Source organism: Somniosus microcephalus, unplaced genomic scaffold (genome assembly GCF_052327205.1).
Source record: "Somniosus microcephalus isolate GS21.2 unplaced genomic scaffold, FLI_Smic_1.0 unresolved_chr4, whole genome shotgun sequence".
Taxonomy (NCBI): domain Eukaryota; kingdom Metazoa; phylum Chordata; class Chondrichthyes; order Squaliformes; family Somniosidae; genus Somniosus; species Somniosus microcephalus.
The window spans coordinates 1,668,200-1,740,288 of NW_028225182.1; the positions used below are offsets into that span (position 1 = coordinate 1,668,200).

Genomic DNA, 72,089 nt, shown 5'->3' on the forward strand with positions numbered 1-72,089 from the left:
TCGGAGAGACTCGGGGCAAACTTGGCTAAGTAGTTAACCATGCCTAGTACTGTCTCTAGCTCTGCGTGGTTCTTTTGGCGTGTAGACTTTCTTTTACCATCTTAAGGTTTATAATCAATATTAAAATGGCTGATCATCGAAATTCAGTACCCTGTCCCTGCGTTCTCCCCATACCCCTTGATCCATTTAGCCTTAACAAATATATCTAACTCAGTGAAGTGAAAGAAAGAGCAATTAAAGAACAAGGTAGAAGCCGCTGTGGCTCTTTTGACAGGAGAATAAATTTGCCTCTGTTTGCTAGTCACAGCAAGTTTAATAAATATATGTTTCCAGCCGGGCTCGAGCCTGATAACCACGACAATGTGAAAATCGCCGGCTCTGTAGCAGCAGCAGAGGGCTACTGAGTCAGTTAACTCCCTCTGTGCTGATCGGCAATTTGTTGCCTCAATTTAAACAGCTTCTGTCCCACACTGAATGCTCTCTTTCCTTCTCCCCCGCTGCCATTTATAAAAAATGTCACTGATTCCCCCACACACCCCTAACGTGAATCCTTCCACATCCTGACAGTGGAGCCAGCTGAAGCTCCCACTGTCTCACCGCGATCAGCGATCTCACCCACTTTGTAAAAATAAACGCGGAACAAATGTCACGCAAAGTGCGTCTGTAACCGAAATCTGTAACAGAAAGTAATGGATTTATTAACCAAGATTAAAGCAATTATTACTCGTCTCACAGACTTGAATTATCTTTCTGCAATTTACTGTTCCCAAATCCTTTGTCAACATAAATTCCTTGATTGAGAATCGAAAGCGGGTGAGTGTCATTCGACCACCAGGAACCAGGTATGGTACTTCTGTGTATATGAACTTGAATACACAATCGAAGTTATCGAGAGCTCGGGGCGCAACGGTAGCACGCCTGACTTCAGATCAGCAGGCTGCGTGTTCAAATCACGTCGGGATCACTGTCCTTTTACAGCTCATATCAGTCTGGACAATTAATATCTTATTTGTTAACTCACAACAATGAGTACTTGTATTAGATATATTTTTTATATTGTTCCTGGGATGTAGGTCTCGCTGGCAAGGCCAGCATTTATTGCCCATCACTGGGGTGGTGGTGAAACACTGTAGTCGCCTTTCACCACTTACAGATCTACACCATAGAATCAGAGAATGGATACAGCACAGAAGGAGGCCATTCGGCCCGTCCAGCCCGTGCCGGCTCTCTGCAACAGCCCTTCAGCTAGTCCCACTCCCCCGCCCTTTCCCCGTAGCCCTGCAAATTTTATTCCCTTCAGGCACTTATCCAAGATTTACATTCATCTGCGTTATTGATTTATTTATTTGGGTGAATCTGTCTCATTCTAAAAGCATGTTCTGGCTCTTTATGTCTGTATTCCTTTTAAATGCCACGCAAATACTTTTATATAGAACACAGATACACACAAATACATTGAGAAATAACACACAGATACAATCACATTTATTCATCACCAGCCCACTGATACACACACAATCCACTTAGAAGAATCTCTCGTTCAAACACAGATATTTGTATATTGATAACCTGATGCATATGATAAAAGTCAAGAAATTAAATGTACAACTGACACAAAAAGGGAGACTGGATAAGCACTTGAGGGAAATAAATTTGCAGAGCTACGGGGATAGAGCAGGGGGAATGAGACTGACTGGATTGCTCTACAGAGAGCCGGCATGGACTGGAAGGGCCGAATGGCCTCCTTCTGTGCCGTTATGATTCTATCACTCAATGACATGCAAAGGATCGCACTCAGAACACAAACACTCGCTTGATATAGAGAGGTGCCACCCATGTACACCCACTCACAGCTCATATTGTCACACGAAGCTGGTTCCATTTCTGTGAAAAGTCTACACGCCAAAAGTTTAATTGTTTTTCACAAGTTGCCCGCCCTGTTGTGTATTTCGAGCAGTTCCCTACTTTCACAGTGGCGATTCTGGGGCTGGGTGCGTGTCATAAACACTCAACATTTTAAACCAAGGCTCCTAAATTACAATGAGCTAGGGATAAAGGCTCATCACATGCTCAGAGCTAAATAAATGATTGAACTTCTACAAAATATCTTTTCACAGAAATGGAACCAGCTTCGGGTGACAATATGAGCTGTGACTGTGTGTACATGGGTGGCATGTTTCTATATCAAGCGAGTGTTTGTGTTCTGAGTGCGATCCTTTGCATGTCATTGAGTCATAGAGTCATAACAGCACAGAAGGAGGCCATTCGGTCCTTCCAGTCCGTGCCGGCTCTCTGTGGGGCAATCCAGTCAGTCCCATTCCCCCCGCTCTATCCCCGTAGCTCTGCAAGTTTATTTCCCTCAAGTGCCTATCCAGTCTCCCTTTGTGTGCCAGTTGTACATTTCTATTCTTGACTTTTATCATATCCATCAGGTTATCAATATATAAATATCTGTGTTTGAAAGTGAGATTCTTCTAAATGGATTTTGTGAATATCAGTGGGCTGGTGATGAAGAAATGTGATTGTATCTGTGTGTTATTTCTCAATGGATGTGTGTGTATTGGTGTTCTGTATAAATGTATTTGCGTGGCATTTAAAGGTAAGACAGACATCAGTAGCCAGAACATGCTTTTTGAATGACACAGATTCACCCAAATAAATGAATAAATAACGCAGATGCATGTAAATCTTGGATAAGTGCCTGAAGGAAATAAAATGTGCAGGGCTACGGGGAGAGGGCGGCGGAGTGGGACTAGCTGAAGGGCTCTTGCAGAGAGCCGGCACAGTATGGACGGGCCGAATGGCCTCCTTCTGTGCTGTATCCATTCTCTGCTTCTATGGTGTAGATCTGTAAGTGGTGAAAGGCGACTACAGTGACACACCGTCACCTCAGGCATTGGCAATAAATGCTGGCCTTGCCAGCGAGACCTACATCTAACCAATAGAAAACAGACATCTGATACAATTTCTCATTGTTGTTAGTTAACAATTAAGATATTAATTGTCCAGACTGATATGAGCTGTAAATGAACAGTGACCCCGACGTGATTTGAACATGCAGCCTTCTGATACCAGGTATACCAATTTGGATACTGTTGAGGGGGATGACTCACCAGGGGAAGGCAGCAGCAGCCAACTTCCTGGCACTGGGTGTGCTCCTGCTGCCCAGGAAGGGAGGAAAAAGAGTGGGAGAGCAATAGTGGTAGGGAATTCTATAGTAAGGGGAACAGATAGGCGTTTCTGTGGCCGTAGACGTGAATCCAGGATGGTTTGTTGCCTCCCTGGTGCCAGGGTCAAGGATGTCACTGAGCGGCTGCAGGGCATTCTGGAGGGGGAGGGTGAACAGCTAGAGGTCGTGGTCCACATTGGTACCAAGGACATCGGTAAAAAGAGGGATGAGGTCCTGCAGCAAGAATTTAGGGAGCTAGGTGGAAGATTAAGGAGCAGGACCTCAAAGGTTGTAATCTCTGGATTACTCCTGGTGCCACGTGCTAGTGAGTATAGGAATAGGAAGATAGAACAGATGAATGCGTGGCTAAAGGGATGGTGCAGGAGGGAGGGCTTTAGTTTCCTGGATCACTGGGTCTGCTTCTGGGAAAGGTGGGACTTGTACAAGTCGGACGGTTTACACCTGAACCAGAGGGGAACCAATATCCTTGTGGGGAGGTTTGCTAGCACTGCTGGGGGGGGTTTAAACTAACTTGGCAGGGGGATGGGATACAGAGTGGAGCTATAGTAGCGGGTGATTTACAGCCAAATACGGAGGAAAAAAACAAGTCAGCTTGGAAGGCAGAGCAAATATGTGAAGGCAAAAGGGAATATGGCATGGCTAGAAGGCATTTATTTTAATGCAAGGAGTCTTGCAAATAAGGTGGATGAACTGAAGTTGTTCTTGAACACATGGGAGTACGATATTGTTGCTATCACGGAGACATGGTTGAGGGAGGGTCAGGCCGATTTTAATATGATAAGGCAGGGTCTGGCCAAAGTGGACTGGGAGCAGCTGCTTATAGGAAAATCCACATCAAAACAGTGGGAGACTTTCAGAAGGGAAATAGAGAGAGTACAACGCCAACATGTTCCTGTAAAGGTCAAGGGTGGGACCAACAAGCAAAGGGAACCTTGGATGACTAGGGATATACAAAAATGCATTAGAAATAAAAGGGGGGCTTTTGCCAGTTACAAAAGACTAAAGACAGAAGAAGCCCTAGAGGAGTATAAAAAGTGCAGGGGCATACTTAAAAAAGAAATTAGGAGGGCGAGGAGGGGCCATGAAATAACACTGGCGAGCAAAATAAAGGAAAATCCTAAGATGTTTTATAAGTATATTAAGGGCAAGAGGATAACCAGGGAAAGGGTAGGGCCCATTAGGGACCAAAGTGGCAATCTGTGTGTAGAGCCAGAGGATGTAGGCGGGGTTTTAAATGAATTTTTTGCATCTGTGTTCACTATGGAGAAAGACGATGCAGACATAGAAATCGGGCAAGGGGACTGTGACATACTTGAACATATTAGCATCGAGAGGGAGGGGGTACTAGCTGTTTTAGCAGGCCAAAAAGTGGATAAATCCCCAGGCCCGGACGAGATGTATCCCAGGCTGCTGTGCGAGGCAAGGGAGGAGATTGCAGGGGCTCTGACACTAATTTTCAGAACCTCTCTGGCCACAGGGGATGTACCAGAGGACTGGAGAACAGCTAACGTAGTACCATTATTCAAGAAGGGTAGCAGGGATAAACCAGGGAATTACAGGCCAGTGAGTCTAACATCTGTGGTGGGGAAATTATTGGAAAAAATTCTGAGGGACAAAATTAATCTCCACTTGGAGAGGCAAGGATTAATCGGGGATAGTCAGCATGGCTTTGTCAAGGGTAAATCATGTCCAACAAATCTGATCGAATTTTTCGAGGGGTTGACTAGTGGGGTGGATGAGGGAAATGCTGTGGATGTGGTTTACATGGACTTCAGTAAAGCTTTTGACAAAGTCCCGCATAGGAGACTGGTCAAGAAGGTAAGAGCCCATGGGATCCAGTGTGCCTTGGCGCGTTGGATCCTAAACTGGCTGAGTGGCAGGAGGCAGAGGGTGATGGTCGAAGGTTGCTTTTCTGACTGGAAGCCTGTGTCCAGTGGGGTACCTCAGGGATCGGTGCTGGGTCCCTTATTGTTTGTGATCTACATAAATGATTTGGATGAGAATGTAAAAGGTATGATCAGTAAGTTCGCAGATGACACGAACATTGGTGGGGTGGTAAATTGCGAGGAGGAAAGCCTCCGGCTACAGGACGATATAAACGGGTTGGTCAGATGGGCGGAAAAGTGGCAAATGGAATTTAACCCTGAAAAGTGCGAGGTGATGCATTTTGGACGGACAAATAAGGCAAGGGAATACACAATGTGTGGTAGGACCCTAGGAAGTACAGAGGGTCAGAGGGACCTTGGTGTACATGTACATAGATCCCTGAAGGCAGCGGAGCAGGTAGATAAGGTGGTTAAAAAGGCATATGGGATACTTGCCTTCATTAGCCGAGGCATAGAATATAAGAGCAGGGAGGTTATGATGGAGCTGTACAAAACGCTGGTGAGGCCACAGCTGGAGCACTTTGTGCAGTTCTGGTCGCCTCACTATAGGAAGGATGTGATTGCTTTGGAGAGGGTGCAGAGAAGATTCACCAGGATGTTACCTGGGATGGAGCGCCTCAGCTATGAAGAGAGGCTGGACAGGCTGGAGTTGTTTTCCTTGGAGCAGAGAAGGCTGAGGGGGGACCTGATTGAGGTGTACAAAATAATGAGGGGCATAGATAGGGTAGATGAAGAGGAACTTTTCCCCTTAGTGGGGGGGTCAATAACAAGGGGGCATAGATTCAGGGTAAGGGGCAGGAGATTTAGAGGGGATTTGAGGAGGAACTTTTTCACCCAGAGGGTGGTTGGAATGTGGAACTCAATGCCTGAAAGGGTGGTGGAGGCAGGACCCCTCACAACATTCAAGAAGCAGTTGGATGAGCACTTGAAATGCCATTGCATACAAGGCTATGGACCAAATGCTGGAAAATGGGATTAGACTGGACAGGGATGGATGGGCGGCGCAGGCACGATGGGCCGAAGGGCATCTTTCTGTGCTGTAAAACTCTATGACTCTATGACTGGCAGCTCAATATTTCGGGGTATAGAATCTTCAGGCGAGACAGAGGGGGGTGGAAAATGGGAGGGGGTGTTCCAATATTAATTAAGGAGTCAATTACTGCTGTAAGGAGGGACGGTTTATTAGCGGGTTCCTCTAATGAGGCCATATGGGTAGAACTTAAAAACAAAAAGGGGGCAAGCACTTTGCTTGGAGTGTACGATAGGCCCCCAAACAGTCAGGGGAGTTAGAGGAACAGATATGTAGGCAACTCTCAGAGAAGTGCGAAAATAATAGGGTAATAATAGTGGGGGATTTCAACTTCCCCAATATTAATTGGGATAGTCAGAGTGTGAAAGGCTTAGAGGGTGCAGAATTCTTAAAGTGCATCCAGGAGAGCTTATTGAGCCAACATGTAGAAAGTCCTACAAGAGAGGGGGCGGTACTGGACCTAATTCTAGGGAATGTAACCGGGCAAGTGGTGGAACTGTCAGTCGGAGAGCATTTTGGCGACAGTGACCATAATTCGGTGAGATTTAAGGTGGTCATGGAAAAAGACAAAGGCCGCCCGGAAATAAGGGTTCTAAATTGGGGGAAGGCCGATTTTAATATGATAAGGCAGGATCTGGCCAAAGTGGACTGGGAGCAGCTACTTATGGGAAAATCCACATCAAAACAGTGGGAGACTTTCAGAAGGGAAATAGAGAGAGTACAACGCCAACATGTTCCTGTAAAGGTTAAGGGTGGGACCAACAAGCAAAGGGAACCTTGGATGACACGGGATATACAAAAATGCATTAGGAAATAAAGGGGGGCTTTTGGCAATTACAAAAGACTAAAGACGGAGTAAGCCCTAGAGGAGTATAAAATGTGCAGGGGCATAACTAAAAGAGAAATTAGGAGGGCGAGGAGGGGCCATGAAATAACACTGGCGAGCAAAATAATGGAAAATCCTAAGATGTTTTATAAGTATATTAAGGGCAAGAGGATAACCAGGGAAAAGGTAAGGCCGATTAGGGACCAAAGTGGCAATCTGTGTGTCGAGCCAGATGATGTAGGCGGGGTTTTAAATGAATTTTTTGCTTCTGTGTTCACTATGGAGAAAGACAATGTAGACATAGAAATCGGGCAATGGGACTGTGACATAATTGAACATATTAGCATCGAGAGGGAGGAGGTACTGGCGGTTTTAGCAGGCCAAAAAGTGGATAAATCCCCAGGCCCGGACGAGATGTAGCCCAGGCTGTTGTGTGAGGCAAAGGAGGAGATTGCAGGGGCTCTGACACAAATTTTCAGAACCTCTCTGGCCACAGGGGATGTACCAGAGGACTGGAGAACAGCTAACGTAGTACCATTATTCAAGAAGGGTAGCAGGGATAAACCAGGGAATTACAGGCCAGTGAGCCTAACATTTGTGGTAGGGAAATTATTGGAAAAAATTCTGAGGGACAAAATTAGTCACCACTTGGAGAGGCAAGGATTAATCGGGGATAGTCAGCATGGCTTTGTCAAGGGTAAATCATGTCTGACCAATCTGATTGAATTTTTCGAGGGGGTGACTAGGTGTGTGGACGAGGGAAATGCTGTGGATGTGGTTTACATGGACTTCAGTAAAGCTTTTGACAAAGTCCCGCATAGGAGACTGGTCAAGAAGGTAAGAGCCCATGGGATCCAGGGTGCCTTGGCGTGTTGGATCCTAAACTGGCTGAGTGGCAGGAGGCAGAGGGTGATGGTCGAAGGTTGCTTTTGTGACTGGAAGCCTGTGTCCAGTGGGGTACCTCAGGGATCGGTGCTGGGTCCCTTGCTGTTTGTGATCTACATAAATGATTCGGATGAGAATGTAAAAGGTATGATCAGTAAGTTCGCAGATGACACGAAAATTGATGGGGTGGTAAATTGCGAGGAGGAAAGCCTCAGTCTACAGGACGATATAAGCGGGTTGGTCAGATGGGCGGAAAAGTGGCAAATGGAATTTAACCCTGAAAAGTGCGAGGTGACGCATTTTGGACGGACAAATAAGGGAAGGAAATACACAATGAGTGGGAGGACCCTAGGAAGTACAGAGGGTCAGAGGGACCTTGGTGTACATGTACATAGATCCCTGAAGGCAGCGGAACAGGTAGATAAGGTGGTTAAAAAGGCATATGGGATACTTGCCTTCATTAGCCAAGGCAAAGAATATAAGAGCAGGGAGGTTATTATGGAGATGTACAAAACGCTGGTGAGGCCACAGCTGGAGTACTGTGTGCAGTTCTGGTAGCCTCACTATAGAAAGGATGTGATTGCTTTGGAGAGGGTGCAGAGAAGATTCACCAGGATGTTAACTCGGATGGAGCGCCTCAGCTATGAAGAAAGGCTAAACAGGCTGGGGTTGTTTTCCTTGGAGCAAAGAAGGCTATGGACCAAATGCTGGAAAATGGGATTAGACTGGACAGGGATGGATGGGCAGCGCAGGCACGATGGGCCGAAGGGCCTCTTTCTGTGCTGTAAAACTCTGTGACTCTATGACTCTATAATCTGGAGTCAGAAGCGCTACCGTTGCGCCACGAGGTCTCGACAACTTTCTTTGTGTATTCAGGTTAATATATACAAAAGTATCATACCTGGTCCGTGGTGGTCGAATGACACTCACCTGCTTTCGATTCACAATCAAGGAATTCATCTTGACATAAGATTTGGGAACAGTGCATTGCAAAAAGGTAATTCAAGTCTGTGAGACGAGTAATAATTGCTTTAATCTTGGCTAATAAATCCATCACTTTCTGTTACAGATTTCGGTTACAGGCGCTCTTTGCGTGATATTTGTTCCGCGTGTAATTTTACAAACTGGGTGAGATCGCTGATCGCGGTGAGACAGTGGGAGCTTCAGCGGCCCCACTGTCAGGATGTGGAAGGATTCATGTTAGGGGTGTGTGGGGGAATTAGTGACATTTTTTGTAAAGGGCAGCGGGGGAGAAGGATTGAGAGCATTCAGTGTGGGACAGAAGGTGTTTAAAGTGAGGCAACACATTGCCGATCCGCACAGAGCGCGTTAACTGACTCAGTACCACTCTGCTGCTGCTACAGAGCCGGTGGTTCCCACATTGTAGCGGTTATCAGGTTCGAGCCCGGGTGGAAACATATATGTCTTAAACATGCTGTGGCGAACTACTAGAGGCGAATTTATTCTCCTGTCAAATGGGCCACAGCGACTTCTACCTTGTTCTTTAATTGCTCTTTATTTCACTTCACTGAGTTAGATATATTTCTTAAGGCTAAAGGGATCAAGGGACATGGGGAGAAGGCAGGGACAGGGTACTGAATTTGGATGATCAGCCATGATCTCATTGAATGGCGGAGCAGGCTCCCAGTACCGACCCCTGGGGAACACCACTGTGTACGTTCCTCCAGTCAGAGAAACAACAGTTCAGCACTACTCTCTGTTTCCTGTCACTTAGCCAATTTGACATCCATGCTGCCACTGTCCCTTTTATTACATGGGCTTAAGCTTTGCCGGCAAGCCTGTTACGTGGCACTTTATCAAATGCCTTTTGGAAGTCCATGTCCACCACATCAAATGAATTTCCCTCATCAACCCTCTCTTTCACCTCATCAAAAAATTCAATCAAGTTGGGAAAAGGCGAGTTGCGTTTAACAAATCCGAGCAGACTTTCCTTAATTAATCCAGACTTGTCCAAGTGACTGGTCATTTTGTGCAGGGTTATCCTTTCTAAAAGCTTCCTCACTACCGACGATAAGCTGACTGGCGTGTAGTTGCTGGGTTGAACCTTATACACTTTTTTCAACAAGGGTGCAACATTTGCAATTCTCCGGCACCATCTGGCACCACCCCATATCCAATGAGTATTGGAAGATTATCGTCAGTACCTCCGTAATTCCCACCTTTACTCCCCTCAGCATCCTAGGATCCAATTCAACTGGTCCTGGTACAGCCAGCTTTCTAGTACCGCCTCTTTATCAATTTTTATCCCATCCAATATTCAACTACAGCTCATTAACTGTAGCAGTGGGCCCGGGCGGCGCTTCAGTAGACAGTTCGAAAAGGCAAAGTCACTGTCTCGGTCTTAAGTGCTCTGCTCATCAGGAACAACCACACAAACAAAATGGTTTTAAAATGCTTACCTCTTATCTCCAGTCAAATTTATCAGTTGGCTCATTGGTATGATTCTCGCTTCGGCGTTATTGGTTGAAACTTGCGGGAGATCCCGGACGAGCCCTTATTTTGCCCGCGAATTATGAACTTGCTGTTCGAACTTCTGGGAAAAAAAACACTGGCTTTGATACAGAGCTTTTCACGAACTCAGGACGTCCCAAAGGGCTTTAAGCCCATTGAAGTCCCTTTGAAGTTTTGTAATGTGGGGAAAAATGTGCCCAATTCACCCCCACATTAATCTCACCTCTTTGGGAAGGAGTTCGGTGCAAAGACTCAGGCGCCTCAACGATGTGGACTTTCTTTGAATGAGTTCTGCTTGTAACTGCACTCGAGCTTGAAACAGCTCCTGGGCCTCCATCTCACGGGAGCAGAGTGTGGTCGCTGTACAGCGGTTCGCAAATCGGTGACGAGCTTGGGGTTGAGACGCGTCGCTTTCAATCTATGAAATTTCACCAAGGCCCAGAGAAAAGAAATGCTGAATGGAACAGTCCCTGTGAGCGATGGATTGAAGGGGACGACGCTCCGAGCTCAGCTGGAGAACGCGCAGTGCAGTAAAAGGGTTCGCAACCGTAAATGTCAGATGTATTAATCATGCAATAATTAGAAGTATAATTAACAACAGCTCCTAAACAAATCTTTGCGAATTTTAGCCGAGGAACTCCAACACGTCATAGTTCCGAGTTCGATATACAAGTTAATCAAACCTTTAACGATTTCTAAAGTATCTGTTCCAACCTTTTGATATCTTTTCCTTACCTCTACTACGTGACAATGTGCACGTTTAATAGGATAACCTTACACAACTGCCCACCTTCTGATGGAAGGTTTTCGACCGGAAACGTTAAATCTGCTTCTCTCTCCACAGCTGCTGCCTGACCTGTTGAGTGTTTCCAGCACTTTCTATTTTTATTACCCGACCTTGTTACCAGAGTATCACTTCTCTCATCCCCTTACCACACTCCTTCCTTACATGTAGCCTTGTCCGACAAACAGGCTCCATTCGCACAACGGGATGTTCTGCTTCAGGCATTCATTGGAACTATAACGGGAACCAGTGGAGGCAGCATATTTGGATTTCCAAAAGGCATTCGATAAGCAAACACGTAAAAGCTTGTTACACAAGATAAGGGCTCATGGGACTGGAGGCAATGTATTAGCAAGAATCTTGGTTTGGTTAATGGACAGAAAATAGAGAGCAGGAATTATCGGGTCATTTTCAGATTGGCAGGCTGTAACTAGTGGGGTGCCGCAAGGATCAAGTGTGCATGCTTCAGCTATTTACAGTCGATATTACTGACTTAGATGAAGGGACAGAGTGTAATGTATCCAAGTTTTCTGATGATACAAAGCTAGGTGGGAAAGTAAGCTGTGAGAAGGACACAAAGGGCCTACAATGGGATATAGACAGATTAAGTGAGTGGGCGGGCAAGAAGGTGGCAGATGGAATATAATGTAGGGAAATGTGAGGTTATTCACTTTGGTAGGAAGAATAGACACACAGAATAATTTTAAGTGGTGCAAAGCTATTAATTCTTTCGTTCTGCAAATGAAAGTTATGGGGTAAGTAATGGTAATTTATACAATTCTAATTTTTTCAAATCAGCTGAATGTAGTCAATTTCATCAGGTTGTGATTTAAAAACATTGTTATAAAAGTCACTTTCCTGACCAGGAATCGAAATCGTGTTGCGGAGGTGAATGGACTGGTTTTCTGAATCATTTAAAGGTGATCGCTATGAATCACGCAGCATAGGTTTAAAATCACGGCTACAATTTGTTTCTGTGTAGAAGAAGGGGATTGAATATGACTATACAAATCACCATACAACGCCCGTGGTGAGAGAGGGTTCGAGCTTACAATTAAGTTAAGGCTGCGAAGTTACCGCTGAGCTGATGCTGAGGCCGATCAAAAGATGAGAAACCCCTCAATATAAAGAATGAGCTCACAAACATCAGGCACAGTGCAGTCTGGTCAACGTCAAACCCCTCCTTTCTTATTCAGAGACATGAGCGGGAGTCAGACGCCACAAACTTTAATTAAAGGCACAGATACGAGTAACACTTCCAAATCCTTTCACTGTAAAACTATTTCACTTTATTTAATGGCTGACTGCATCGAATCTGAAAATGATCACCATGAGATTTTATGTTCGCTGCTGATTCGCTCTTCCGTGGACACTAAAGCTCCGGTTTCCGTAGTGCAGTGACTATCATGTTCGCCTCCTACATGAACAGTTCCCAAATCGAGCCCGGGTGGATATGTTCGAGTGGAACATTTTTATTCTGCGCAATAACCGGTCCGTTTATATTGAACAAAATTTGCCCCAGATTCCTGATGTCGTAAGTAATGAACATTTTAAACCAGCCTCCTAAAATACGATGGGCCTTGAAATTGCGATCGGAGGTTTGGCTCCGGCTTATGCCTCCGAACCGAGAAACAAATCCCAAATAACTGGTGTCTCCGGAGTTTGCACACTTGCGGTCTTGGGCCTGCTGGCGTACGCCTGCATAAAGGCCCACGGATACCATTGGCGCTCACGGTTCGGCAGCATCCCTGGATTATCGTTGGCCAGGCCAACCAATCTAACACGGGAATTCCTATGATGTTTTATGGACGGAATCCCATAAGCATAATAGAAATCTCCAAATAAATAACATTTCACACCACGGAAGTAAGAATAAATGGTCACATGTTCAAAATAAATGAATTTAATTAAGCATCCAATGGTCTCATTCTGTGCCGTTATGACTCCTCTCTGTCCCACAGAACAGTGAGAGGGAAATAGAGGGCGAGCACGATTCCAACGAGGAACAGGTGCAGGAAGTTTTTATACAGCTCTTCATATGCCAGGAAATCTTTTAAAATTATTTCACTTGAACTTTTCAAAGGAGCATTTCAAGGAGCTAGGAAGAAGTTTAAAATTGGGGTTGTTAAAAAACAAATCCTCTCCGTCGAGGAATTGAACCCCGGTCACCTGCGCGACAGGCGAGGATACTCACCACTATACCAATGAGGAACTGAAAACTGCAGTGTTTGATCAGAGCTAGAATGGACCTGTGAACAGAGTGAGAAAGGGACAGAAGGAACAGACAGACAGAGAGAGAGACAGGGACAAAGAGTGAGGCAGAGACAAAGAGAGAGACAGATAGAGACAAAGAAAGAGAGACAAGCACAAAGAGCGAATGGTCCCAGGGATGAGCTGACTTCAGTTATGTTGAGAGACTGAGAAGCTGGAATTGTTTCCTGCAGAAGGTTAAGAGGAAATTTAATCGAGGTTTTTAAATTTACAAGATGTTTTGATAAGAGTAAATGAGGAGAATCTGTTTCCAGTGGCAGGAGGGTCGGTAACTGGAGGAGAGTAATTGAACCTAACCGGCAAAAGTACCAGAGGGGAGATGAGTTTCTTTTTACCGCAGCCAGTTGTTGTGATCGGGAATGCACTGCCTGAAAGAGCGGTGGAGCAAACGCAATAGTAACTTTCCAAAGTGAATTGAATAAATAATTGTAAAGGAGAAATTTGCAGGACTATGGGGAAAAGCAGTGGAGTTGGACTATTTGAAGAGCTCTTTCAAAGTGCCAGCGCAGACTCAATGGGCTGCATGGCCTCCTTCTGTGCCGTATCATCTATGATTCTATGAATCTATGATTTAAAATTCAAATTGAATGTTTTGAAATATAAATGTAACATTTTAAAACGGAACAAAATTTACCTAAAGGAATTTTAAATGTAAGTGTATGTTTATATCACTTTAAAAATATATTTTAATATTGGTTTTCACCCTTACGATGGTAAAAGAAAGCCTTATGCCTGCTATTATCAGGTGTAAGGGTTTCCTGGGCATTCGCTGGACAGTAGTTAGCCCAACTCTGTGACAGCAAAAGTGATGTTGCAGCGGTTGCGGTGAATCTGTCAAAGCGAAACTTGACAGATCGCAAATTCTGGGCGTGCGGATACCTGGCACTTGTGCAGGCGTTCTGAAGGCGTACAATAGCCTATGCTGTGCATTCGCTGCAGGAAGCACCGTAAAATCCGGGCCATGGTGTAAAATAAGATATGCATAACAGTTCATCACATAGAAAGCACAATATATGTTAGTGAAGTATCTTTAGCATTTATGTCATTCTGTAAATTAAGATTATCGGTTAATTAATAATAATTAAGACAATTTTCCAGGTTAGAGTTGAAACAAAATTAGTTTAATTTAATAAAAAACTGTTATAAAAATGACTTCCCTGACCGGGAATTGAACCCGGACAGTAAGAGTGCCGAATTCTAATCATGAGACTGCCAGGGAACACTGAAGTAAAGTGACGCAATAATCGTAATTAGAATGAGTCAATCTGTATTGGATACAAATTAATTTCGCGTGTTTACATGTAAAGCATTTCATGACTCTGCGGCTTATAGATCTATTTACATTATATCTGAAATATTTTTCCATTTATTGGGGTGTATCTATCTTCATTGGAAACCTCATTAAAGTGCTCGAACCTCTTCTATTTCCATCATACCGGCTGTACAAGAGCCACAAATCAAATGTAATCTCACACGGCGCGCTGGCATCTTCCAGTTCTATATATGTATATAGAGAATTAATGGTGAAAGGTCATCGACCTAAAGGTTACACATACATGTAAAAATACTGGAGTCAGTTGTACATTTATTTTCTTTATTTTTATAACATACTTCAGGATATTAATATATAAATATCTGTGTTTGAAACTGTGATTCTTCTAAATGGATTTTGGGTATATCATTGCGCTGGTGATGAATAAATGTGAATGTATCTGTGTGTTATTGATCAATGTATTTGTGTGTATCGGTGTTCTGCATAAAGTCATTTGCGTGTAATTTAAAAGTAAGACAGAAATAAATAGCCAGAACATATTTTTGAATGAGACAGCTTCACCCAAATAAATGAATAAATAATACCGATACATGTAAATATTGGATAAGTAACTGAAGGAATAAAGTGTGCAGGCCTACGGGGAAAGGGCGGGGGAGTGGGACTAGCTGAAGGGCTCTTGCAGAGAGCCGGCACGGGCTGGACGGGCCGAATGGCCTCTTTCTATGCTGTATCCATTCTCTGATTCTATGATGTAGTTCTGTAAGTGGTGAAAGGCGACTACAGTGGCTGACCAGCACCTCAGGGATGGGCAATCAATGCTGGCCTTGCCAGCGAGACCAACATCCCAGAAACCAATCTAATAAAATACATCTAATTCAAGTTCTCATTGTTGTGAGATAACCATTAATATATTAATTATCCAGACTCATATGAGCTGCAAAGCAACCATGACCCCGACGTCATTTGAACACGCAGCCTCGGGATCAGGCGCACTACCGTTGCGACACGAGGCCTAGACAGCTCCCAATCATATTCAGGTTGATATACAAGAATCATAGCTGGTCCCTGGTGGTCGACTAGAACTCACCCGGTTATGATTCTTAATCAAGGAATTCAGCGTGACAAAAGATTTGGCTACAGTTCACTGTATAAAAGTAATTCTAGTCTGTGAGACGAGTTATAATTGCTTGCATCACCGTTAATAAACCCAGTACTTTCTGTTACAGATTTAGGTTACAGACTCTCTTTGTGGGGCGCTTGTTCTGGGTTTAATATTACAAACTGGGTGACATGGCTGATCGTGATCAGGCAGGGGGAGGCTGAGCGGCCCCACTGTGTGGGTGTGGAAGAGAACACGTTAGGGGTGTGCGGGGGGAATCAGTGACATTTTTTGTAAAGGGCAGCGGAGAAGAAGGACTGAGAGCTTTCAGTGTTGGACAGAAGTTGTTTAAAGTGAGGCAACACATTGCCGATCAGCACAGAGGGATTTCACTGAGTCAGGTCCCCTCTGCTGCTGCTATAGAGCCGGTGTGTCCGCAGTGTAGCGGTTGTCACGTTCGAGGTTTGGCGAGTAACCAGAGGCGAATTTATCCTCCTGTCAAAAGGGCCACAACGGCTTCTCCCTTGTTCTTTAATTGTTCTTTATTTCACTTCACTGAATAGATAACTTCGAGTGAGAGAAAACCGATCCACAGTGAGACCCATTTCATCTTATGTTCACTTTTAAACACTGGAATCTCCGAATCGCTGAAGTTCAGAAATGTAATCCATGAATCTGCAGGGTGGCAGTCAGTAAGAAACCGTTTCTGTCTGGATCCGGGAGAGGTGAAGCCTTCCGGCTGAAGATTGCCGGTACTGTCGATAGGTTTTTGTTGGGTAAGCGTATTCAGGGTTACGTAACCAAAGCGGGTAGATGGAGTGAAAATACAGATCAGCTCTGATTTAATTGAATGGCGCAACAGGCTCGAGGGGCTGAATGGCCTCCTGCTCTTCCTATGGAGTCACTGGAATACAATGCACCCGAGTGCTGGAGGGTTTCCGGTGTGTTGTGGTTATCGCATTCCGCGAACGCACGAAAACTCAATGGTTCGAAAGTGGGTAGAGGCCATTTAATGCCTTTTCTCCATTCAAGTTTAGTGATTATGAAAACTGGAATAATTTGCACGCTTGGTTCAGTATAAATAAAATGCGCATTGACAGGCGAATTATGCCATTCAAATGGCAGCGTTACAATGAGTGAAGTAATTCTCAATAATATTTCCCAAAAAGGACACAGTTTGGGTTGCGGTACTGTAAGCAGGATTTGGGGAAAGTTGGCGCTGATTTAGGGAATCTCCCACTCGCGTATCACTATTTGACGAGCTGGGCATTATTTTATTTAAAAATCGAGACTGGGGACTTTCTCATTGAGAATGAGGAAAGCAGAACAACACAGATTAATAGGAAAACACAAGGTCGGCGACAGGATTCAAATGGCAGTTTCCATCGGTCTGTCTGGCTGTCCTTTCAATAAGTAATAAAAAAAAGCGCGTCTCTAAAAATGTCCCCACCCTGTTATGATTCAGGAAACTGCACAGGGATATAGAGAAGAGGAAGAGCGAAGGGGAAAATACTGTTTCCAAGGAGAACTAATGCAGGCACTCCTCTGCTGCGCCTGGGGTGGCCTCCTGCAGCCCGGATACATTAACATCCTAACAGCTCATTAACTGTAGGAGTGGGACCGGGCGGCGCTTCAGAAGACAGGTCGAAAAGGCAAAGTCACTCTTTCGGTCTAAAGTGCTCTGCTCATCAAGAATAGCGACACACACACGATAGTTTTACAATGGTTAGCTCCTCACCTGGCTAGGCTTTGAAGCGGCATTCTCGGTAGTCCGATTTTCGCTTCGGTGTTTGTTTAAATTTCCGAGAAGCCCACGGTTCAAATCCCAAACGAGCACTCGTGTCGCCGGCCAGTATTCAACTTGCAGTTGAATCTTTTGCAATCACCCTTTAATAACCGATTACCATAATTTACAGAATGCAAAAAAGGCGTAAACGCTCTTCAATGACGGATTTTCCCCTTTGTAAGTTATCAACTGTTAACCATATCTCATTTTACACATTGTATTTTTGGAATCTCGATTAAATTGCTAATTGCTTATGAAAGCAGAAATTCGGCGCAACTTTATTTAAAGCGAACAGGATCGTTCACTGCACATAACGAAATCCTAGCGAATGTAATTGTTTCCCGCCCGGGCTGGAACCCGGGACAATTCGCGTGGGAGGCGAACATGATAACATGTACATTACACCAACCGCTGCGGCATAGCCCACAGATAATAGAATCAGTAGTGAACAAAATATTGCCCAGTGCACATTTTCAGATTCAACGCAGTCAGCTTTTTCATCAATGAAAGACGTTTTCAGTGAAACGATTTGGAAGTATGTGTAACTCGTACTTGTAGCTTTAATAAAAGTTTGTGACGTTTGACTCCCGCTCATGTCTCTTCTTCCTCTGTTGAATAACAAAGGAGGGGCTGACGTTGACCAGACTGCACTGCGCCTGATATTTGTGAGCTCCTTCTTTATATTGACTGATGCTGTTTCAGCTGAACCAATCAGCACAGAGGGGCTTTACTGGTCAGTTCCCCTCTGTTGAAGATACGGACCCAGCAGTTCCCGTAGTTGTAGTGGTTTTCACGTTCGTTTTACACGCGAAAAGTCTCCGGTTCGAGCCCGGGCGGGAACATTATATTTAATCCTGCTGTGGATGAACAACCAGCGGGTATATTTTAAGTGACAAAAGAAAATTATTGCAAATGCTGTAAATCTCAAATAGAAACGGAAAATGGTGGAACTTCTCAAGAGGTCAGGCAGTATATGTGGATAAAGAAACAGAGTGAACGTTTCAAGTCGATTACACTTCTGTTAGAATTGGGAAACGTGAGAGATGTATGCCTAGTTTATTCTCCTGTCAATAGGGCTACAGCGGCTCCTCCCTTGTTCTTTATTTAACTTCACTAGTCAGATACCTCTGAGTGAGAGAAAACTGATCCACAGTGAGGCCCATTTCATCGTTTGTTCCCTTTTAAATCCTGGAATCTCCGAATCCCTGAAATTCAGAGATGCCTTTTCTGTCTGGATCCGGGAGTGCAGCTGGATTCAGGCTCAAGATTGCCGCTACTGGCAATAACTTTTTGTTGGGTAAGGTTATTCCGGGTTAAGGAAACAAAGCGGGTAGATGAAATGAAGATACAGATCAACCCTGATCTAATTGAATGGCGCCACAGGATCGAGGGGCTGAATGGCCTCCTCCTGTTCCTATTGAGTCGCTACAATGCAATGTACCCCAGTGTTGAAGGTTTCCGGTGTGTAATGGTGATCGCTTTCCGAAAACTCAATGGTTCGAAAGTGGGCAGAGGCAATTTAAAGTATTTTCCCCATTCAAGTATAGTAAATATGAAAATTGAAATAGTTTGCATGATTGGTTCAGTATAAATAAAACACGCATTGACAGGCGAATTATGCCATTCAAATGGCAGCGTTACAGTGAGTGAAGTAATTCTCAATGGTATTTCCCATATAGGACACAGTTTGGGTTGCGGTACTGTAAGGAGGATTTGGGGAAAGTTGGCGCTGATTTAGGGAATCTCCGCCACGCGTGTCGCAATGTGACGAGGTGGGCCTTATATTATTTAAAAATTGAGGCTGGGGACTTTCTCATTGAGAATGTGGAAGCAAAACTACACAGATTAATAGGAAAACAAAGGGTCAGCGATGGGATTCAAAGTGCAGTTTCAATCGGTCTGCCTGAGTGTCCATTCAATAAGAAACAAAGAAAACGCGTCTCCAAAAATGCCCCATACCGTGTTATGATTCCAGAAACTGAGCCGGGGGAGAAATAGAGACATAAAAGCACAGGGATATAGAGAGGAGGAAGAGCGAAGGGGAAATTACCGTTTCCACGGAGAACTAATGCAGAGACTCCTCTGCTGCGCCTGGAGCGCCCTCCTGCAGCCCGGATACATTAACATCCTAACAGCTCATTAACTGTAGCAGTGGGACCGGGCGGCGCTTCAGAAGACAGGTCGAAAAGGCAAAGTCACTGTCTCGGTCTCCAGTGCTCTGTTCATCAAGAATAGCGACACACACAAAATGGTTTTCCAATGGTTAGCTCCTCACCTGGCTAGGTTTTAACCGGCGTTCTCGGGGATCGATTTTTCGCTTCGGTTGTTTGAATAAATTTCAGAGAAGCCCCAAATCCCAAACGAGCGCTCGTGTCGCCGGCCACTATTCAAACTGCAGTTGAATCTTTTGCAATCACCATTAAATAACCGATTACCATAATTTACAGAATGACAGAAAGGTGATACACACTTCAATAACGCATTTTGCCCTTTGCAAGTAATCAACTGTTAACCATATCTCATTTTACACATTGCATTCTAGGAATCTCGTTTAAAATATTAATTGCTTATGAAAGCAGAAATCTGGGGCAACTTTTGCTAAAATTAACAGGACTATTCACTGAACAGAATAAAATTTTTGCGAATGTATTGTGTTTACTTGGGGAACTATGTTTAAGCTTGCTTCGGAGCTCATTCTCTCACCAAAAGGGCTGCAGTGACTGCTCACTTACTCTTTAATTGCTCTTATTTCACTTCACTAAATAGGTAAATTTGAATAAGAGTAAACTGATTCACCGAGGATCCATCGCGTGTGAGGTGAACACGGTAACCGCCACACTGCAGCCGATCAAAGGGCGAGAAACCACTCAATATAAAGGATGATCTCACAGATATCAGGGGCAGTGCAGTCTGGTCAACGTCCAGCCCCTCCTGTTTTATTCAACGGAGGAAGAAGAGACATGAACGGGAGTCAGACGCCACAAACTTGAATTAAAGGCACAAATGCGAGTAACACTTACAATCTTTTCACTGTGAAATTATTTCACTTGATTGCAAATCTGACTGCGTTAAATCTGAAAGTCAGCACCATTGGAGTTGATATTCACTGCTGATTCTATTTTCTGTGCACGGTAGAAATAACCGGTCCTGTTCAATTTGACAAAAGTTGGCCCAGATTCCTGGTGTCATCAGCAATGAACATTTTAAACCAGGTTCCTAAAGCACAGTGTGTAAAATGAGATATGGGTAACAGTTAACATGCAAAGCACAGAACAAATGATTGAAGAATCGATTCTCGCTCCGTTAGCAGTCCTTTAGTTGTGCAAAAGATAATAATCGGTTAATTAATGATGCTTTCCCGTGAAAAAAAGGACCACAGTTCAACAAAAGACGTTCGGTGAGTGACAGGTAAGCGCTGCTTCTGCAGCTGTCTGACACCGAGTGGGAGTGGGATTTTAAAGCCCTTTTATTGAGGAACGTTTATATATACAAACATCCCCGCTTGTTGTTGTCGACCTCATGGCGCAAAGTTAGCTGTGTGTTCAAATCAGGTCGGGTCACAACTTTTTTGGATAAATACGGATTTAATATTTTCTTTGCTGTTTCACAATAACCAGACGCTTGCTCGAAATTCTGTCTCACTGTTTCCCCAGAGTCAGGGAGAGAAGAGCCTGATGGCATCAGTTAAATAAGCGGACAAGACACGATCACAGATATTCGTTCAGAATCAACTTGCAGGTGCCCCGACATAACGTTTAGAAGTCAGGATGGTCGAGGGGTCTCCCCTGGAGGTGTGGGTTCAGATCCCACTTCTGACATTCTTTATTTTTGATTAGGTTTGAGGTGCTGTATTAGTTTGAGGTTCTGTATTAGTTTGAGGTTCTGTATTAGTTTGAGGCGATGTATTAGTTTGAGGTGCCGTATTAGTTTGAGGTGCTGTATTAGTTTGAGGTGCTGTATTAGTTTAAGGTGCTGTATTAGTTTGAGGCGCTGTATTAGTTTGAGATGCTGTATTAATTTGAGGTGCTTTATTAGTTTGACCCGCTGTATTAGTTTGAGGTGCCGTATTAGTTTGAGGTGATGTATTAGTTTGAGGTGCCGTATTAGTTTGAGGTGCTGTATTAGTTTGAGGCACTGTATTAGTTTGAGGCGCTGTATTAGTTTGAGATGCTGTATCAATTTGAGGTGCTTTATTAGTTTGACCCGCTGTATTGGTTTGAGGTGCTGTATTACTTTGAGGTGCTGTATTAGTTTGAGATGCTGTATTAGATTGAGGTGCTGTATTAGTTTGAGGTGCGGTATTACTTTGAGGTGCTGTATTAGTTTGAGGCGCTGTATTGGTTTGAGGTGCTGTATTAGTTTGAGGTGCTGTATTAGTTTGCAGTGCTGTATTAGTTTGAGGTGCTCTTTTAGTTTGCGGTGCTGTATTAGTTTGAGGTGCCGTATTAGTTGGAGGGTCTGTATTAGTTTGAGGTGCTGTATTATTTTGAGGTGCTGTATTAGATTGAGGTGATCTTTTAGTTTGAGGTGCTGTATTAGTTTGAGGGTCTGTATTAGTTTGCATTGCTGTACTAGTTTGAGGCGCTGTATTAGTTTGAGGGTCTGTATTAGTTTGAGGTGCTGTATTAGTTTGAAGTGCCGTATTAGTTTCAGGTGCTGTATTAGTTTGAGGAGCCATATTAGTTTGAGGCACTGTATTAGTTTGAGGCGCTGTATTAGTTTGAGGTGCTGTATTAGTTTGAGGGACTGTATTAGTTTGAGGTGCTGTATTAGTTTGAGGTGCTGTATTAGTTTGAGGTGCTGTTTTAATTTTGAGGTGCCATATTAGTTTGAGGTGCTGTATTAGTTTGAGGTGCTGTATTAGTTTGAGGTGCCGTATTAGTTTGAGGTGCTCTATTAGTTTTACATGCTCTATTGATTTACCTGGGATGGTAGGAATGACGTATGAGGAGAGATTGGGTCGATTGGGCTTATACACGCTGGAGTTTAGAAGAATGCGAGGGGATTTCATTGAAACTTAAAAAATTCCAACAGGAATAGACAGACTAGATGCAGTAAGGATGTTCCCGATGGTGGGAGACTCCAGAACCAGGGGTCACAGTCTAAGGATAAGGGGTAAGCCATTTTGGACTGAGATGAGGAGGAATTTCTTCACCCAGAGAATGGTGAACCTGTGGAATTCTCTACCACAGTAGGCAGTTGAGGCCAATTTATTAAATATATTCAAGAAGGAGTTAGATATATTTCTTAAGGCTAAAGGGATCAAGGGATATGGGGAGAGGGCAGGGACAGGGTACTGAATTTGGATGATCAGCCATGATCTCATTGAATGAAGGAACAGGATCGAGGGGCCGAATGGCCTACTCCTGCTTCTATCCTCTATCTTTCGATGACTTGAGGTGCTACATTAGTTTGATGCACTGTATTAGTTTAGTGGGCTGTGTTAGTTTCAGGTGCTGTATTAGTTTGAGCCGCTGTATTAGTTTGAGGTGTTGTATTAGTTTGAGGTGCTGTATTAATTTGAGGTGCTGTATTAGTTTGAGGTGTTGTATTAGTTTGAGGTGTTGTATTAGTTTGAGGTGCTGTATTAATTTGAGGCGCTGTATTAGTTTGAGGCGCTGTATTAGTTTGAGGCACTGTATTAGTTTGAGGTGCTGTATTAGTTTGAGGTGTTGTATTAGTTTGAGGTGCTGTGTTAGTTTGAGGTGCTGTATTAGTTTGAGATGCTGCATTAGTTTGAGGTGCCGTATTCATTTGAGGTGCTGTATTAGTTTGAGGCTCTGTATTAGATTGAGGTGCTGTATTAGTTTGAGGTGCTGTATTAGTTTCAGATGCTCTATTAGTTTGAGGCGCTGTATTAGTTTGAGGTGCTGTATTAGTTTGAGGTGCTGTATTATTTTGAGGTGCATTATTAGTTTGAGGGGCTGTATTAGTTTGAGTTGCTGTATTCATTTGAGGTTTTGTATTCGTTTGATGTAGTGTACTATTTTGAGGTGCTGTATTAGTTTGAGGTGCTTTATTAGTTTGAGGGGCTGTATTAGTTTGAGTTGCTGTATTCGTTTGAGGTTTTGTATTCGTTTGATGTAGTGTACTATTTTGAGGTGTATGATTTTGAGCTGTTGCATTAGTTTGAGCCGCGATATTATTTTGAGGGGCTGTATTATTTTGAGGTGTTGAATTATTTTGACACAGTGTATTAGCTTGAGGTGTTGCATTATAATGACATAGTGTATTAGTTTGAGAATTTGTATTAGTTGGAGGTAGTGTATTATTTTGAGGTGTACTAGTTTGAGGTGCTGTAATAATTTGATGTGCCATGTTAGTTTGACCTGTATTTGTTTGAGGTGCTCGATTAGTTTGAGGTGCTGCATTAGTTTGAGGAGCTGAATTGGTTTGAGGTGCTGTATTAGTTTGAGGTGCTATATTTTTTTGAGGTGTATTAATTTGATATAGTGTATCAGTTCGAGAATTTGTATTAGGTGAGGTGATGCATCCATTTGAACAGCTGTAATAGTTTGAGGGGCCGCGTAGAAGAGGCGAGGAAAGGATGTAAAAGTGACGTTTGGAACAGATACTTTAGAATCCGATACAGGTTTGATTAACTTGTATATCGAGATCGGAACTATAACGTATTTGAGTTCTCTGGTTAAAATTCGCAAGAATTTGTCTAAATGTTGTTGTTAATTATATGTCTAATTATTGCAGGATTAATAACTCTGACATTTAATGTTGCGAACACTTTGGCTGCACTGCGTGTTCTCCAGCTGTGCTCGGTGCGCCGTCCCCTTCAATCCATCGTTCACAGGGACTGTTCCATTCAACGTTTCTATTCTCTGGCCCTTGGTGAAATTTCATAGATTGAAAGCGACGTGTCTCACCCCCGAGCTCGTCACCGACTCGCTAACCGCTGCACAGCGACCACACTCTGCTCCCGTGAGATGGAGGCCCAGAAGCTGTTTCAAGCTCGAGTGCAGTTACAGGCAGAACTCATTGAAAGAAAGTCCAAGACATTGAGGAGTCTGAGTCTTTCCACCAAACTCCTTCCCAAAGAGTTGAGATTCACGTGGGGGGAATTTGGACACATCTTTCCCCACCTTACAACACTTCAAAGATACTGCAATGGTTGTAAAGCGCTTTGGGCTGTCCTGAGCTCGTGAAAAGCGCTGTGTCAATGGGAGACTTTCTTTGCAATAGTTTCAACTGCAAGTTCAAAATCCGTGCACAAAAGTAGTGCACGTCCAGGATTTCAACCCACAATATCTCGCAAGTTTCAAGCAGCGAGAATCATACCCCCTAGACCAAAGAGCCGACTGATTGGGGGTAATGCAGATAAGAGGTAACCATGCTAAAACCATTTTGTGTGTGTGGCTATTCTTGATGAGCAGAGCACTTGAGACCGACACAGTGTCTTTGCCTTTTCGTCCTGTCTTCTGAAGCGCCGCCCGGTCCCACTCGTACAGTTAATGAGCTGTTAGGATGTTAATGTATCCGGGCTGCAGGAGACCACCCCAGGCGCAGCAGAGGGGTCTCTGCGTTAGTTCTCCGTGGAAGCAGTATTTTTCCCCTTCTCTCTTACTCTTCTCTATATCACTATGTTTTTTTTTCTTATTTCTACTCCCGTCTCAGTTTCCTGAATCATAACACGGTGTGGGACATTTTTGGAGACGCGCTTTCTTTGTTAGTTATTGAAAGGACACCCAGACAGACCGATTGAAACGGCACTTTGAATCCCGTCGCTCACCCTGTGTTTTCCTATTAATCTGTGATGTTTTGCTTCCGCATTCTGAACCTCTTTAATGTAGCGACACGCGAGGGGGAGATTCCCTAAACCATGCCAATTTTCCCCAAACCTTGCTTACAGTACCGCAACACAAACTGTGTCCTATATGGGACATATCATTGAGAATTACTTCACTCACTGTAACGCTGCCATTTGAAAGGTATAATTCGCCTGACAATGCATGTTTTATTTGTACAAACATGTAAATTATTCCTGTTTTCATATTAAGTAATCTTGTATGGAGAAAAGGCATTAAATTGCCTCTACCCACTTTCGAACCATTGAGTTTTCGTGTGTTAGCGGAATGCGATAACTATTACACACCAGAAACCGTCCAGCATCGAGTACATTGCATTGCAGCGACTCCATAGGAACAGGAGGCCATTCAGCCCCTCGAGCCTGTTCCGTCATTGAATTAGATCAGGGCTAGTCTGTATCTTCACTCCAGCTACCCGCTTTGGTTCCTTAACCCTTAATACCCTTACTCAACAAAAATCTATCGACAGCACCAGCCATCTTGAGCCTGAAACCAGAACCGCTACCGGAACCAGAGAGAAAAGGCCTCTTACTGATGGCCACCCTGCAGATTAATGGATTATATTTCTGAATCAGTTTTCTCTCACTCAAAGTTATCTATTCATAGAAACAGAGAAACATAGAAGGTAGGAGCAGGAGTAGGCCATTCGGTCTGTCGAGCCTGCTCCGTCATTCAATGAGATCATGGCTGATCATCCAAATTCAGTGCCCTGTCCCTGCCTTCTCCCCATATTCCTTGATCCCTTTAGCCATAAGAAATATATCTAACACAGTGAAGTGAAATAAAGAGCAATTAAAGAACAAGGTAGAATCCGCTGTGGCCCTTTTGACAGGAGAATAAATTCGCCTCTGTTTGTTCGCCACAGCAAGTTTAAAACATATTTATTTCCACGCGGGCTCGAATCTGATAACCGCTGCAATGTGGAAATCACCGGCTCTGTAGCAGCAGCAGAGGGGCACTGAGTCAGTTAACTCCCTCTGTGCTGATCGGCAATGTGCTGCCTCAATTTAAACAGCTTCTGTCCCACACTGAATGCTCTCAGTCCTTCTCCCCCGCTGCCCTTTACAAAAAATGTCACTCATTCCCCCCGCACACCCCTAACGTGAATCCTTCCACATCCTGACAGTGGGGCCGCTGAAGCTCCCACTGTCTCCCCGCGATCAGCGATCTCTCCCAGTTTGCAAAATTAAACGCGGAACAAATGTCACCAAAATCTGTAACAGAAAGTAATGGATTTATTAACCAAGATTAAAGCAATTATCACTCGTCTCACAGACTTGAATTATCTTTCTGTAATTTACTGTTCCGAAATCTTGTGTCAACATAAATTCCTTGATTGAGAATCGAAAGCAGTTGAGTGTCATTCGTCCAGCAGGAACCAGGTATGATACTTCTGTATATATGAACTTGAATACAGAACAAAACGCTGTCTAGGCCTCCTGGCGCAACTCCAGATCAGAAGGCTGCGTGTTCAAATCACGTCGGGGTCACTATTCTTTTACAGCTCATATCAGTCTGGACAATTAATATCTTATTTGTTAACTCACAACAATGAGTACTGGTATTAGATATATTTTTTATATTCGTTCATGGGATGTAGGTCTCGCTGGCAAGGCCAGCATTTATTGCCCATCGCCGAGGTGGCGGTGAATCACTGTAGTCGCCTTTCACCACTTACAGATAGATCTACATCATAGAATCAGAGAATGGATACAGCACAGAAGGAGGCCATTCGGCCCGTCCAGCCCGTGCCGGCTCTCTGCAAGAGCCCTCCAGCTAGTCCCACTCCCCCGCCCTCTCCCCGTAGCCCTGCACATTTTATTTCCTTCAGGCACTTATCCAAGATTTCCATGCATCTGTGTTATTGATTTATTTATTTGGGGGAATCTGTCTCATTCAAAAAGCATGTTCTGGCTCTTTATGTCTGTATTCCTTTTAAATGCCATGCAAATAAATTTATACAGAACACAGATACACACAAATACATTGAGAAATAACACACAGATACAATCACATTTATTCATCACCAGCTCACTGATACACCTAAAATCCATTTAGAAGAATCTCTCTTTCAAACACAGGTATTTATATATTGACAACCTGATGCATATGATAAAAGTCAAGAAATTAAATGTACAACTGACACACAAGGGGAGACTGGATAAGCACTTGAGGGAAATAAACTTTCAGGGCTACGGGGATCGAGCGGGGGTAATGGGACTGACTGGATTGCTCCACAGAGAGCCGGCACGGACTCGAAGGGCCGAATGGCCTCCTTGTGTGCCGCTATGACTGTATGGCTCAATGACATGCAAAGGATCGCATCAGAACACAAACACTCACTTGACATAGAAACATGCCACCCATGTACACACAGTCACAGCTCATATTGTCACACGAAGCTGGTTCCATTTCTATGAAAAGTCTACACGCCAAAAGTTTAATTGTTTTTCACAAACTGCCCGCCCTGTTGTGTATTTCGAGCAGTTTCCTACTTTAACAGTGGCGATTCTGGGGCTGGGCCCGTGTCATAAACACTCAACATTTTACACCAAGGCTCCTAAAATACAATGAGCTCGGGATAAATGTTCATCACATGCTGAGGGCTAATTAAATGATTGAAGTTCCACAAAATAACTTTATGGATTAATAAATGATGTTTAAACCAATTATTCTTTTTTCCACATGAAAGTCATGTAATTCATTTAAATCAGGTCTCGAATTAAAAACTGTTACTCCCCTGACCTGGAATCAAATCCAAGAGAACGCTGAATCCTACCCATTAGGGAACGTTGCATTGCACCGTCACAATATTTATCAATGCATGTGAGTCTATTTGGAGTAAAGTATGCAATAGCGAAATACTGCAGAGGCTGGGAATCTGACATAAAAACAGAAAATTCTAGAAATACTCAGCAAGTCAGGCAGCATCTGTGGAGAGAGAAACAGAGTTAACGTTTCAGGTCGATGACCTTTCGTCAGAACTGGGAGAAGTTAGAGATGAAACAGATTTTAGGCAAATGGGGGAGAGGAGGAAACAGCAAGAGGCAATATTAGTGATAAGGTGGAAGGCAGGAGAGATTAAATGACAAAAGGGATGAAGGTGCGAGGCAAAAGGAGATGGCAATGGGACAAGTAAAGGAAGGAGAGATGGGACCAGAGGAGGTGTAAATGGGAATGGCAGAATCATCAACAGCTGCCATCTGAAAAAATAGGAGCAGAGGTTATGGTCTGAAATTGTTGAACTCGATGTTGAGTCCAGAATGCTATAAATATTTTTACATGTTTGTGTAATCTTTAGGTCAATGACCTTTCGTCATTAATTCTCTATGTACAGATATAGAACTGGAAGACGCCAGCGCGCCGTGTGAGGTTACATTTGAGTTGTGGCTGTTGCACAGCCGGTATGAGGGAAACAGAAGAGGTTGGAGCATTTTACTGAGGTTTCGAATGAAGATAAATGCACCCCAATAAATCACAGAATCACAGAATCACAGAAACCCCACAGTGCAGATAGAGGCCATTTCGGCCCATCGAGCCTGCACCGACACATATCCCACCCGATCCCCGTAACCCCTACACCAACACATATCCCACCCTATCCCCGTAACCCCACGTGTTTAATCCCCCTAACACTAAGGGTCAATTTATCATAGCTTCAGGTACATGTAACTAGATTTGTAAGCCGCAGTGTCATGAATTGCTTTTTGATGTAAACAATCAAAACGAATTTGTATCCAATACGGATTGACCCATTCTATTTACAATTATCGCATTATTCTTCTGTGTTACCTGGGAGTCTAGTGGTTAGGATTCGGCGCTGTTACCGCTGTTGTCCGGGTTGGATTCATGGTCAGAAAAGCAATTTTTGTAACAGTCTTTAATTAATTTAAACTAACTTGTTAAAATTACTTACATGTATCTAATGTGAGCAAATGTTTTAATTACCATTAATTAACCGATAATCTTAATTTGCAGAATGAATTAAATGCTAAAGATACTTCAATAACGTGTATTGTGCTTTCTATGTGATGATCTGTTATGCATATCTCATTTTACACCATGGCCCGGATTTTACGGTGCTTCCGACAGCGAATGCACAGCGTAGGCTCTCGTACGCCTTCAGAACCACCCCGCAAGTTCCAGGTTTCCGCACACCCGAAAGCCCAGAACTTGTGATCTGTCAAGTTTCGCTGGGACAGAGCCACCGCATCCGCTATAACATCACTTTTGCTGGTGCAGAGTTGGGCTAACTACTGCCCAGCGGATGCCCAGGAAACCCTTACACCTGGTAATAGAATCATAGAAATTTACGGCACAGAAAGAGGCCATTCGGCCCTTCGTGTCCACGTTGGTCGAAAGAGCTATCCAGCCTAATAGCAGGCGTAAGACCTTCTTTTGCCAGTGCACGGGTGAAAATAAATGTTAAAATATTTTTTTTTAATGATATACACATACATACATTTTAAATTAGTTTAGTTAAACTCTGGCCCGCTTTAAAATGTTCAAATATATATTTCATATAATTAAAAACTGTATTTTAAATGTTTATTAATTTCATTAAGTTTGAACAAGTCATCATTTATTTTTATTTCCGTGGTGTGAAATGTTATTTATTTGGAGATGTCGACTATGTTATGGGGCTTCTGTACATAAATGGAATCCCCATTACCCTCATAGGAACCCCCCTTTTTGATTGGTTGGCCTGGCCCATGTGATCTCAGGGATGCTTGCGAACTGTGTGCACCCCTGGGATCCGTGGGCCTTTATGCAGGCAGACGCCAGCAGGCCCAGGGCGGCAAGAGTCCGAAGCTCCGGAGACACCAGGTAATTCGGATTTGTTTTTCGATTCCGAGGCCTTAGCCGGTGGCGAGCCCCCGATCGCAATTTCCAGGCCAATGTATTTCAGGAGTCTGGTTTAAAATGTTCATTGCTTATGTCACCAGGAGTCTTGTGCAACTTTTGTTCAATTTAACAGGACCGGTTATTGCACAGAATAACATTTTCTGGAACATGAATACTGCAGTTGTGGCCGAACCAGTGTTTTATAAAGGTTCATCATAACTTCCTTGCTTTTGTGCTCTATGCCTCTATTTGTAAAGCCCCGGGTTCCATAAGCTTTTTAAACTGATTTCTCAACCTGTCCTGCCACCTGCAATGATTTGTGCACATATACCCCCAGGTCTCTCTGTTCCTGCACCCACTTTGGAAATGTATCCTTTAATTAATATTGCCTCTCCTCATTCTTCCAACCAAAATGTATCACTTCACAGTTTTCTGCATTTAACTTCATCTGCCACATGTCCGCCCATTCCACCAGCCTGTCCATGTCCACTTGGAGTCTATCACTACACTCCTCACTGCTCACTATGCTTCCAAGTTTTGTATCATTAGCAAATTTAGAAATTGTGCCCTGGTCACCTAACTCCAAATAATTAATATATGTCAAGATGGGCCGTGGTCCTAGTACCGACCCCTGGGGAACACCTTCCTCCAGTCAGAGAAATAACCGTTCACCACTACTCTGTTTCCTGTCTCTTAGCCAATTTCACATCCATGCTGCCACTGTCCCTCTTATTCCATGGGCTTCAACTTTGCTGGCAAGCCTGTTATGCGGCACTTTATCAAGTGCCTTTTGGAAGTCCATGTTCACCACATCAACCGCATTTCTCTCATCAACCCTTTCTTTCACCTCATGAAATAATTTAATCAAGTTGGTAAAAGACGATTTGCCTTTAACAAATCCGTGCAGACTTTTCTTAATTCATCCATACTTGTCCAAGTGACCAGTCATTTTGTCCAGGATTATCCTGTCTAAAAGCTTCCTGACTACCGACGTTAAGCTGACTGGCCTGTAGTTGCTGGGTTGAACCTTATACTCCTTTTTGAACAAGGGTGTAACATTTGCAATTCTCCAGACGTCTGGCACCACCGCGGTATCCAATGAGTATTGGAAGATTGTGGCCAGTAACTTCACAATTTCCACCTGTGCTTCCCTGAGCATCCTAGGATGCATTTCATCTGGTCCTGGTGACTTATGGACATAAATACAGCCAGCTTTCCTGGTACCTCCTCTTTAACAATTGTTATCACATCCAATATCTCAACCACAGCTCAATAACTGTAGGTCTGGGACCGGACGGCTCTTCAGAAGACAGGTCCAAAAGGCAAAGTCACTGTCTCGGTTTCAAGTGCTCTGCTCATCAAGAATAGCCACATACACAAAATGGTTTTTACAATAGTTACCTCTTATCTCCACTACTTTTAACCAGTCGGCTCCTTGGTTTTCAGTATGTTATGGGAAAAAGAGAGCTGCAGCAAACCGGCGTCCAGAAGAGAATATAAACAAAAGGTTTACAGCCAGCCTTTCTAGTACCTCCTCTTTATCAATTTTTATCCCATCCAATATCTGAACCACAGCTCATTAACTGTAGGTCTGGGACCGGGTGGCGCTTGAGAAGACAGGTCCAAAAGGCAAAGTCATTGTCTCGGTCTCAAGTGCTCTGATCATCAAGTAAAACCACACAGAAAAAAAGGTTTTACAATGGTTAGCTCTTATTTCCAATATTATCTATCAGTTGGCTCGTTGCTTTAGAGGTATGATTCTCGCTTCGGGGTTATTAGTTAAAACTGACGAGAGGTCACCTGGTTCAAATCCCAGACGAACACTTATTTTGCCCGCGAATTATGAACTTGCTGTTCGAACTTCTGCAAAAAAAAAAACACTGGCATTGATACAGAGCTTTTCACGAACTCAGGGCGTCCCAAAGCGCTTTATAACCATTGAAGTACCTTTGAAGTGTTGCAATGTGGAGAAAGGCGTGCCCAAATCACCCCCACATGAATCTCAACACGTTGGGAAGGTGCAAAGAATCAGGCGCCTCAATGACTTGGACTTTCTTTGAATGAGTTCTGCTTGTAACTGCACTCGAGCTTGAAACAGCTCCTGGGCCTCCATCTCACGGGAGCAGAGTGTGGTCGCTGTGCAGCGGTTAGCGAGTCGGTGACGAGCTCGAGGTTGAGACGCGTCGCTTTCAATCTATGAAATTTCACCAAGGTCCAGAGAATAGAAACGTTGAATGGAAAAGACCCTGTGAGCGATGGACTGAAGGGGACGGCGCTCCGAGCACAGCTGGGAAACGCGCAGAGCAGTAAAAGTGTTCGCAACAATAAATGTCAGATTTATTAATCCTGCAACAATTAGAAGTATAATTAACAACAGCTTTTAAACAAATCTTTGCGAATTTTAGCCGAGGAACTCCAACACTTTATAGTTCCGAGTTCGATATACAAGTTGCTCAAACCTTTATCGAATTCTAAAGTATCTGTTCCAAACTTTTGATATATTTTCCTTACATCTACTACGTGACAATTTGCACGTTTAATAGTGTAACCTAACACAACTGGCCACCTTCTGATGGAAGATTTTCGACCTGAAACGTTAACCCTGCTTCTCTCTCCACAGATGCTGCCTGACCTGCTGAGTGTTTCCAGCACTTTTATTTTTATTACCCGACCTTGTTACCAAAGTATCACTTCACTTATCTCCTTACCACACTCCTTCCTTACATGTAGCCTTGTCCGACAAACAGGCTCCATTGGCACAACGGGATGTTCTGCGTCAGGTATTAATTGGAACTATAAGGGGAACCAGTGGAGGCAGCATATTTGGATTTCCAAAAGGCATTCGATAAGGCACCACGTAACAGGTTGTTACACAAGATAAGGGCTCATGGGACTGGAGGTAATGTATTAGCAAGAATAGAGGATTGGTTAACGGACAGAAAACAGAGATTAGGGATAAACGGGTCATTTTCAGATTGGCAGGCTATAACTTGTCGGGTGCCGCAAGGATCAAGTGCGCATGCTTCAGCTATTTACAGTCTATATTACTGACTTAGATGAAGGGACAGAGTGTAATGTATCCAAGTTGTCTGATGATACAAATCTAGGTGGGAAAGTAAGCTGTGAGGACACAAAGAGCCTACAATGGGATATAGACAGATTAAGTGATTGGGCGGGCAATAAGGCGGCAGACGAAGTATAATGTAGGGAAATGTGAGGTTATTCACTGTGGTAGGAAGAATAGACAAACAGAATATTTTTTAAATGGTGCAAAGCTATTAATTCATTCATTCTGCAAAAGAAAGTTATCGGTTTATTAATGGTAATTAAAATAATTCTAAATTTTCCCATCAGCTGAATGTAGTCAATTTCATCAGATTTTAGTTTTAAAACTGTGTTATAAAAGTTACTTTTCTCACCAGGAATCGATCCCGTGTTACGGAGGTGAAAGGGCTGGTTTTTTAATCATTTAAAGGTGATCGCTATGAATCACGCAGCATTGATTTAAAATCACAGCTACAATTTGTTTCGGTGCAGAAGAAGGGGATTGAAAATGACGATAAAATCACTATGCAACGCCCGTGGTGAGAGAGGTTCGAGCTTACAATTAATTTGGTGCTGCGAACCAATCGCTGAGCTGATGCTGACGCCGGTCAATGAATGAGAAACCGTTCAATATAAAGGATGAGTTCACAAACACCAGGCGCATTGCAGTCTGGTCAATGTCAAGCCTCTCCTTTCTTATTCAGAGACATGAGCGGGAGTCAGACGCCACAAACTTTAACTAAAGGCACAGATGCGAGTAATACTTCCAAATCTTTTCACTGTAAAATTATTCACTTTATTTAATGGCTGACTGCATTGAATCTGAAAATGATCACCATCAGATTTTATGCTCGCTGCTGATTCGCTTTTCCGTGGACACTAACGCTCCGGTTTCCATAGTGCAGCGACGATTATGTTCCCCTCCGACATGAACAGTTCCCAAATCGAGCCCGGGTGGATATGTTCGAGTGGAACATTTTTGTTCTGCGCAATAACCGGCCCGGTTATATTGAACTAAATTTGCCCCAGATTCCTGATGTCATAAGTAATAAACATTTTAAACCAGCCTCCTAAAATACGATGAGCCTTGAAATTGCGATCGGAGGTTTGGCGCCGGCTTACGCCTCTGAACCGAGAAACAAATCCCAATTAACTGGTGTCTCCGGAGCTTCGCACTCTTGCGGTCTTGGGCCTGCTGGCGTACGCAAGCATAAAGGCCCACGGATACCATTGGCACTTACGGTTCGGCAGCATCCGTTGGCCAGGCCAACGAATCACACAGGGGATTCCTATGATGCTTTATGTACGGAATCCCATAAGCATAATAGAAATCTCCAAATAAATAACATTTCACACCACGGAAGTAAGAATAAATGGTCACATATTCAAAATAAATGAAATTAATTAAGCATTCAATGGTCTCATTCTGTGCCGTTATGACTCCTCTCTGCCCCACACAACAGTGAGAGGGAAATAGAGGGGAGCACGATTCCAACGAGGAACAGGTGCAGGAAGTTTTTATACAGTTCTTCTTATGTCGGTAAATCTTTTAAAATTATTTCACTTGAACTTTTTCAGTTCAACTTTTCCAAGGAGCATTTCAAGGACCTGGGAAGAAATTAAAAAATTGGGGTTGTTAAAAAAAAAAACTGCCCGTCAGGGAATTGAACCGCGGTCACCCGCGTGATAAGCAGGGATACTCACCACCATACTAACGTGGAACTAAAACTTGCAATGTTTGATCAGAACTAGAAGCTAACTGAACAGAGTGAGAAAGAGACAGACAGACAGATAGAGAGACAGGGACAAAGAGGGAGGCAGAGACAAAGAGAGTGACAGGGACAAAGAGAGAGGCAGAGACAAAGAGAGAGACAGGGACAAAGAGAGAGGCAGGGACAAAGAGAGTGACAGACAGAGACAAAAAAGAGAGACAAGCACAAAGAGCGAGTGGCCCCAGGGATGAGTTGACTTCAGTTATGTTGAGCGGCTGAGAAGCTGCAATTGTTTTTCCGCAGAAGATTAAGAGGAAATTTAATCGAGGTTTGTAAATTTACAAGATGTTTTGATAAGAGTAAATAAGGAGAATCTGTTTCCAGTGGCAGGAGGGTCGGTAACTGGAGGACACCGATTGAACCTAACCGGCAAAAGGTACCAGAGGGGAGATGAGGAGTTTTTTTTTACCGCAGCCAGTTGTTGTGATCGGGAATGCGCTGCCTGAAAGGGCGGTGGAGCAGATACAATAGTAACTTTCAAAAGAGAATTGAATAAATCATTGTAAAGGAGAAATTTGCAGGTGTGCAGGTTAGGTTGATTGGCTATGATAAATTGACCCTTAGTGTTAGGGGGATTAAATACGTGGGGTTACGGGGATAGGGTGGGATATGTGTTCGTGTAGGGGTTACGGGAATCGGGTGGGACATGTGTCGGTGCAGGCTCGATGGGCCGAAATGGCCTCTATCTGCATTGTGGGGTTTCTGTGTGATTCTGTGTGAAACATCAGGGGAGTGGGATTATTTGAAGAGCTCTTTCAAAGTGCCAGCGCAGACTCAATGGGCTGCATGGCCTCCTTCTGTGCCGTATCAATCTATGATTTATAATTCAAATTGAATGTTTTGAAATATAAATGTAAAACTTAAAATTTTAAACCTTGACAAAATTTACCTAAACGAATTTTAAGTGTATGTTGATAGATTTTAGTTAACCAACGGTATTAAGGGATCATTGAAGTCTGGGAGACACCTCATAATTGATTCTATAATCATTAATCAACCCACAACATTTTGTTGCGCACTGCAGGAATTGCTAACATGCATACCGGATGACAGTCAAACTTTAATAACTTTTCATAGAATCATAGAAAATTGCCTGAACCCCTGTGGTTAATGAAGGGAATTTTAATGGTTGAGTTCCGTATACACCTTGGAATTCTGGAAAACATGGTTTGTAGTTTGCAGAAACGCGGCTTAGATCTGCTGTTGTGAACCAAGGTAAAGCTGCACGACCCTTGAATAATCTTTCACAATTCAACTGAAAGCAGCCGGAATGTGCAGCTTTGAGAGGGGCTGTCTGCACGGTCAGGGCTGGAAACGGAAGTGAGCGAGCGAAACCGTAGTGTTCTGTGTGTGTGCACAACTGTACAGAATAACACAAATGTAACAGGACTTTGTTACATTGCATAACAAATGCGAATTGATCCATTTTTCTACGGTTTAAATGAAGATGATTTACAAAATGTTTCCGCATAGTTTCGAACTGTGGACTTTTCGCGTGTGAGGCGAACGTGATAACCACTACACTACGAAAACACTGAGTAAAACAGTCGCCTTTTGCTATACATCTATGAATTTATGAAGAAAGTTTTTAAAGTTTGACTGCCACCCAGCAAACATGTTACAATTTCCTTCAGTGTGCAACACACATTTTTGTTGGTTTTAATACAATTATTAAGATTCTCACAGACTTCAATTGTCTTTGTCAGAACTCAAATCACCGACTGGGAATCAAACCTGATTGTTTTCAATGATAATAAGATTGTCCTATGAGGAGAGATTGAGTAGATTGTGCCTATAATCTCTGGAGTTTAGAAGAACGAGAGGTGTTCTCATTGAAAGGTACAATTTTCTTGGAGGGCTTGAAAGGGTAGAAGCTGAGAGGTTGTTTCCCCTGGCTGGAGAGTCTAGAACTAGGGGGCAGAGTCTCAGGATAAGGGGCCGGCTATTTGAGAGTCAGATGAGGAGATATTTCTTCACTCAGAGGCTTGTGAATCTTTGCAATTCTCAACTTCAGAGGGCAGTGGATGCTCAGTCATTGAGTATATTCAAGGATTTGAGAGTCCTTTTACACAGAATACAGAAAGTTAACGTTTGTGAGCTCATCCTTTATATTGAGCGGTTTCTCGTCCTTCAATCGGTGTCAGCTTTCGCTCAGCGGTTACTTCGCAGCACCAACTTCTTTGTAATTTCGAACTCTCTCTCACCGCGGGCGCAGTCTGGGCTTTTTTCAATCCCCTTCAACACCGTAACACATTATAGCAGTGATTTTAATTTAGCAGTGTGACATTTTTCGAGGCACCAGTAAATGATTCAATAACTTATTCCTATCAGTCTTGCGAACAGGGTTCGATTCCCGGTTAGGGAAGAAATTTTGATATCACCGTTTCTTATTCATGAATGCGATGTAATTTTATTAAATTAATTACATGCATCTAATGTGAATAAATAAGAACTGCTTTAATCACCATTAATTAACCGGTAACTTTATATTGCAGAATGAAAGACATGATAATATGGTTACTGAGGGACAGTCGAAACTTCATTCATTTATTTTGCCCTTTGCATCTCCTGAACTGTTAACCCATATCTCATTTTACACATTGCATTTAGGAGAATGGTTCAAAATGTTCATTGCTTGAGAGAGCAGCGATCTGGGGCAACATTTGTAAAATTTAACGGGACCGGCTATTTCACAGAAAAAACCTATTCTCTCACATGATGTTTTCAGACCACACACTGACCGATCTTTGCTAGGCCCCAAGTGAATGATCTGACACTTGCCCGCGTTGAACTCCATTAATCACTGGTTAGGTGAGATTTATTATAGGTGAACAAAATTACGGGGGAAACAGTTTCCACTGGCAGGAGTGTCAGCAGGGCTATGGGGGAAGAGCAGCGGAGTGGGACTGATTGGATAGCTCTTTCAAAGATGCATCATGAATTGCTCATTTTAACCTGCGATTGATAGATTTTAGTTAACCAACGGTATTAAGGGATCATTGAAGTCTGTGAGACACTTCGTAATTGTTTCTATTATCAATAATCATCCCACAACATTTTGCTGCATACTGCAGGAATTGCTAACATGTATACCGGATGACAGTCAAATTTCAATAACTTTTTATAGAAACATAGAAAATTGCCTGAACCCCTGTGGTTAATGAAGGGAAATTTAATGGGTGAGTTCCGTATACACCTTGGAATTCTGGAAAGCATGGTTTGTATTTTGCAGAAACGCGGCTTAGATCTGCTGTTGTGAACCGAGGTAAAGCTGCAGGATCCTTGAATAATCTTTCACAATTCAACTGAAAGCAGCCGGAATGTGCAGCTTTGAGAGGAGCTGTCTGCACGGTCAGGGCTGGAAACGGAAGTGAGCGAGCGACACCGTAGTGTTCTGTGTGTGTGTACAACTGTACAGAATAACACAAATGTAACAGGACTTTGTTACTTTGCATAACAAATGGGAATTGAACCATTTTTCTGCGATTTAAATGAACATGATTTACAAAATGTTTCCGCCCAATTTCGAGCCGGGGACTTTTCGCGTGTTAGGCGAACGTGATAACCACTACACTACGGAAACGCTGGATAAAACAGTCGCCTTTTGTTATAAATCTATGAATCTCTGACGAAGGTTATTAAAGTTTGACTGTCACCCGGCAAACATGTTACAATTTCCTTCAGTGTGCAACACACATTTTTGTTGGTTTTAATACAATTATTAAGATTCTCACAGACTTCAATGGTCTTTGTCAGAACTGAAATCCCTGACTGGGAATCAAACCTGATTGTTTTCAATGATGATAGGATTGTCCTATGAGGAGAGATTGAGTACATTGGGCCTATAAACTCTCGAGGCGCAACGCTAGCACGTTTCAATCGACAAGATTCTTGAAAGCTGCGTGTTCAAATCACGTCGGGGTCATTGTTCCTCCGGGTAGTTCCAGAATTACTGTTTTCTTTGCCGTTTCACAATAACCAGACACTTGCTCCAAAGACTGTCTCACTCTTTCCCCAGTGTCAGGGAGTGAAGCGCCACAATTCCTCATTTATTTAATGTGACAAGACACAAGCACAGGTATTCGCTCAAGATCAACCTGCAGGTGGTCACACAGAATAAACAGAGCCAGAGAGACAGGCAGAATCGGGAAACACCGGCAAATAGACGAGAGATATTGACAAGGTGAGAAAGCGCTTTGCGATCAGAAAATTGCCTGAATCCCTGTCGTTAATGAAAGGGCTTTTGATGCTTGATTTCCTTACACACCTTGGAATTCAGGTGAACCTGGTTCATGGTTTGCAGAACAATTTAAACCCCTGCGTTAAATCAGAGGGAAGGAAATTCGGCAGTTTAATGAGTTTGAAAGGAACATTATTGACTTGTGCAGTTCGGTCAGGGAAATGCCAGTGAAAGGAAATCATTGCAGAAAGAGCGATTCTGTAGTGTCCCTTCTGTCTGAACAGTGCTTTCTCGATGCTCAATTAAGCAGAGGTTTCCATAGTGTAGCGGTTATCACGTTCGCTTCATACGCGAAATGTCCCCGGTTCGAGCCCGGGCAGAAACATTATTTTTCTGTGAAATACATTTAACAGCTTTCTTGTGTCAGAAGCAACGAACAATTTAAAGCAGACTCCTAAAATACACAGTGCCTAAATTCTGATAGGGTATAAATCTTCGTCAATGAATAAACTTTCACAAATTATTAAAATTAAATTACTCAACTTACGACTGTCCCTTACTGTGAGTATTTCTTCCATTCTGCAAAACAACGCTTTCGGTTGATGAATGTTGATTACAACAATTAAACCACTAAACTACCAGAACACACATTAAAGAGTTGGTCACAATTGCTGATATTTCTTATCTTTTTTCAGCTTTTGTTCCTTTTCAGCTCCTGACTGTGGATATTCCTCTGATTAAACGTGAACAAACTGAAATATCTCGCAGCCCCGGCCTCGTTTATTACCAACAGATCTAAGCCGCATTTCAGGCCCGAAAACAAACCCATTCATTATTCACTTCCCCAGCTCCAGAGCTCAGATTGTTACTGCCCATCCCTGGAGCTTCAAGATACCAGGGACCCGGGACAAACATCCCCATACACCGAGCACAAGCTCAGGAAAACCCCGGGGGAGATGATATCCCGGTCACTGAGCCTTCCACAGCATTGAACAAGCACCCGGACGGAAACATTCTTCATGCGGAAGTGATAAGATGCAAAAATTAACGGAATAAGTCAGGATGGCCGAGCGGTCTAAGGCGCTGCGTTCAGGTCGCAGTCTCCTCTGGAGGCGTGGGTTCGAATCCCACTTCTGACAGTCTTTACTTTTAATTACCAAGCGGAAATCATTTATTTTCACACCACTGTAATGACATTGGGACATCCCTTAAAAGTGGGATTCAGCAGTTCACCTGCTCCATTCACACAGAAACATAGAAGATAGGAGCAGGAGTAGGCCATTCGGCCCCTCGAGCCTGCTCCGCCATTTAATGAGAACATGGCTGATCATCCACATTCAGTACCCTGTCCCTGCTTTCTCCCCATATCCCTTTATCTCTTTAGCCTTAAGAAATATATCTAACTCCTTCTTGAATATATTTAATGAATTGGCCTCAACTGCCTTCTGTGGTACAGAATTCAACAGGTTCACCACTCTCTGGGTGAAGAAATTCCTCCTCATCTCAGCCCTTAGTGGCTTACCCCTTATCCTTAGACTGTGACCGCTGGTTCTGGATTCCCGCACCATCGGGATCATTCTTCCTGCATCTAGTGTGTCTAATCCTGTTAGAATTTTGTAAGTTTCAATGAGATCCCCTCTCGTTCTTTTAACTCTAGCGAATATAAGCCTAATCATCTCAATCTGTCTTCATACGTCATTCCTGCCATCCGATGTATCAGTCTGGTGAATCTTCGCTGCACTCCCTCCATGGCAAGAACATCCTTCCTCAGATAAGGTGACCAAAGCTGCACACAATGCTCAAGGTATGGTCTCACCAAGGCCTTGTACAAATGCAGCAAGACATCCTTGCTCCTGTACTCGAAACCTCTCACTATAAAGGCCAACATTTGCCTTCTTAACCACCTGCTGCACCTGCATGCTTACCTTCAGCGATTGGCGCACACGGACACCCAGGTCTCATTGCAGTTCCCCTTTTCCCAATCTATTGACATTCTGATAATAAGCTGTCTTCCTGTTTTTGCCACCAAAGTTGATAACCTCACATTTATCCACATTATACTGCATCTGCCACGCTTCTGCTAAATCACCTAACCTGTCCATATCATACTGGAGTTTCTCTGCATCCTCCTCACAGCACACATGCCCACCCAGCTTTGTGTCGTCTGCAAACTTGGAGTTATTACATCTAGTTCAACCTTCTAGATCATTAATATATATTGTGAGTAGCTGGAGTCCTAGCACTTATCCCTGCCCTACCCCACTAGTAATTGCCTGCCACTTGGAAACAGACCCGTTTAGACATACTCTTTGCTTCCTGTCTGCCAACCAGTTCTCTATCTAAGTCTGTACCTTTACCCCAATCCCATGTGCTTTAACTTTGCACGCCAATCTCTTATGTGGGACCTTATCGAAAGCCTTCTGAAAGTCCAAATACACCACATCCACTGGTTCTCCCTTATCTATTCTATCAGTAACATCCTCAAAAAATTCTAACATTTCCATCTGACCTGGTACTGAAAGTGGAGACGGTTCCACAGTGTAGCAGTTATCACGTTTGCGGAATCATTTTGTTGGAACTTGCTCCTTCTGCTTGTCCAGGGGCGAGATTGCTCTCCTGTGTGTGGAAATAACAAATAAAACAAAAGAATTAGGAGCTGGAGTAGCCCATATATTGTGTAAAATGAGATATGGGTAACAGTTAACAGTTAACATGCAAAGCACAAAACTTGCTGACAAGGGAGGTGCTGTTGCTGTTTGGCGAACCGACCTCTACCTGGCGGAAGCTGTACGCCAACTCTCCAACACCTCCTCCTAACTCCGCCTGGACCATGACCCCACTACCGAATATCAAGTCACCATTTGCAAGACTGTCACTGACCTCGTATGAGAAGAGATTGAGTAAACTAGGCCTGCAATCTCTTGAATTCGGAAGAATGGGAGGGGATCTCATTAAGCATGCAAAATTATTACAGGGTTTGATCGGTTGGATGCTGGGAGAATGTTTCCCTTGGCTGGGGAGTCTAGAACCAGGGGCCACGGCCTCAGGATAAAGGTTAGGCCATTCAGGACTGAGAGGAGAAGAAATTTCTTCACACAGAGGGTGGTGAATCTTTGGAATTTTCTACCCCAGATGGCTCTGGAGGCTCAGTCATTGGGTATGTTCAAAACAGAAGTCGGTAGATTTCTGTCTGGTAAGGGCATCAAGGGATATGGCGATAGGGCCGGTGAATGGATTTGAGGCAGGAGATCAGCCATGATCTCATAGAATCCCCTACATTTGTTTAAAAATCTGTTCCATTACCTCTTTTTTCCAGTTCTGACGAAAGGTTATCGACCTGAAACGTTAACTCTGTTTCTCTCTTCGCAGAAGCTGCCTGAGTTGCTGAGTATCTCCAGCATTTTCTGTCTCAATTCAGATTTCCAGCATCTGCAGTATTTTCTCAGTTCGCATTTCTTTCATTGTGCAAAACAAGGTTATCGCTCAATTAATGACGCTTTGAAAGCAACATAAAAGTTTAACAAAATAAATACCGCCTAACGTGGGGCTCGAACCTACAACTCTGAAATTAAGAGTCTCAAGCGCTAACCGACTGAGTTAGCCGGGCCGTTCGAAACTATATTCCATTGTCGCTGATTGCAGTCGGGCCCGGACGGTCACAACAGCATGTCTGAGCCGCGTTTCTGCAAACTACGAAACAAGTTCTCCAGAAGCCCAAGGCGTATAAGGAACTCAAGCAGCAAAATCCCTTTCATTAACCACAGGGGTTCAGGCAATTTTCTGATCGCAAAGTGCTTTAGTCCTTGTCAATATCTCTTGTCTATTTCCCGGAGATTCCCGATTCTGTCTTCCTCTTTGGCTCTGTTTATTGTGTCTGTGGCCACCTGCGGGTTGATTTTGAAGGAATACCTGTGTTTGTGTCTGCTTGTTACGTTAAACAAATGAGGGCATCAGGCGCTTCTGTGAATGACACTGAGGAATCAGGACAAGGCAGGAGGAATGAAACAGTGTTTGTGCAACGTGTGTATATGAAAACAGCGCGTTTCACATTGTAGGACCTCGTGGCGCAACGGTAGCGCGCCTGACTCCAGATCAGAAGGTCTGCGTGTTCAAATCTCGTCGGGGTCACTGTTCGTTTGGTTAATTCCAGAATTGTTGTTTTCTTTGCCGTTTCACAATAACCAGACACTTGCTCCAACGACTGTCTCACTCTTTCCCCAGTGTCAGGGAGAGAAGCGCCACAATTCCTCATTTATTTAATGTGACAAGACACAAGCACAGGTATTCGCTCAAAATCAACCTGCAGGTGGCCACACAGAATAAACAGAGCCAGAGAGACAGGCAGAATCGGGAAACACCGGCAAATAGACGAGAGATATTGACAAGGTGAGAAAGCGCTTTGCGATCAAAAAATTGCCTGAATCCCTGTGGTTAATGAAAGGGCTTTTGATGCTTGATTTCCTTACACACCTTGGAATTCAGGTGAACCTGGTTCATGGTTTGCAGAACAATTTAAACCCCTGCGTTAAATCAGAGGTGAAGGAAATTCGGCAGTTTAATGAGTTTGAAAGGAACATTATTGACTTGTGCAGTTCGGTCAGGGAAATGCCAGTGAAAGGAAATCATTGCAGAAAGAGCGATTCTGTAGTGTCCCTTCTGTCTGAACAGTGCTTTCTCGATGCTCAATTAAGCACAGGTTTCCATAGTGTAGCGGTTATCACGTTCGCCTCACACGCGAAATGTCCCCGGTTCGAGCCCGGCCGGAAACATTATTTTTCTGTGAAATACATTTAACAGCTTTCTTGTGTCAGAAGCAACGAACAATTTAAAGCAGACTCCTAAAATACACAGTGCGTAAATTCTGAGAGGGTATAAATCTTCGTCAATGAATAAACTTTGACAAATTATTAAAATTAAATTACTCAACTTACGACTGTCCCTTACTGTGAGTATTTCTTCCATTCTGCAAAACAACGCTTTCGGTTAATGAATGTTGATTACAACAATTAAACCACTAAACTACCAGAACACACATTAAAGAGTTGATCACAATTGCTGATATTTCTTATCTTTTTTCAGCTTTTGTTCCTTTTCAGCTCCTGACTGCGGATATTCCTCTGATTAAACGTGAACAAACTGAAATATCTCGCAGCCCCGGCCTCGTTTATTACCAACAGATCTAAGCCGCATTTCAGGCCCGAAAACAAACCCATTCATTATTCACTTCTCCCCAGCTCCAGAGCTCAGATTGTTACTGCCCATCCCTGGAGCTTCAAGATACCAGGGACCCGGGACAAACATCCCCATACACCGAGCACAAGCTCAGGAAAACCCCGGGGGAGATGATATCCCGGTCACTGAGCCTTCCACAGCATTGAACAAGCACCCGGACGGAAACATTCTTCATGTGGAAGTGATGAGATGCAAAATTTAACGGAACAAGTCAGGATGGCCGAGCGGTCTAAGGCGCTGCGTTCAGGTCGCAGTCTCCTCTGGAGGCGTGGGTTCGAATCCCACTTCTGACAGTCTTTACTTTTAATTACCAAGCGGAACTCATTTATTTTCACACCACTGGAATGACATTGGGACATCCCTTAAAAGTGGGATTCAGCAGTTCACCTGCTTCATTCACACAGAAACATAGAAGATAGGAGCAGGAGTAGGCCATTCGGCCCCTCGAGCCTGCTCCGCCATTTAATGAGAACATGGCTGATCATCCACATTCAGTACCCTGTCCCTGCTTTCTCCCCATATCCCTTTATCTCTTTAGCCTTAAGAAATATATCTAACTCCTTCTTGAATATATTTAATGAATTGGCCTCAACTGCCTTCTGTGGTACAGAATTCAACAGGTTCACCACTCTCTGGGTGAAGAAATTCCTCCTCATCTCAGCCCTTAGTGGCTTACCCCTTATCCTTAGACTGTGACCGCTGGTTCTGGATTCCCGCACCATCGGGATCATTCTTCCTGCATCTAGTGTGTCTAATCCTGTTAGAATTTTGTAAGTTTCAATGAGATCCCCTCTCGTTCTTTTAACTCTAGCGAATATAAGCCTAATCATCTCAATCTGTCTTCATACGTCATTCCTGCCATCCCATGTATCAGTCTGGTGAATCTTCGCTGCACTCCCTCCATGGCAAGAACATCCTTCCTCAGATAAGGTGACCAAAGCTGCACACAATACTCAAGGTATGGTCTCACCAAGGCCTTGTACAAATGCAGCAAGACATCCTTGCTCCTGTACTCGAAACCTCTCACTATAAAGGCCAACATTTGCCTTCTTAACCACCTGCTGCACCTGCATGCTTACCTTCAGCGATTGGTGCACACGGACACCCAGGTCTCATTGCAGTTCTTCTTTTCCCAATCTATTGACATTCTGATAATAAGCTGTCTTCCTGTTTTTGCCACGAAAGTTGATAACCTCACATTTATCCACATTATACTGCATCTGCCATGCTTCTGCTAAATCACCTAACCTGTCCATATCATACTGGAGTTTCTCTGCATCCTCCTCACAGCACACATGCCCACCCAGCTTTGTGTCGTCTGCAAACTTGGAGTTATTACATCTAGTTCAACCTTCTAGATCATTAATATATATTGTGAGTAGCTGGAGTCCTAGCACTTATCCCTGCCCTACCCCACTAGTAATTGCCTGCCACTTGGAAATAGACCCGTTTAGACATACTCTTTGCTTCCTGTCTGCCAACCAGTTCTCTATCTAAGTCTGTACCTTTACCCCAATCCCATGTGCTTTAACTTTGCACGCCAATCTCTTATGTGGGACCTTATCGAAAGCCTTCTGAAAGTCCAAATACACCACATCCACTGTTCTCCCTTATCTATTCTACCAGTTACATCCACAAAAAATTCTAACATTTCCATCTGACCTGGTACTGAAAGTGGAGACGGTTCCACAGTGTAGCAGTTATCACGTTTGCGGAATCATTTTGTTGGAACTTGCTCCTTCTGCTTGTCCAGGGGCGAGATTGCTCTCCTGTGTGTGGAAATAACAAATAAAACAAAAGAATTAGGAGCTGGAGTAGCCCATATATTGTGTAAAATGAGATATGGGTAACAGTTAACAGTTAACATGCAAAGCACAAAACTTGCTGACAAGGGTGGTTCTGTTGCTGTTTGGCGAACCGACCTATACCTATCGGAAGCTGTACGCCAACTCTCCAACACCTCCTCCTACCTCCGCCTGGACCATGACCCCACTACCGAATATCAAGTCACCATTTGCAAGACTGTCACTGACCTCGTATGAGAAGAGATTGAGTAAACTAGGCCTGCAATCTCTTGAATTCGGAAGAATGGGAGGGGATCTCATTAAGCATGCAAAATTATTACAGGGTTTGATCGGTTGGATGCTGGGAGAATGTTTCCCTTGGCTGCGGAGTCTAGAACCAGGGACCACAGCCTCAGGATAAAGGTTAGGCCATTCAGGACTGAGAGGAGAAGACATTTCTTCACACAGAGGGTGGTGAATCTTTGGAATTTTCTACTCCAGATGGCTCTGGAGGCTCAGTCATTGGGTATGTTCAAAACAGAAGTCGGTAGATTTCTGTCTGGTAAGGGCATCAAGGGATATGGCGATAGGGCCGGTGAATGGATTTGAGGCAGGAGATCAGCCATGATCTCATAGAATCCCCTACATTTGTTTAAAAATCTGTTCCATTACCTCTTTTTTCCAGTTCTGACGAAAGGTTATCGACCTGAAACGTTAACTCTGTTTCTCTCTTCGCAGAAGCTGCCTGACCTGCTGAGTATCTCCAGCATTTTCTGTTTCAATTCAGATTTCCAGCATCTGCAGTATTTTCTCAGTTCGCATTTCTTTCATTGTGCAAAACAAGGTTATCGCTCAATTAATGACGCTTTGAAAGCAACATAAAAGTTTAACAAAATAAATACCGCCTAACGTGGGGCTCGAACCCACGACTCTGAAATTAAGAGTCTCAAGCGCTACCGATTGAGTTAGCCGGGCCGTTCGAAACTATATTCCATTGTCGCTGATTACAGTCAGGCCCGGCCCGGTCACAACAGCATGTCTGAGCCGCGTTTCTGCAAACTACGAAACAAGTTCTCCAGAAGCCCAAGGCGTATAAGGAACTCAAGCAGCAAAATCCCTTTCATTAACCACAGGGGTTCAGGCAATTTTCTGATCGCAAAGTGCTTTAGTCCTTGTCAATATCTCTTGTCTATTTCCCGGAGATTCCCGATTCTGTCTTCCTCTCTGGCTCTGTTTATTGTGTCTGTGGCCACCTGCGGGTTGATTTTGAAGGAATACCTGTGTTTGTGTCTGCTTGTTACCTTAAACAAATGAGGGCATCAGGCGCTTCTGTGAATGACACTGAGGAATCAGGAGAAGGCAGGAGGAATGAAACAATATTTGTGCAACGTGTGTATATGAAAACAGCGCGTTTTACATTGTAGGACCTTGTGGCGCAACGGTAGCGCGTCTGACTCCACATCAGAAAGCTGCGTGTTTAAATCACGTCGGGGTCACTGTTCTTTTGGGTAATTCCAGAATTATTCTTTTCTTTGCCGTTTCACAATAACCAGACACTTGCTCCAACGACTGTTTCACTCTTTCCCCAGTGTCAGGGAGAGAAGCGCCACAATTCCTCATTTATTTAAAGTGACAAGACACAAGCACAGGTATTCGCTCAAAATCAACCTGCAGGTGGCCACACAGAATAAACAGAGCCAGAGAGACAGGCAGAATCGGGAAACGCCGGCAAATAGAGGTAAGATATTGACAAGGTGAGAAAGCGCTTTGCGATCAAAAAATTGCCTGAATCCCTGTGGTTAATGAAAGGGCTTTTGATGCTTGATTTCCTTACACACCTTGGAATTCAGGCGAACCTGGTTCATGGTTTGCAGGACAATTTAAACCCCTGCGTTAAATCAGAGGGAAGGAAATTCGGCAGTTTAATGAGTTTGAAAGAACATTATTGACTTGTGCAGTTCGGTCAGAGAAATGCCAGTGAAAGGAAAGAGAAACAACAGTTTAGCACTACTCTCTGTTTCCTGTCACTTCGCCAATTTGACATCCATGCTGCCACTGTCCCTTTTATTCCATGGGCTTCAGATTTACTGGCAAGCCTGTTACGTGGCACTTTATCAAATGCTTTTGGAAGTCCATGTCCACCACATCAACTGCATTTCCCTCATCAACCCTCTCTTTCACCTCATCAAAAAATGCAATCAAGTTGGGAAAAGACGATTTGCGTTTAACAAATCCGAGCAGACTTTCCTTAATTAATCCACACTTGTCCAAGTGACTGGTCATTTTGTGCAGGGTTACCCTTTCTAAAAGCTTCCTCACTGCCGACGTTAAGCTGACTGGCGTGTAGTTGCTGGGTTGAACCTTATACACTTTTTTCAACAAGGGTGTAACATTTGCGATTCTCCAGACGTCTGGCACCACCCCATATCCAATGAGTATTGGAAGATTATGGTCAGCACCTCCGTAATTCCCACCTTTACTCCCCTCAGCATCCTAGGATGCATTTCAACTGGTCCTGGTACAGCCAGCTTTCTAGTACCTCCTCTTTATCAATTTTTATCCCATCCAATATTCAACACAGCTCATTAACTGTAGCAGTGGGCCCGGGCGGCGCTTCAGTAGACAGTTCGAAAAGACAAAGTCACTGTCTCGGTCTTAAGTGCTCTGCTCATCAAGAACAACCACACAAACAAAATGGTTTTACAATGCTTACCTCTTATCTCCAGTCAAATTTATCAGTTCGCTAGGTTGGTATGATTCTCGCTTCGGGGTTATTGGTTGAAACTTGCGAGGGATCCCGGACGAGCCCTTATTTTGCCCGCGAATTATGAACTTGCTGTTCGAACTTTTGCAAAAAAAAACACTGGCTTTGATACACAGCTTTTCACGAACTCAGGACGTCCCAAAGCCCTTTAAGCCCATTGAAGTCCCTTTGAAGTGTTGTAATGTGGGGAAAGATGTGCCCAAATCACCCCCACATGAATCTCAACTCTTTGGGAAGGAGTTCGGTGCAAAGACTCAGGCGCCTCAATGATGTGGACTTTCTTTGAATGAGTTCTGCTTGTAACTGCACTCGAGCTTGAAACATCTCCCGGGCTTCCATCTCACGGAAGCAGAGTGAGGTTGCTGTGCAGCGGTTAGCATGTCGGTGACGAGCTTGGGGTTGAGAGGCGTCGCTTTCAATCGATGTAATTTCACCAAGGCCCAGAGAAAAGAAATGCTGAATGGAACAGTCCCTGTGAGCGATGGATTGAAGGGGACGGCGCTTCGAGCACAGCTGGAGAACGCGCAGTGCAGCAAAAGTGTTCGCAGCATTAAATGTCAGATTTATTAATCCCGCAATAATTAGGTATGTAATTAACAACAGCTCTTAAACAAATCTTTGCGAATTTTAGCCGAGGAACTCCAACACGTTATAGCTCCGAGTTCGATATACAAGTTAATCAAACCTTTATCGAATTCTAAAGTATCTGTTCCAAACATTTGATATCTTTTCCTTACCTCTACTACGTGACAATGTGCAAGTTTAATAGTGTAACCTAACACAACTGCCCACCTTCTGATGGAAGGTTTTCGACCGGAAACGTTAAATCTGCTTCTCTCTCCACAGCTGCTGCCTGACCTGTTGAGTGTTTCCAGCACTTTCTATTTTTATTACCCGACCTTGTTACCAGAGTATCACTTCCCTTATCTCCTTACCACACTCCTTCCTTATATGTAGCATTGTCCGACAAACAGGCTCCATTCGCACAACGGGATGTTCTGCTTCAGACATTCATTGGAACTATAAGGGGAACCAGTGGAGGCAGCATATTTGGATTTCCAAAAGACATTCGATAAGGAAACACGTTAAAGCTTGTTACACAAGATAAGGGCTCATGGGACTGGAGGTAATGTATTAGTAAGAATAGAGGATTGGTTAACGGACAGAAAATAGAGAGCAGGAATTATCGGGTGATTTTCAGATTGGCAGGCTGTACCTAGTGGGGTGCCGCAAGGATCAAGTGTGCATGCTTCGGCTATTTACAGTCTATATTACTGACTTAGATGAAGGGACAGGGTGTAATGTATCCAAGTTTTCTGATGATCCATAGCTAGGTGGGAAAGTAAGCTGTGAGGAGGACACAAAGAGCCTACAATGGGATATAGGCAGATTAAGTGAGTGGGCGGGCAATAAGGTGGCAGATGGAATATAATGTAGGAAATGTGAGGTTATTTACTTTGGTCGGAAAATAGACAAACAGAATATTTTTAAATAGTAAAGCTATTAATTCTTTCGTTCTGCAAATGAAAGTTATGGGGTAAGTAATGGTAATTTATACAATTCTAATTTTTTCAAATCAGCTGAATGTAGTCAATTTCATCAGGTTGTGATTTAAAATCTGTTATAAAAGTCACTTTCCTGACCAGGAATCGAAACCGTGTGGCGGAGGTGAAAGGACTGGTTTTCTGAATCATTTCAAGGTGATCGCTATGAATCACGCAGCATAGGTTTAAAATCATGGCTACAATTTGTTTCGGTGTAGAAGAAGGGGATTGAATATGACAATAAAATCACCATGCAACGCCCGTGGTGAGAAAGAGGTCGACCATACGATTAAATTGAGGCTGCGAAGTTACCGCTGAGCTAAAACTGACGCCGATCAAAGAATGAGAAACCGCTCAATATAAAGGATGAGTTCACAAACATCAGGCACAGTGCAGTCTGGTCAACGTCAAGCCTCTCTTTCTTATTCAGAGACATGAACGGGAGTCAGACGCCACAAACTTTAATTAAAGGCACAGATACGAGTAACACTTCCAAATCTTTTCACTGTAAAATTATTTCACTTTATTTAATGGCTGACTGCATTGAATCTGAAAATGATCACCGTGAGATTTTATGTTCGCTGCTGATTCGTTTTGCCGTGGCTTCCGTAGTGCAGCGACTATCATGTTCGCCTCCTCCAACAACAGTTCCCAAATCGAACCCGGGTGGATATGTTCGAGTGGAACATTTTTATTCTCTGCAATAACCGGTCCGGTTATATTGAACAAAATTTTTCCCAGATTCCTGATGTCGTAAGTAATGAACATTTTAAACCAGCCTCCTAAAATACGATGGGCCTTGAAATTGCGATCGGAGGTTTGTCGCCGGCTTACGCCTCCGAACTGAGAAACAAATCCCAATTAACTGGTGCCTCCGGAGCTTCGCACTCTTGCGGGCTTGGGCCTGCTGGCGTACGCCTGCATAAAGGCCCACGGATACCATTGGCGCTCACGGTTCAGCATCATCCGTTGGCCAGGCGAACCAATCACACAGGGGATTCCTGCGATGCTGTATGTACGGAATCCCATAAGCATAATAGAAATCTCCAAAAAAAATAACATTTCACACCACGGAAGTAAGAATAATTGGTCACATGTTCAAAATAAATGAATTTAATTAAGCATTCAATGGTCTCATTCTGTGCCGTTATGACTCCTCTCTGCCCCACACAACAGTGAGAGGGAAATAGAAGGAGACCACGATTCCAATGAGGAACAGGTGCAGGAAATTTTTATACAGTTATTCATATGCCAGTAAATCTTTTAAAATTATTTCACTTGAACTTTTCCAGTTCAACTTTTCCAAGGAGCATTTCAAGGAGCTGGGAAGAAGTTAAAAAATTGGGGTTGTTATTAAAAAAAAAGCCTCCCCGTCGGGGAATTGAACGCCGGTCTCCCGCGTGACAGGCGGGGATACTCACCACTATACTAACGAGGAACTGAAAAAGTCAGTGTTTGCTCAGAGCTAGAATGGACCTGTGAACATAGTGAGAAAGAGACAGAAGAGACAGACAGACAGAGAGAGAGACAGGGACAAAGAGAGAGGCAGAGACAAAGAGAGAGAGACAGATAGAGACTTAGAAAGAGAGCCACGCACAAAGAGAGAGTGGTCCCAGGGATGAGTTGACTTCAATATAATTGCAAAATACTGCGGCTGCTGGAAATCTGAAATAACAACAGAAAATACAGGAAATACTCAGCAGGCCAGGCAGCATCCGTGGTGAGAGAAACAGAGTTAACGTTTCAGGTCTGGGACCCTTCATTAGAACTGGAAAAAGTTGGAGATGTAACAGATATTAAGCAGGTGCAGAGACAGGGGGCGGGGTTAGGAGGGGAGGAAGAAATAGAAAGAACATCTTGTACTTTTGTAAGAGGCAGGAAAGATAAAATGTTGCAAATGGGAATGGCAAAAATCATACTGCATGAAAAATGGGGGCAGGGATAATTATGTGAAATTGTTGAACTCAATGTTGATTCTGGCAGGCTGCAAAGTGCCCAATCGAAAGATGAGGTGCTGTTCCTCCAGCTTACGTTGAGCTTCATTGGAACAATGCAATAGCCCGAGGACAGAGAGATCAGAGTGGGAGTGAAGCGGTGAATTAAAGTGACAGGCGACCAGAAGCTCAGGGTCACCCGTACGGACTGAGCGGAGGTGTTCCGCAAAGCGGTCGCCCAATCTGCATTTGGTCTCCCCAATGTAGAGGAGACCGTATAGTGAGCAGCGAATACAGTATATTAAATTGCAAGAAGTACAAGTTAATCGCTGTTTCAGTTATTTTGAGAGACTGAGAAGCTGGAATTGTTATCTGCAGAAGGTTAAGAGGAAATTTAATAGAGGTTTTTAAATTTACAAGATGTTTTGATAAGAGTAAATAAGGAGAATCTGTTTCCAGTGGCAGGAGGGTCGGTAACTGGAGGACACCGATTGAACCTAACCGGCAAAGGTACCAGAGGGGAGATGAGGAGTTTTTTTTTTTACCGCAGCCAGTTGTTGTGATCGGGAATGCACTGCCTGAAAGGGCGGTGGAGCAGACGCAATAGTAACTTTCAAAGAGAATTGAATAAATAATTGTAAAGGAGAAATTTGCAGGACTATGAGGAAAAGCAGGGGAGTGGGACTATTTGAAGAGCTCTTTCAAAGTGCCAGTGCAGACTCAATGGGCTGCATGGCCTCTTTCTGTGCCATATCAATCTATGATTCTATGAATCTATGATTTAAAATTCAAATTGAATGTTTTGAAATATAAATGTAACATTTTAAAACTTAACAAAATTTACCTAAACGAATTTTAAATGTAAGTGTATGTTTATATCACTTTTAAAATATATTTTAATATTGATTTTAACCCTTACAATGGTAAAAGAAGGCCTTTCGCCTGATATTACCAGGTGTAAGGGTTTCGTGGGCATTCGCTGGGCAGTAGTTAGCCCAATTCTGTGACAGTAAAAGTGATGTTGCAGCGGATGCGGTGGATGTGTCCAAGCGAAACTTGACAGACCGCAATTTCTGGCCGTGCGGATACCTGGCACTTGTGTAGTCGTTCTGAAGGCATACAATAGCCTATGCTGTGCATTCGCTGTCGGAAGCACCGTAAAATCCGGGCCATGGTGTAAAATGAGATCTGCATAACAGTTCATCACATAGAAAGCTCAATATATGTTAGTGAAGTATCATTAGCATTTATGTCATTCTATGAACTAAGATTATCGTTTAATTAATAATAATTAAAACAATTTTCCAGGTTAGCTGCGTGTTAGATTTGAAGCAAAATTAGTTTAATTTAATAAAAAACTGTTATATATATGATTTCCCTGACCGGGCATTGAACCCGGGCAGTAAGAGTGCCGAATTCTGATCATGAGACTATTAGGGATCACTGAAGTAAAGTGATGCAATAACTGTAATTAGAATGAGTCAATCTGTATTAGATACAAACTAATTTTGCGTGTTTACATGTAAAAGCATTTCATGACTCTGCGGCTTACAGATCAATTTACAATGTATCTGAAAAAGTTTGTCATTTATTGGGGTGCATCCATCTTCATTCGAAACCTTATTAAAGTGCTCCAGCCTCTTCTACTTCCCTCAGACCGGCTGTACAACAGCCACAGTCTCACACGGTGCACTGGCATCTTCCAGTTCTATATATGTATATAGAGAATTAATGACGAAAGGTCATCGACCTAAAGGTTACACATACATGTAAAAATACTTGAGTCAGTTGTATATTTATTTTCTTTACTTTTATAACATACTTCAGGATATTAATATATAAATACCTGTGTTTGAAACTGTGATTCTTCTAAATGGATTTTGGGTGTATCATTGCGCTGGTGATGAATAAATGTGAATGTATCTGTGTGTTATTGATCAATGTATTTGTGTGTATCGGTGTTCTGCATAAAGTCATTTGCGTGTAATTTAAAAGTAAGACAGAAATAAATAGCCAGAACATATTTTTGAATGAGACAGATTCACCCAAATCAATGAATAAATAATACCGATACATGTAAATATTGGATAAGCAACTGAAGGAATAAAAGGTGCAGGGCTATGGGGAGATGGCGGGGAAGTGGGACTGGCTGAAGGGCTCTTGCAGAGAGCTGGCACGGGCTGGACGGGCCGAATGGCCTCTTTCTATGCTGTATCCATTCTCTGATTCTAAGATGCAGATCTGTAAGTGGTGAAAGGCGACTACAGTGGCTCACCACCACCCCAGGGATGGGCAATAAATGCTGGCCTTGCCAGCGAGACCTACATCACTTGAACCAATATAAAAAACACATCTAATACAAGTTCTCATTGTTGTGAGATAACAATTAATATGTTAATTATACAAACACATATGAGCTGCAAAGGAACCGTGACCCCGACATAATTTGAATACGCAGCTTCCGGATCTGCAGCCAGGTGCACTACCATTGCGACATGAGCTCTAGACAGCTCCCTAATCATATTCAGGTTGATATCTATATATATATACAGGAATCATAGCTGGTCCCTGGTGGTCGACTGGAACTCATCCGGTTACGATTCTTAATCAAGGAATTCAGCGTGACAAAAGATTGTATAAAGCACTGCGTAAAAGTAATTCTAGTCTGTGAGATGAGTAATAATTGCTTGAATCAGCGTTAATAAGCCCAGTACTTTCTGTTACAGATTTAGGTTACAGACTCTCTTTCTGGGGCACTTGTTCCGGGTTTAATATTACAAACTGGGTGACATCGCTGATCGCGTTGAGGCAGGGGGAGGCTGAGCGGCCCCAATATGTGGGTGTGGAAGAGAACACGTTAGGGGTGTGCGGGGGGAATCAGTGACATTATTTGAAAAGGGCAGCGGAGAAGAGGGACTGAGAGCTTTCAGTGTGGGACAGTAGTTGTTTAAAGTGAGGCAACACATTGCCGATCAGCACAGAGGGAGGTCACTGAGTCAGGTCCCCTCTGCTGCTACGATAGAGCCGGGGGTGTCCGCAGAGAAGCGGTTGTCACGTTCGAGGTTTGGCGAACAACCAGAGGTGAATTTATCCTCCTGTCAAAAGGGGCACAGCGGCTTCTCCCTTGTTCTTTAATTGCCCTTTATTTCACTTCACTGAATAGATAACTTCGAGTGAGAGAAAACTGATCCACAGTGAGAGCCATTTCATCTTTTGTTCACTTTTAAACACTGGAATCTCCGAATCGCTGAAGTTCAGAGATGTAATCCATTAATCTGCAGGGTGGCAGTCAGTATGAAATCGTTTCTGTCTGGATCCGGGAGAGGAGATGGCTTCAGGCTGATGATTGCCGATACTGGCGATAGATTTTTGTTGGGTAAGGGTATTCAAGATTACGGAACAAAAGCGGATAGATGGAGTGAAGATACAGATCAGCTCGGATCTAATTGAATGGTGCAACAGGCTCGAGGGGCTGAATGGCATCCTCCTGTTCCTATGCAGTCACTGCAATGCAATGCACCCGAGTGCTGGAGGGTTTCCGGTGTGTAATGGTTATCGCATTCCGCTAACGCACGAAAACTCAACGGTTCGAAAGTGGGTAGAGGCAATTTAATGCCCTTTACCCATTCAAGTTTAGTGAATATGAAAACTGGAATAATTTGCATGCTTGGTTCAGTATAAATAAAATACACATTGACAGGCGAATTATGCCTTTCAAATGGCAGCGTTACAGTGAGTGAAGTAATTCTCAATGATATTTCCCATATAGGACACAGTTTTGGTTGCGGTACTGTAAGCAGGATTTGGGGAAAGCTTGCGCTGATTTAGGGAATCTCCCACTTGCGTGTCGTTATTTGACGAGCTGGGCCTTATTTTATTTAAGAATTGAGGCTGGGGACTTTCTCATTGAGAATGTGGAAAGCAGAACAACACAGATTAATAGGAAAACACAAGATCAGCGACAGGATTCAAAGTGCAGTTTCAATCGGTCTGTCTGTGTGTCTTTTCAATAAGAAACAAAGAATGCGCCTCACTAAACATGTCCCCACCCTGTTATGATTCAGGAAACTGCACAGCGATATAGAGAAGAGGAAGAGAGAAGCGAAAAATACTGCTCCACGGAGAACTAATGCCGGGACTCCTCTGCTGCGCCTGGAGCGGCCTCCTGCAGCCCGGATACATTAACATCCTAACAGCTCATTAACTGTAGGAGTGGGACCGGGCGGCGCTTCAGAAGACGTGTCGAAAAGGCAATCTCACTGTCTCGGTCTCCAGTGCTCTGGTCATCAAGAATAGCCACACACACAAAATGGTTTTACAATGGTTAGCTCTTCACCTGGCTAGGTTTGAACCGGCGTTCTCGGCATCCGATTTTCGCTTCGGTGTTTGTTTAAATTTCCGAGAAGCCCACGGTTCAAATCCGAGAGGAGCGCTCGTGTCGCCGGCCACTATTCAACTTGCAGTTGAATCTTTTGCAATCACCATTAAATAACCGATTACCATAATTTACAGAATGCAACAATGGCGAAACACACTTCAATAACGCATTTTGCCCTTTGTAAGTAATCAACTGTTAACCATATCTCATTTTACACATTGTATTTTAGGAATCATGATTAAATTGTTAATTGCTTATGAAAGCTGAAATTTGACGCAACTTTTGTTAAAGCTAACAGGATCGGTTACTGCACATAACGAAAACCTGGCGAATATCGTATATCTGACCGGTCTCGAACCGCAGACATTTCGCGTGCGAAGCGAAAGGGATAACCGGTACACTACGGCAGCCGCTGCGGCCTAACCCACCGAAAATAGAATCAGTAGTGAACAAAATATCGCCCGGTGCGCATTTTCAGATTCAATGCAGTCAGCTTTTTCATCAATGAAAGAAGTTTTCAGTGAAACGATTTGGAAGTATGTGTTACTCGTATTTGTAGCTTTAATAAAAGTTTGTGACGTCTGACTCCCGCTCATGTCTCTTCTTCCTCTGTTGAATAAGAAAGGAGGGGCTGACGTTGACCAGACTGCACTGCGCCTGATATTTGTGAGCTCATCATTTATATTGACTGATGCTGTTTCAGCTGAACCAATCAGCACAGAGGGGCTTTACTGGTCAGTTCCCCTCTGTTGAAGATGTGCGCCCAGCGGTTCCCGTAGTGTAGTGGTTATCATGTTTGCTTTAGACGCGAAAGTTTCCCGGTTCGAGCCTGGGCGGGAACATTGTGTTTAATGCTGCTGTGGATGAACAACCAGCGGGTTTATTTTAAGTGACAAAAGAAAATTATTGCAAATGCTGTAAATCTCAAATAGAAAAGGAAAATGGTGGAAATTCTTAAAAGGTCAGCAGTATGTGTAGATAAAGAAACAGAGTGAACGTTTCAATTCGATTACACTTCTGTTAGAATTGGGAAACGTGAGAGATGTATGGCTAGTTTATTCTCCTGTCAATAGGGCTACAGCGGCTTCTCCCTTGTTCTTTATTTAACTTCACCAATCAGATACGTCTGAGTGAGAGAAAAATGATCCACAGTGAGGTCCATTTCATCTTTTGTTCCCTTTTAAACCCTGGAATCTCCGAATCCCTGAAGTTCAGAAATGTAATTCATTGATCTGCAGGGTGGCCTTCAGTAAGAAGCCTTTTCTGTCTGGATCCGGGGGTGCAGCTGGAGTCAGGCTGAAGATTGCCGCTACTGGTGATAGATTTTAGTTGGCTAAGGTTATTACGGGTTACGGAAACAAAGCGGGCAGATGAAATGAAGATACAGATCAACCCTGATCTAATTGAATGGCGCAACAGGATCGAGGGGCTGAATGTCCTCCTCCTGTTCCTATTGAGGCGCTACAATGCAATGCACCCAAGTGTTGGAGCGTTTCCGGTGTGTACTGGTGATCGCTTTACGAAAACTCAACGGTTCGAAAGTGGGTAGAGGCAATTTAAGGTATTTTCTCCATTCAAGTTTAGTAAATATGAAAACTGGAATAATTTCATGTTTGGTTCAGTATAAATAAAACACGCATTGTCAGGCGAATTATGAAGTAATTCTCAATGATATTTCCCATAAAGGACACAGTTTGGCTTGCGATACTGTAAGAAGGATTTGGGAAAAGTTGGCGCTGATTTAGGGAATCTCCTACTCGCGTGTCGCTATTTGAAGAGGTGGGCCTTATTTGACTTAAAAATTGAGGCTGGGAGCATTCTCATTGAGAATATGGAAAGCAGAACAACACATATTAATAGGAAAACACAAGGTCGGCGACAGGATTGAAATTGCAGTTTCAATCGGTCCGGCTGGCTGTCCATTCAATAAGTAATAAAGAAGCGCGTCTCTAAAAATGTCCCCTCCCTGTTATGATTCAGGAAACTGCTCAGGGATATAGAGAAGAGGAAGAGAGAAGGGGAAAATACTGTTTCCACGGAGAACTAATGCAGAGACTCCTCTGCTGCGCCTGGGGTGGCCTCCTGCAGCCCGGATACATTAACATCCTAACAGCTCATTAACTGTTGGAGTGGGCCCGGGCGGCGCTTCGGAAGACAGGTCGAAAAGGCAAAGACACTGTCTCGGTCTCCAGTGCTCTGCTCATCAAGAATAGCCACACAAACAAAATGGTTTTACAATGGTCAGCTTCTCATCTGGCTAGGTTTGAACCGGCGTTTTCGGGGTCCGATTTACGCTTCGGTGGTTGTTTAAGTTTCCGTGAAGTCCTCGATTCAAATCCCAAACGAGCGCTCGTGTCGCCGGCCACTATTCAACTTGCAGTTGAATCTTTTGCAATCACCATTAAATAACCGATTACCATAATTTACAGAATGAAAGAAAGGCGAAAACCTTTCAATAAAGCATTTTGCCCTTTGTAAGTAATGAACTGTTAACCACATCTAATTTTACACATTGTATCTTAGGAACCTCGTTTAAAATTGCATTGCTTATGAAAGCAGAAAAATGGGGCGACTTTCGATAAAAATTAACAGGACTGGTCGCTGCACAGAATAAAATACTGGCTATTGTAATGTTCCCGCCCGCCTTGGCTGGCACGCGGGACTTTTCGCATGTAAAGCGAATTTGATAGCCACTACACTACGGAAAACTTTGCATTGCTACTCACAGCTAATATAATCAGCAATGAACAAACTATCCCACGGTGTTCATTTTCAGATTCAAAGCAGTCAGCGTTTACATCAAGTGAAAGAATTTATCAGTGAAACGATTTGGTAGTAAGTGTTCCTCGTATTTGTGTCTTTCATTAAAGTTTGTGATGTCTGACTCTCGTTCATGTCTCTGAATAAGAAAGGAGGGGCTTGACTTTGACCAGACTGCACTGTGCCTGATGTTTGTGAGCTCATCCTTTATATTGAGTGACGCTATTTTAGGTGAGCCAATCAGCACAGATGTAGTTCCCTGGTCCGTTCCCCTCTGTTGATTGGACAAGGCTACATGGAAGGAAGGAGTGTGGTTTGGAGAAAAGGGAATTGATACTCTGGTTACACGTTCCGGTAATATAAAGAGAAAATGTGGACGAACTCAGCAGGTCAGGCAGCGTCTGTAGAGAGAGAAACAGAGTTAACATTTCCGGTCGATGACCTTCCATCAGATGTTGGCAGTTGTGATAGGTAACACAATTAAACGTGCAAATGATCAGGTAGAAGAGGTGAGGAAAGGATGTAAAAGTGGCGTTTGGAGCAGATATTTTAGAATCCGATCAATGTTGGATTAACTTGTATATCGAATACGGAACCATAACGTATTTGAGTTCTTCGGTTAAAATTCGCAAGGATTTGTCTAAATGCTGTTGTTAATTATATGTATAATTATTGCATGATTAATAACTCTGACATTTAATGTTGTGAACCCTTTTACTGCACTGCGCGTTCTCCAGCTGTGCTTGGAGCGCCGTCCCCTTCAATCCATCGCTCACAGGGACAGTTCCATTCAGCGTTTCAATTCTCTTGCCCTTGGTGAAATGTCATAGATTGAAAGCGACGTGTCTCACCCCAAGCTGGTCACCGACTCGCTAACCGCTGCACAGTGACCACACTCTGCTCCCGTAAGATGGATGCCCAGGAGCTGTTTCAAGCTCGAGTGCAGTTACAAGCAGAACTCATTCAAAGAAAGTCCAAGACATTGAGGAGCCTGAGTCTTTGCACCGAACTCCTTCCCAAAGAGTTCAGATTCATGTGGGGGGCATTTCGGCTCACCTTTCGCCACATTGCAACACTTCAAAGGTACTTCAATGTTTATAAAGCGCTTTGGGATGTCCTGAGTTCATGAAAAGCGCTGTATCAATGCAAGTCATTCTTTTCAACAGTTTCAACTGCAAGTGAAAATCCGCGGACAAAAGAAGGGCATGTCGGGGATTTGAACCCAGAATATTGACCCAGAAATTCGTGTCTCCGGCACTTCCGTTCCCCTGAACGAAGAGGTTCAGAGGTCGAACGCGTGCACGGGAGAGGCTGCGCGTGCGCTTTGAACTTAGGTTTTTTTTGCAGGTTTTCCCGGGATCGTAAGCCTGCAGGATTTAGAAATGTCAAAAGCAGGTGTAAGGCCTGCTTTTTACAAGGTAAGTGGTCAATTAATTAAAATTAAAACATTTTTTCCACAGGTTTATTATTTTTAAATACTTTAAAGCAAGGTAAGTTTATTTTTAGCCCTGTTAGAATATAAAATTATTTTTTCAAAAATTTAAATTATTGTTTAAAATAGTTATTTAATGTAATTTATAGTTTATTTTAAAAAGTGTGATATTTTTTTAAATTATTTGAAAGTTCAATGCTATTTTGGGGCCGTAGTATTTATAAGTCTTGACAGGTCTTCCTGTCAGATTTATGAATGGGCTTTCCCTCCTCCGATTGGCTGCCCATGGCTCACGTGATCCCAGGGGATGCATCGCACTAACTGCGCCCCTGCGATACGAAGCACTGCGCGCCGGCAGCTGGACCAGGCCCTGGATCGGAATTCCACGGGGCCCTACAGCTCAACTGCCGGCCCGCGAGCTAAGTGCAGGTCAGGGGCTTACACCCACGGGAAGCCCCCGACCCGAATTTCTGGGCCAATATCTCGCAAGTTTCAACCAGCGAGAATCATACCTGTCTTGTTTTGCACACTTTGTTCAAAATAATAACTTGCAGGCCAATGGAGTATTGCAGTTTAAACTCTTTTATGAAGCATTAGGTCTGATCTTACTCACAGCAGTACCGTGGGGACAAGATGAAGTAAGGACCCCTAGCCTGGGTCTTCAAAACAATAGCAGTCCTTACAGATGCCTGCAGGCCAATGACAACTCAGCATGTGATCACATGTGAACATACTAGGTATTCCTTACAGATGCCTGCAGGCCAATGGAAATTCAATATGCAAATGTTACATCCCCTTTCTTTTAAAGAAAAATGTTATGCTTTACTTTTAAACTTTTCCACTACATAATGTTCTCAGTAGCATCAACATATAAGTAAACTCAGCATTTAACTAGCAGTGAAAACATCTCAACGTTTCAATGACGATGTACAGTTTTTTAAAGGCAGCGATCCGCCTACACCCTTTGACAGTTCACAAGTCAAGGATAACTCTAGGCTTGACCTTTCGTCCCGACCTTGTGTGGTATGGAACTGAGCATGCCTCTGAATCGGTCAACAATTCAGGTTCAGGTTTAGGTTCAGGTAAGTATGATTTGTTTTGTGTATTGCTCTGTTCATCACACTCTGTTGAACTGATCCTCTCATCGGAATGACGGTGTTGTTCCTTGGTGTTCAGGAGGTGCCTGCGATTGCGGCGGTACACCTGTCCTTCTGGGGTGCAGACGTGATACGATCCCTCAGTGTCAGCTGGCTGGATGACGACTGCTGGCTTCCAGTAGTCATGCTCCTGGATTCTGATGGATTCTCCATTTTGCAGTGGCGGCAGTAGTCTAGCTGACCTGTCATAATATTTCTTCTGGTGTTGCTGTCTCTGGACACGTTTTGCATGCACTTGCTTGCAGCTGGCGACCTCTGGCTGCAGCTGCTGGTTGGTGCATGGAAGGATTGAGCGAGGTCTGCGGCTCATCAACTGATGTGCTGGTGACTTGAAGTTGTCAAGCGGAGTGTTGCGGTACTCAAGGAGACTGACGTAGGGGTCTCTTTTGCCAGCTTTGGCTTTGCCCATGAGTGTTTTTGCAATCTGGACAGTTTTTTCAGCAAGGCCATTACTTTGAGGGTAATGTGGCCTTGATGTGACATGTGTGAAATCCCATGCCTTGGCAAACGATTCGAACTCTTTTGATTTATATTGGGGGCCATTGTCTGAGACTAAAGTCTCTACCATGCCATGCCTGGCAAAGGCTGCCTTTTGCTTGTGGATCACAGCTGCAGATGTGGTGCTGTGAAGCATGTCCAGTTCAAAAAATCTGCTGTTGTAATCAACAGTCACTGTGTAGTCCTCGTTGTTCCATGTGAACAGATCAATTGCCGTGACCTGCAAGGGCCTGCCTGGGATACGGTGAGGTATCATGGGCTCTTTGACATTTGATGGGCGGCGTTCGAGACAAATGGAACATTTTCCGACAATGTCCTCAATATGTTTGCACATTCCGGGCCAAAACATAATGTCACGTGCTCTTTGTTTGCAATTTTCCATGCCCATATGTCCAGCATGAATTTCTGTCAACATCTCTTCTCTGAGACTGGTAGGAATGACGATTTTCTCCCCTTTGAAGACGATTCTGTTGATTTGTGACAGTTTGTCTCTGTGGTTCCAGGGTTCCGATATGCTCGGAGGGCGTTTCCTCCTTTCCTCAGGCCATCCTTCATGTATGACTTTGGTCCTGGTTCTCTGGTGATTAGGTCTTTCATTTTCTGAAATGCTGTGTCGTGTTGTTTGTCCCACAGGAACTCATTGGATTGTTTGAGCAACTGACGCATGGGTGCGTTGATTTCGGAGAGATTCAGGGCAAACTTTGCTAAGTAGTTAACCATGCCTAGTACTGTCTCTAGCTCTCGTGGTTCTTTTGGCGTGTAGACTTTCTTTTACCATCGTAAGGGTTAAAATCAATATTAAAATGGCTGATCATCCAAATTCAGCACCCTGTCCCTGCGTTCTCCCCATACCCCTTGATCCATTTAGCCTTAAGAAATATATCTAACTCAGTGAAGTGAAATAAAGAGCAATTAAAGAACAAGGTAGAAGCCGCTGTGGCTCTTTTGACAGGAGAATAAATTCGCCTCTGGTTGCTCGTCACAGCAAGTTTAAAAAATATATGTTTCCAGCCGGGCTCGAGCCTGATAACCGCTACAACCTGTAGCAGCAGCAGAGGGCAACTGAGTCAGTTAACTCCCCCTGTGCTGATCGGCAATGTGTTGCCTCAATTTAAACAGCTTCTGTCCCACACTGAATGCTCTCAGTCCTTCTCCCCCGCTGCCCTTTATAAAAAATGTCACTGATTCCCCCACACACCCCTAACGTGAATCCTTCCACATCCTGACAGTGGAGCCAGCTGGAGCTCCCACTGCCTCACCGCGATCAGCGATCTCACCCAGTTTGCAAAATTAAACGCGGAACAAATGTCATGCAAAGAGCGTCTGTAACCGAAATCTGTAACAGAAAGTAATGAAATTATTAACCAAGATTAAAGCAATTTTTACTCGTCTCACAGACTTGAATTATCTTTCTGCAATTTACTGTTCCCAAATCTTTTGTCAACATAAATTCCTTGATTGAGAATCGAAAGCGGGTGAGTGTCATTCGACCACCAGGAACCAGGTATGATACTTCTGTATATATGAACTTGAATACACAATCGAAACTATCTAGAGCTCGGGCCGCAACGGTAGCGCGTCTGACTTCAGATCAGCAGGCTGCGTGTTCAAATCACATCGGGGTCACTGTCCTTTTCCAGCTCATATCAGTCTGGACAATTAATATCTTATTTGTTAACTCACAACAATGAGTGCTTGTATTAGATATATTTTTTATATTGTTCCTGGGTTGTAGGTCTCGCTGGCAAGGCCAGCATTTATTGCCCGTCAATGGGGTGGTGGTGAAACACTGTAGTCGCCTTTCACCACTTACAGATCTACACCATAGAATCAGAGAATGGATACAGCACAGATGGAGGCCATTCGGCCCGTCCAGCCCGTGCCGGCTCTCTGCAACAGCCCTTCAGCTAGTCCCACTCCCCCGCCCTTTCCCAGTAGCCCTGCACATTTTATTCCCTTCAGGCACTTATCCAAGATTTACATTCATCTGTGTTATTGATTTATTTATTTGGGTGAATCTGTCTCATTCAAAAAGCATGTTCTGGCTCTTTATGACTGTATTCCTTTTAAATGCCACGCAAATACATTTATATAGAACACAGATACACACAAATACATTGAGAAATAACACACAGATACAATCACATTTATTCATCACCAGCCCACTGATACACACAAAATCCATTTCGAAGAATCTCTCGTTCAAACACAGATATTTTTCTATTGATAACCTGATGCATATGATAAAAGTGAAGAAATTAAATGTACAACTGACACACAAAGGGAGACTGGATAAGCACTTGAGGGAAATAAACTTGCAGAGCTACGGGGTTGGAGCGGGGGGAATGAGGCTGACTGGATTGCTCTACAGAGAGCTGGCTCGGACTGGAAGGGCCGAATGGCCTCCTTCTGTGCCGTTATGATTCTATGACTCAATGACATGCAAAGGATCGCACTCAGAACACAAACACTCGCTTGGTATAGAAACGTGCCACCCATGTACACCCACTTACAGCTCATATTGTCACACAAAGCTGGTTCCGTTTCTGTGAAAAGTCTACACGCCAAAAGTTTAATTGTTTTTCACAAGTTGCCCTCCCTGTTGTGTATTTCGAGCAGTTTCCTACTTTCACAGTGGCGATTCTGGGGCTGGGTCCGTGTCATAAACACTCAACATTTTAAACCAAGGCTCCTAAAATACAATGAGCTAGGGATAAAGACTCATCACATGCTCAGAGCTAAATAAATGATTGAATTTCTACAAAATAACTTTTAACAGAAATGGATGAAGAAATGTGATTGTTTCTGTGTGTTATTTCTCAATGGATATGTGTGTATTGGTGTTCTGTATAAATGTATTTGCGTGGCATTTAAAGGTAAGACAGACATAAGTAGCCAGAACATGCTTTTTGAATGAGACAGATTCACCCAAATAAATGAATAAATAACGCAGATGCATGTAAATCTTGGATAAGTGCCTGAAGGAAATAAAATGTGCAGGGCTACGGGGAGAGGGCGGCGGAGTGGGACTAGCTGAAGGGCTGTTGCAGAGAGCCGGCACGGGCTGGACGGGCCGAATGGCCTCCTTCTGTGCTGTATCCATTCTCTGCTTCTATGGTGTAGATCTGTAAGTGGTGAAAGGCGACAACAGTGACACACCGTCACCTCAGGCATTGGCAATAAATGCTGGCCTTGCCAGCGAGACCTACATCTAACCAATATAAAACATACATCTGATACAATTTCTCTTTGTTGTGAGTTAACAATTAAGATATTAATTGTCCAGATTGATATGAGCTGTAAATGAACAGTGACGCCGAAGTGATTTGAACATGCAGCCTTCTGATACCAGGTATACCAATTTGGATACTGTTGAGGGGGATGACTCACCAGGCGAAGGCAGCAGCAGCCAAATTCCTGGCACTGGGTGTGCTCCTGCTGCCCAGGAAGGGAGGAAAAAGAGTGGGAGAGCAATAGTGGTAGGGGATTCTATAGTAAGGGGAACAGATAGGCGTTTCTGTGGCCGTAGACGTGAATCCAGGATGGTTTGTTGCCTCCCTTGTGCCAGGGTCAAGGATGTCACTGAGCGGCTGCAGGGCATTCTGGAGGGGGAGGGTGAACAGCTAGAGGTCGTGGTCCACATTGGTACCAACGACATAGGTAAAAAGAGGGATGAGGTCCTGCAGCAAGAATTTAGGGAGCTAGGTGGAAGATTAAGGAGCAGGACCTCAAAGGTTGTAATCTCTGGATTACTCCCGGTGCCACGTGCTAGTGAGTATAGGAATAGGAAGATAGAAAAGATGAATGCGTGGCTAAAGGGATGGTGCAGGAGGGAGGGCTTTAGTTTCCTGGATCACTGGGTCTGCTTCTGGGAAAGGTGGGACTTGTACAAGTCGGACGGTTTACACCTGAACCAGAGGGGAACCAATATCCTTGCGGGGAGGTTTGCTAGCACTGCTGCGGGGGGAGGTTTAAACTAACTTGGCAGGGGGATGGGATACAGAGTGGAGCTATAGTAGGGGGTGATTTGCAGCCAAATACGGAGGAAAAAACAAGTCAGCTGGGAAGGCAGAGCAAATATGTGAAGGCAAAAGGGAATATGGCATGGCTGGAAGGCATTTATTTTAATGCAAGGAGTCTTGCAAATAAGGTGGATGAACTGAAGTTGTTGTTGAACACATGGGAGTAGGATATTGTTGCTATCACGGAGACATGGTTGAGGGAGGGTCAGGACTGGCAGTTCAATATTCCGGGGTATAGAATCTTCAGGCGAGACAGAGGGGGGTGTAAAAGGGGAGGGGGTGTTCCAATATTAATTAAGGAGTCAATTACTGCTGTAAGGAGGGACGATATATTAGCGGGTTCCTCTAATGAGGCCATATGGGTAGAACTTAAAAACAAAAAGGGGGCAAGCACTTTGCTGGGAGTGTACGATAGGAACCCAAACAGTCAGGGGAGTTAGAGGAACAGACATGTAGGCAAATCTCAGAGAAGTGCGAAAATAATAGGGTAATAATAGTGGGGGATTTCAAATTCCCCAATGTTAATTGGGAGTCAGAGTGTGAAAGGCTTAGAGGGTGCAGAATTCTTAAAGTGCATCCAGGAGAGCTTATTGAGCCAACATGTAGAAAGTCCTACAAGAGAGGGGGCGGTACTGGACCTAATTCTAGGGAATGTATCCGGGCAAGTGGTGGATGTGTCAGTAGGAGAGCACTTTGGCGACAGTGACCATAATTCGGTGAGATTTAAGGTGGTCATGGAAAAAGACAAAGACGGCCCGGAAATAAGGGTTCTAAATTGGGGGAAGGCCGATTTTAATATGATAAGACAGGATCTGGCCAAAGTGCACTGGGAGCAGCTACTTATAGGAAACTCCACATCAAAACAGTGGGAGACTTTCAGAAGGGAAATAGAGAGAGTACAATGCCGACAGGTTCCTGTAAAGGTTAAGGGTGGGACCAACAAGCAAAGGGAACCTTGGATGACAAGGGATATACAAAAATGCATTAGGAAAAAAAGGGGGGCTTTTGGCAATTACAAAAGACTAAAGACGTAGGAAGCCCTAGAGGAGTATAAAAAGTGCAGGGGCATACCTAAAATAGAAATTAGGAGGGCGAGGAGGGGCCATGAAATAACACTGGCGAGCAAAATAAAGGAAAATCCTAAGGTGGTTTATAAGTATATTAAGGGCAAGAGGATAACCAGGGAAAGGGTAGGGCCGATTAGGGACCAAAGTGGCAATCTATGTGTCGAGCCAGATGATGTAGGCGGGGTTTTAAATGATTTTTTTGCTTCTGTGTTCACTATGGAGAAAGACGATGTAGACATAGAAATCGGGCAAGGGGACTGTGACATACTTGAACATATTAGCATCGAGAGGGAGGAGGTACTTGCGGTTTTAGCAGGCCAAAAAGTGGGTAAATCCCCATGCCCGGACGAGATGTATCCCAGGCTGTTGTGTGAGGCAAAGGAGGAGATTGCAGGGGCTCTGACACAAATTTTCAGAACCTCTCTGGCCACAGGGGATGTACCAGAGGACTGGAGAACAGCTAACGTAGTACCATTATTCAAGAAGGGTAGCAGGGATAAACCAGGGAATTACAGACCAGTGAGCCTAACATCTGTGGTAGGGAAATTATTGGAAAAAATTCTGAGGGACAAAATTAGTCACCACTTGGAGAGGCAAGAATTAATTGGGGATAGTCAGCATGGCTTTGTCAACGGTAAATCATGTCTGCCCAACCTGATTGAATTTTTCGAGGGGGTGACTAGGTGTGTGGATGAGGGAAATGCTGTGGATGTGGTTTACATGGACTTCAGTAAAGCTTTTGACAAAGTCCCTCATAGGAGACTGGTCAAGAAGGTAAGAGCCCATGGGATCCAGGGTGCCTTGGCGCTTTGGATCCTAAACTGGCTGAGTGGCAGGAGGCAGAGGGTGATGGTCGAAGGTTGCTTTTGTGACTGGAAGCCTGTGTCCAGTGGGGTACCTCAGGGATCGGTGCTGGGTCCCTTGCTGTTTGTGATCTACATAAATGATTCGGATGAGAATGTAAAAGGTATGATCAGTAAGTTCGCAGATGACACGAAAATTGGTGGGGTGGTAAATTGCGAGGAGGAAAGCCTCAGGCTACAGGACGATATAAACGTGTTGGTCAGATGGGCGGAAAAGTGGCAAATGGTATTTAACCCTGAAAAGTGCGAGGTGATGCATTTTGGACGGACAAATAAGGCAAGGGAATACACAATGAGTGGTAGGACCCTAGGAAGTACAGAGGGTCAGAGGGACCTTGGTGTACATGTACATAGATCCCTGAAGGCAGCGGAACAGGTAGATAAGGTGGTTAAAAAGGCATATGGGATACTTGCCTTCATTAGCCAAGGCAAAGAATATAAGAGCAGGGAGGTTATTATGGAGCTGTACAAGACGCTGGTGAGGCCACAGCTGGAGTACTGTGTGCAGTTCTGGTCGCCTCACTATAGGAAGGATGTGATTGCTTTGGAGAGGGTGCAGAGAAGATTCACCAGGATGTTAACTCGGATGGAGCGCCTCAGCTATGAAGAAAGACTAAACAGGCTGGGGTTGTTATCCTTGGAGCAAAGAAGGCTGAGGGGGGACCTGATTGAGGTGTACAAAATGATGAGGGGCATAGATAGGGTAGATAAAGAGGAACTTTTCCCCTTAGAAGGGGGGTCAATAACAAGGGGGCATAGATTCAGGGTAAGGGGCAGGAGATTTAGAGGGGATTTGAGGAGGAACTTTTTCACCCAGTGGGTGGTTGTATCTTGAACTCACTGCCTGAAAGGGTGGTAGAGGCAGTAACCCTCACAACATTCAAGAAGCATTTGGATGAGCACTTGAAATGCCATTGCATACAAAGCTATGGACCAAATGCTGGAAAATGTGATTAGACTGGACAGGGATTGATGGACGGCGCAGACACGATGGGCCGAAGGGCCTCTTTCTGTGCTGTAAAACTCTATGACTCTATGACTCTATAATCTGGAGTCAGACGCGCTACCGTTGCGCCACGAGGTCTCGACAACTTTCTTTGTGTATTCAGGTTCATATATACAGAAGTATCATACCTGGTCCGTGGTGGTCGAATGACACTCACCTGCTTTCGATTCACAATCAAGGAATTCATCTTGACATAAGATTTGGGAACAGTGCATTGCAGAAAGATAATTCAAGTCTGTGAGACGAGTAATAATTGCTTTAATCTTGGCTAATAATTCCATCATTTTCTGTTACAGATTTCGGTTACAGACGCTCTTTGCGTGACATTTGTTCCGCGTTTAATTTTACAGACTGGGTGAGATCGCTGATCGCGGGGAGATAGTGGGAGCTTCAGCGGCCCCACTGTCAGGATGTGGAAGGATTCATGTTAGGGGTGTGTGGGGGAATTAGTGACATTTTTTGTAAAGGGCAGCGGGGGAGAAGGACTGAGAGCATTCAGTGTGGGACGAAGGTGTTTAAAGTGAGGCAACACATTGCCAATCCGCACAGAGCGCGTTAACTGACTCAGTACCACTCTGCTGCTGCAAAAGAGCCGGTGGTTTCCACATTGTAGCGGTTTTCAGGTTCGAGCCCGGGTGGAAACATATATGTTTTAAACATGCTGTGGCTAACAACTAGAGGCGAATTTATTCTCCTGTCAAATGGGCCACAGCGGCTTCTAACTTGTTCTTTAATTGCTCTTTATTTCACTTCACTGAGTTAGATATATTTCTTAAGGCTAAAGGGATCAAGGGATATGGGGAGAAGGCAGGGACAGGGTACTGAATTTGGATGATCAGCCATGATCTCATTGAATGGCGGAGCAGGCTCCTAGTACCGACCCCTGGGGAACACCACTGTGTACCTTCCTCCAGTCAGAGAAGCAACAGTTCAGCACTACTGTCTGTTTCCTGTCACTTAGCCAATTTGACATCCATTGTGCCACTGTCCCTTTTATTACATGGGCTTAAGCTTTGCCAGCAAGCCTGTTACGCAGCACTTCAACAAATGCCTTTTTGAAGTCCATGTCCACCACATCAAATGAATTTCCCTCATCAACCCTCTCTTTCACCTCATCAAAAAATTCAATCAAGTTGGGAAAAGACGAGTTGCGTTTAACAAATCCGAGCAGACCTTCCTTAATTCATCCAGACTTGTCCAAGTGACTGGTCATTTTGTGCAGGGTTATCCTTTCTAAAAGCTTCCTCACTGCCGACGTTAAGCTGACTGGCGTGTAGTTGCTGGATTGAACCTTATACACTTTTTTCAACAAGGGTGTAACATTTGCAATTCTCCAGACGTCTGGCACCACCCCATATCCAAAGAGTATTGGAAGATTATGGTCAGTACCTCCGTAATTCCCACCTTTACTCCCCTCAGCATCCTAGGATCCAATTCAACTGGTCCTGGTACAGCCAGCTTTCTAGTACCTCCTCTTTATCAATTTTTATCCCATCCAATATTCAACTACAGCTCATTAATTGTAGCAGTGGGCCCGGGCGGCGCTTCAGTAGACAGTTCGAAAAGGCAAAGTCACTGTCTCGGTCTTAAGTGCTCTGCTCATCAAGAACAACCACACAAACAAAATGGTTTTAAAATGCTTACCTCTTATCTCCAGTCAAATTTATCAGTTGGCTCGTTGGTATGATTCTCGCTTCGGGGCTATTGGTTGAAACTTGCGGGAGATCCCGGATGAGCCCTTATTTTGCCCGCGAATTATGAACTTGCTGTTCGAACTTCTGGAAAAAAAAACACTGGCTTTGATACAGAGCTTTTCACGAACTCAGGACGTCCCAAAGGGCTTTAACCCCATTGAAGTCCCTTTGAAGTGTTGTAATGTGGGGAAAAATGTGCCCAAATCACTCTTTGGGAAGGAGTTCGGTGCAAAGACTCAGGCGCCTCAACGATGTGGACTTTCTTTGAATGAGTTCTGCTTGTAACTGCACTCGAGCTTGAAACAGCTCCGGGGCCTCCATCTCACGGGAGCAGAGTGTGGTCGCTGTGCAGCGGTTAGCAAGTCGGTGACGAGCTTGGGGCTGAGACGCGTCGCTTTCAATCTATGAAGTTTCACCAAGGCCCAGAGAAAAGAAATGCTGAATGGAACAGTCCCTGTGAGCGATGGATTGAAGGGGACGACGCTCCGAGCTCAGCTGGAGAACGCGCAGTGCAGTAAAAGGGTTCGCAACCGTAAGTGTCAGATTTATTAATCATGCAATAATTAGAAGTATAATTAACAACAGCTCTTAAACAAATCTTTGCGAATTTTAGCCGAGGAACTCCAACACGTTATAGTTCCGAGTTCGATATACAAGTTAATCAAACCTTTAAAGAATTGTAAAGTATCTGTTCCAAACTTTTGATATCTTTTCCTTACCTCTACTACGTGACAATGTGCACGTTTAATAGTGTAACCTAACACAACTGCCCACCTTCTGATGGAAGGTTTTC

At 43.8% G+C, this 72,089-nt stretch overlaps 6 non-coding genes across 6 annotated transcripts; 5 read left to right on the forward strand and 1 right to left on the reverse strand.

Annotated features, from left to right (window-relative positions):
- Window positions 1-36,441: 36,441 nt before the first annotated feature.
- Window positions 36,442-36,514, reverse strand: trnav-cac (transfer RNA valine (anticodon CAC)). The gene has a single exon. It is a non-coding gene; the product is annotated as a tRNA-Val (tRNA).
- Window positions 36,515-40,217: 3,703 nt separating this feature from the next.
- On the forward strand, window positions 40,218-40,300 carry trnal-cag (transfer RNA leucine (anticodon CAG)). The gene has a single exon. It is a non-coding gene; the product is annotated as a tRNA-Leu (tRNA).
- A 3,557-nt stretch (window positions 40,301-43,857) lies between these two features.
- Window positions 43,858-43,930, forward strand: trnav-cac (transfer RNA valine (anticodon CAC)). The gene has a single exon. It is a non-coding gene; the product is annotated as a tRNA-Val (tRNA).
- A 673-nt stretch (window positions 43,931-44,603) lies between these two features.
- On the forward strand, window positions 44,604-44,686 carry trnal-cag (transfer RNA leucine (anticodon CAG)). The gene has a single exon. It is a non-coding gene; the product is annotated as a tRNA-Leu (tRNA).
- A 2,915-nt stretch (window positions 44,687-47,601) lies between these two features.
- Window positions 47,602-47,673, forward strand: trnaw-cca (transfer RNA tryptophan (anticodon CCA)). The gene has a single exon. It is a non-coding gene; the product is annotated as a tRNA-Trp (tRNA).
- Window positions 47,674-57,566: 9,893 nt separating this feature from the next.
- On the forward strand, window positions 57,567-57,639 carry trnal-uag (transfer RNA leucine (anticodon UAG)). The gene has a single exon. It is a non-coding gene; the product is annotated as a tRNA-Leu (tRNA).
- The last annotated feature ends 14,450 nt before the right edge of the window (window positions 57,640-72,089 follow it).